Raw genomic sequence first — 72,089 nt, forward strand, 5'->3', positions numbered from 1 at the left:
TCACCCAAAATTGAAATTTCCTCTCGGCGTAGCAGTGCATGTCCATATGACGGTTGCTAATGGATACCAACTGTCTTCGTAACAAAAAGACACACCAAAAAACATCCAAATACCTCCATGCTGCTCGTCTGTAATGTCCCTCTTGTATTGACAATTTCGCATTTCGGGGCTTCAATACAAGACGGACATTACATCAATTTTGGGTGAACTATCCCTTTAACTGCAGCTCTGATGCTCTGTCGGCCTGGAGATACCACAGCTCCTAGTCTGAAGATTCACTTTACTTCATTAAAATACTCAATTAATGAATACTTTTCCAGATGAAGACACAGATGGCAGATTCAGACTGGTTCCTGTTTACACATGGACTGTACCACTGTAGGACTATAGGGGTGGGAACTGATAAGAATTCAGTGGTTCACTGCAAAAACTCTACATCTTTCCAAGAATATTTGTCTCATTTCTTGTCAAAATGTCTCATTTCTAGTCAAAACTAATCTCTTTCCACTTAAAATAAGACTCATCACCTAAAAATGAACTTGTTTTTAGATCATTTTCACTTGTTTCAAACTAATTTTCACCTGAAATAAGTAGAAAAATCTGACAGTGAAAGACAGTTTTTTGAGCTTGTAATAAGAAAGAAAAACTTGCTCCACTATCAGATTTTTTCTGATTCCTCTGCATTACAAACAGTGAGGGAGCATCGGTGCCTCTGATTGGCCGAGGGCAGCGCGGCCTGTGATTGGCCGAGAGCACAATGAGCAGTAATGAGACAGCAGAGCGGTAATGGGAGGTCAGGAGGTCATCGATAACGTGTCCGTGTCCAGACGGCGTCTGAGACCACAGGAAGTCAGACAAAGCTCCACCTTGGAGGGACACGGCCCCCCCTCCTCCCCTCCCCCCTCCCCCCTTTACCCCCCCTCTACCCCCTCTACCCCCCCTCTAGCTGCAGCAGAGGTGATGAAGATGAAGATGAAGATGTTTATATGTCCAGCTGTTTGACCTTTGACCTGCAGCGTTAAAGTTAACCTGAGCAGTGATGGGTCGGGTCCAGGCTGTTTCTTTGGTAAATTTAGGTAAATTCTTTTTTTTTTGTGATCAAATGTTTATTTAACAAGAATACAAGTTACAACCAAGAAACACGACTCATTCATTGACAATAGAGACAGTAGCTACAAAACAAAACTGACTGTAACAACTACATTGCAAAATAATAATAGTAAAAGTGTAACCTTGCACTTCAATAAGGTGCAAGAAAAAAACAAAACAAATGAGCATAAAAATGATGAATAAATAAATAAATACATAAAAAAAAAATTTAAAAAAGGAGAGAGAAAAAGAAAAGGAAAGGTGGCCCCACCCCAGCAGCACACTCACACTGGTACGCTCTCTAGCATCCTATGAATTTAGGCAAATTCTGAGCAACAAACAGGAGAATAGGAAGACAGGACAGTTGGTCTAATAATGTTCACGTTGCAGCAGTTTGAGGATTGAACCCACAACTTCTAGAACCAAAGGCTGTTGTCTATCACACTGAGCTAATTAACAAGTGGCAGTTCAACAGTGGCTTCACAAACTGAGTAAGCCATTCACTGTCGTGCAGGCAGATTTGAAACCACAGTAAAAAGAAAAGTCAGTTTTTGAGGTAAAATTCTGATATGTATTTGTCAAACATCTACTGTGACTCTAAGATCATCGTTTCTCAATCTGGTATCTTGATGTGTTATCATTTAACTCTACTTTCTCTCAGTTCTTAATTAGATTTAGAGGTCCGCATTTTTGGAAGTCATTACCAATCCACCTTAGAAACTGCACAAGCATAAATTCATTTAAGAAACTAACAATTCACTTTCTATTGGCCCAATTGAGCAATGCATAATTCCACATACTTTTTACATCACTTTTGTTTTTCTCTCTCTCTTTTTCTAATTGTTTTGTTTTTCACACGACGGTAAACTGAATTTATGTTTAATGTTTATCTTTATAAATTTATGTTGAATGCTTATCTTAATTTTCTCTTTTTTAATTGTTTTATGTTGTTATTTCATTCTGTAAATTAAATTTATGTTGAATGTTTATCTTTTGGAGGACCACTTGACTTGACAAGCCCTTAGGGGTTTTGTTGGTTTCTACTGTATACTTTGTATGTCTTTTGTCGTTGTCGTTCCACTTTTTAATATGCTGTTTTATACATCTTTTATGTGCTAGATAAAAATACAAATACAATACATCATTGTTGGGTCTTGAGCCCACAGCCGCTCCACCAAGAACCAGCTCCTAACTCACTGAGCTAATTATCTGGAAGTGAGACCTGATGTGTGTCTTCTCTAATAGACTCAGGGAGTTAAAGCCGGGCAGCTGTTGTAAAGGCAGATTTCAAAAAAATGGTAAAAATGTCAGAAATTCTGTTATTAAACAAAAATCTGATAATACATAAATTGCATCTAGACAGCATGGAAATGTTTGTGATGTGTTTTTAGCGATACATGTTTTGCTTCACAAGAGAAAACCTGATGTTTAAAACCACCACTCTCACATTGACTGCAGTTGTTGCCATGAGAGCAGAATTCAAAATGTTCTGGAGAATTCCTGGGAATCTTCGCTGCCCGGACCCTAATGACGACTTTGATAATGTGGCTCAGTGGTCGGTGCTGTCACTTCACAGCAGCAACGTTCTGGGTTTGATCCCTGGTTCTGGACCCCTCCACCTTCCCCCAGGCTGCAGCTCCTCTTCTTCTTATCTCCTCCCTGCTCCTCCCTGCTCCTCCACATCTCCATGGTAATGGTCCATTGTCCACCAGACCCTCTACGTGTCTCCGTCTGATTAAACATCTCATTACATCATCTGACCACGTTGACCTCTGTCCACAGCAGAGGACCAATACCATCCCATAATACCACGTTAATATTCACACTGATCCAGATTCTCACCTCAGTCCACAGCAGAGGACCAATACCATCCCATAATACCACGTTAATATTCACACTGATCCAGATTCTCACCTCTGTCCACAGCAGAGGACCAACCTCCTCCAACGGGGCCGAACCCGTAAAACAACCCCCTAGTTCCTGCAGTGGAAACACTCCTATAAATAATATTATATCAATCCACTCATTAGTGTGAATGCTGATCTATCTATCTATCTATCTATCTATCTATCTATCTATCTATCTATCTATCTATCTATCTATCTATCTATCTATCTATCTATCTATCTATCTATCTATCTATCTATCTATCTATCTATCTATCGTTCTATCGTTCTATAGTTCTATCGTTCTATCGTTCTATCTATCGTTCTATCTATCCCCCCTCTATGTCTTTCTTTCAAACCCTCTGTCTCTTTTTTCTCTCTTTTTCTTCTTTCTTTCTTCCTTCTACCCCCTTTCAACTGTATTTTAACTTCTTTCTTTCTTTCTTTCTTTCTTTCTTTCTTTCTTTCTTTCTTTCTTCTCTCTATCTCTACCTATCTACCTCTTTCAATCATCCCCCTCTCTCCCTTTTTTCTTTCTTTCTTCCCCTATTTCTGTCTTTTTTCTTTCTTTCTACCCCTTTTTCTGTCTTTTTACTTCGTTTCTACCCCATTTCTCTGTCTTTTTCTTTCTTTCTTTCTACCCTTCTCTATCTCTATCTATCTACCTCTTTCTATCTATCATCCCCCTCTCTCTGTCTCTTTTTCCCCTATTTTTCTTCTTTCTTTCTTTCTTTCTTTCTTTCTTCTATCCTTTCTTTTCTTTCTTCAGCTGCTTTCAGCATTCACACACATTTTCTGCAGGAAATGCTTCTTTTTCCAGTTTATTGTTGGTTTGTCTATCTATCTATCTACCCCCTCTTTCTTTCTTTCTTTCTTTCTTTCTTTCTTTCTTTCTTTCTTTCTTTCTACCCCCTTCAATTGTATTTTAACTTCTTTCTTTCTTTCTTTCTCTCCCTCTCTCTCTCTATCTATCTACCTCTTTCTATCTATCTATCATCCCCCTCTCTCCCTTTTTCTTCTTTCTTTCTTTCTTCCCCTATTTCTGTCTTTTTACTTCTTTCATTCTTTCTTTCTTTCTTTCTTTCTACCCCCTATTTCTGTCTTTTTACTTCTTTCTTTCTTTCTTTCTACCCCATTTCTCTGTCTTTACACACGCATTTTCTGCAGGAAATGCTTCTTTTTCTAGTTTATTATTGGTTTGTCTTCTGGAGCCGTTTTCTGGTCAAAGTCTCTCAGAAGAGATTTGTCTCTCAGATCACACAGGTCCATCTGATCACCTCCCTCTGGGGGGGGGGGGGGGGGGGGGGGGCTCTGCTGCAGGGTTTCCTCAGAACCAAAGAATGGAGTCACGTTATAAATAAAGTTGAGTTTGATTTGAGTGACTCTAACGACCGGGACGGTTTCATGTCGCAGCATAAAGAGGGTTTGTGTTGGACAGACGGAGGTTTGTGTGTCTCAGTGTGTGTGTGTACCTCTTTCTATCTATCATCCCCCTCTCTCTGTCTCTTTTTCCCATCTTTCTTTCTTTCTTTCTTTCTTCTACCCTTACTTTTCTTTCTTCAGCTGCTTTCAGCATTCACACACATTTGCTGGGTGTGAATGCTTCTTCTCTTGTTGGTTTGTCTTCTGGAGCCGTTTTCTGGTCAAAGTCTCTCAGAAGAGATTTGTCTCTCTCTGTTTATTCAAGTCCATCCAGATCACACAGGTAGGTCACTAAATAAACCAGGTCTCTGATCAACTCTTTCTACTGGCACTGTCCCACATGAAAACCTGCACGGTCTATCTTATAACAGAGCGCTGTACGGCCCGAGTCCGACGAGCCGACAGTCTCAGCCAGGCTCAACATATTTGGAGTTTCCACTAATCTCGCTTTCTGAAACGAACCCCTGATTTCAAGCTTATCCCATAGACATATCTAAATATGATAATATATCCCTGGAGTGCCTAAAAACTAACCACAAGTCCAAAACTCGATTCTTTCAAATTAATATGGGCTATACATATTGTAGGACGTAACGCTCTAATGAATAAAGACTGTTTCTGTTTCTTCGTATGACGAAAATTTGCCGCTTGACTTTTACTCAACTCGTAATCTCCACACTTCACAAATACGTGCTTCTGGTTTATTTGCTTTTATTTTGAAAAGCTGAGAATCAACTCCCCACAGTGCAGGTCTGCAGCCAGACTGTCCTGTCAGGACTCGGTCTTCTGCGCTGGAGGACCAAAGAATGGAGTCACGTTATGAATAAAGTTGAGTTTGATTTGAGTGACTCTAATGACCAGGATAAAGAGGGTTTGTGTTGGACAGATGGAGGTTTGTGTGTCTCAGTGTGTGTGTGTGTGTACCTCTTTCTATCTATCATCCCCCTCTCTCTGTCTCTTTTTCCCCTCTTTCTTTCTTTTTTTTTCTTTCTTTCTTTCTTTCTTTCTTTCTTTCTTTCTTTCTTTCTTTCTTTCTTTCTTTCTTTCTTTCTTTCTTTCTTTCTACCCTTCTCTATCTCTATCTATCTACCTACCTCTTTCTATCTATCATTCCCCTCTCTCTGTCTCTTTTTCCCCTCTTTCTTTCTTTCTTTCTTTCCGTCCCCACAGTGCAGGTCTGCAGCCAGACTGTCTTGTCAGGACTTGGGCTGTGTCCGAAATCACCCCCTACTCACTATATAGTGCACTATATAGTGACCACGCCATTTTGTAGTGGTGTCTGAATGTTTAGTGATTATTAATGTTCACTATCTAGTGACTGAATCTATCCCACAATTCACCGCGAAATGTAGTGAGCATCCGATGGTCACTAACCGGAGCAAGATATCCCATCATGCATTGTGGTCACGGATCAACGCCGTTACCACAGCGACCCAGAACGACCGGTGTAGCTACCAAATAAATGAAGTAGTGACCGGTGTAGCTACCAAATAAATGCAGTAGTGACCGGTGTAGCTACCAAATAAATGCAGTAGTGACCGGTGTAGCTACCAAATAAATGCAGTAGTGACCGGTGTAGCTACCAAATAAATGCAGTAGTGACCGGTGTAGCTACCAAATAAATGCAGTAGTGACCGGTGTAGCTACCAAATAAATGAAGTAGTGACCGGTGTAGCTACCAAATAAATGCAGTAGTGACCGGTGTAGCTACCAAATAAATGCAGTAGTGACCGGTGTAGCTACCAAATAAATGCAGTAGTGACCGGTGTAGCTACCAAATAAATGCAGTAGTGACCGGTGTAGCTACCAAATAAATGCAGTAGTGACCGGTGTAGCTACCAAATAAATGAAGTAGCGACCGGTGTAGCTACCAAATAAATGAAGTAGTGACCGGTGTAGCTACCAAATAAATGCAGTAGTGACCGGTGTAGCTACCAAATAAATGCAGTAGTGACCGGTGTAGCTACCAAATAAATGCAGTAGTGACCGGTGTAGCTACCAAATAAATGAAGTAGTGACCGGTGTAGCTACCAAATAAATGCAGTAGTGCAGCAGCCTCAATAAATGTGTCCAGCTGCCAGAGTTTTCCGGTCGTGGCTTCCACAGACTCCCACAACAAACGTTGGAGCAAATTTCCTAACAAGCGTTATAAACTGACCACAGACTCTGGATAGCGATGCTAATTTCTGTTAGCCCGTCTATGGTGTTTTACATTAACGTTAGCATTAAGCTAGCGGACATTATGCTTAGTTGTGACACTGGCTGTGTGTGTTTTGAATGTTGTTTCAAACTATGTGGGTTTGATTGAACATCTTTGATGCTTAAATATATATATTACCGCTTAATATATTGCTTTACTCCTCTACACCGGCCGTTACCATGGTTGTATCCATGGTACCTGCACCAGCTGTTACAATCGCTGTCGGAACGTTTTAATTACGCGACGTAATACGTCATTAACTGTGCGGCGGAGTAGTGTCCGAAAGTGTTTTTTTATTTGACCAGTGAGTCCACTATATAGTCACTATATTGAATTCACTATATAGGGAGTAGGAAGGAGGGAATGAGTGAATGATTTCGGACACAACCTAGGTCTTCTGCGCTGGAGGACCAAAGAATAGGACGAATCTCCTTGTTGTTTACAACTACTTCCTGGTAGAAAACCAGCATGAGAACAATAGTGACGGACGAGAGTTTCTCTATATTTATCTACTTTTTCATGTCACTATATCACCGTTTAGACTAATCTGATGTTTGTAAAGTTTATAAAACCAATGATTGGACAAACATTACTATTTCTGTGTGCATGTTTTTGTAATTAGTCATGGTTATCATAGATTAGCCGGGCTAACGGTTAGCTACCTGTTTAACTTTAATAACTCAGTGACTCAATAAACGCTCCATGAACAAATATTTTCTCCAGCGGATATCTGAGTTCCAACATGACTGAGCTAACTGGAGTAGTTTCATGTGGTGTCCCACAACGGGAGGGTTTTAACAGCTGACGTCCTGCTGGTAGCTTAGCTACCGCCGTTAGCTTAGCTACCGCCGTTAGCTTAGCTACCGTTAGCTGTCCCTGTCAGCTGAGCCACTGATGCTTTCTAGACACTGTGATTCCCCCAAACTGAATAAATACAACACATAGCAACACAAAACACACACACAGAAATAGTAATGTTTCTTCAATCATTTCAGATTTGTCTAAACGGTGATAGGGCGTGAAAAATATGATATATAGCTAAACTCTCGTTCCTTACTATTGATCTCATTCAAATTACAGCTGGTTTTCTACCAGGAAGTAGAATGTAAACAACAAGGAGATTCGGTCTATGGAGTCACGTTATGAATAAAGTTGAGTTTGATTTGAGTGACTCTAATGACCAGGATAAAGAGGGTTTGTGTTGGACAGATGGAGGTTTGTGTGTCTCAGTGTGTGTGTTTCAGTGTGTCTACATGTGTGTGTGTGTCTCAGTGTGAGTCTCTCTGTCTCGGGGCCAGTCCTCCGTCCGCGGGGACAAAGCCTCCTCATGAGTGTTGCTGCTGCCAGCAGCTCTGAACTTTTCTTCCTGCTTCTCGCTCCACAAAGCCGTGATTGATCCGGTCTCTGTCGGAGCAGGTCGGCCGCCGCGCGTCGCCGCGGGACGCCGCCGTTCTCCACCGTCCTGCGTTGTCCCACGTTGTCCTCCGCTGAAAGCCCCCCCGCCCCCCTCCTGCCCCCCCCAGGGCCGGCACACAGGAGCAGGAAACACCGGTCACTCTGTTTGGAGAACCTCCTGCGGAGCGTTTGGTTTGGTGTTTGGCTACGGAGCGGAGGAGAAGCTTCCACCGCCACACCGCCGTCACCTAGCAACACAGCAACACCACCTTCACATGGATGGGATGGGATGGGATGGGATGGGATGGCAGCTCAGGAAGTCCCCGACTGGACCGGACCAGGACCTGGAGCAGGAAAAAGACAGGACCCAGAAACAAAGAAGGAAGGAAGGAAGTAAAAAGACAGAGAAACTAGGTAGAAAGAAAGAAAGAAAGAAAGAAAGAAAGAAAGAAAGAAAGAAAAAGTCTGGAAAAATGGGGAAGAAACAAAGAAAGAAGGAGGAAGTAAAAAGACAGAGAAATGGACCAGAACCAGACCGGTTCAGCAGGACGACCAATCCCTGTCGGTCCAGAGTCTTAGATAGTTAGTTATTTAGTTAAAGTTTATTTCAGACATGTTCAAAGAAATAAAACATAATACAGAGATGGACAGACATAACAAATAAAAACTTTGCAAAGACAACATATGAACAAAATAAAATAAAATAATTGAAAATAAAGATAATTTGATTTTTGTTTGTTTGTTTGTTTTTTCATATCAGAAAAGGAGTGGGAAGAAGTAAAACTATAATCTATACAATAAATTAATTTATGAGTTATTTAACTGGATTTATTCTAATATATTATTATATTTCTATCCATATAGATTTATTCTAACATGTGATTACTAATCTTTATCTCTCTATATAGTCATATACATATAAAAACATATACAAACACATTCATATACAAAGACAAACTGAAAGTAACACGAACAGAGCAACAAATAAACTAAGTGGGTAAATAAATAATAATAATAAGCAGCTTTGTATTTTATATTTATATTTCTTTGTATTTCTGTTTGAACTGGATGATGTTTGGACGTTCTTTTGACCTGTGACCTTCACTGATCTGAGGTCAGAACAGGACTGGTCTCATCACCGTGGAAACCGCTTCACAGTGTGATGTCATGGCGCCACCTGGTGGACGGCCAGAGTCACTGCACCCGGGGCCTGAGTGAGTGTGTGTGTGTGTGTGTGTTGTCTTTGTTATTTCAAGTGTTTTATATCAGTATTAGAGAAGAAAAAGAGGGAATAGAACAGAATAAAACTTTATTAATCCTTCAAGGGGGAAATTCAACAGATACAAGACAAGACAAGGTGACTATCACTAATAAATAAAATAAGTTGATGAAAAATAAATAAAGTATCTGCACATGGGATTAAAGCTCCCATTCCATTTATTGGATACTTGCTTCCAACGTTTGGACCAGACGTGGTCTTGTATGGAGACATTTCCCTGACATTAAAAGTTGGCATTGAAAACAGAATTTGGCATTGTAATAAAAGTTGTATTGACACTGAAACAAGTATCGCACTGCAAAAATTCAATATCTTACCAAGAATATTTGTCTTATTTCTAGTCAAAATAAATCTCATTCTACTTAAAATAAGACTCATCACATTTTAAAAAGCAGCTTGTTTTCAGACACTTTTTACTTTTTTCAAGCAAATTTTCCACTTTAAATAAGTAGAAAAATCTGATAGTGGATCAAGTTTTTCTTTCTTATTACAAACACAAAAAACTTGCTTTCACTGGCAGATTTTTCTACTTATTTCAAGTGAAAATTTGTTTTAAACAAGTGAAAATGATCTAAAAACAAGTTAATTTTTAGGTGATGAGTCTTATTTTAAGTGGAAAGAGATTAGTTTTGACTAGAAATGAGACATTTTGACAAGAAAGAAGACAAATATTCTTGGAAAGATTTTGAGTTTTTGCAGTGCGGCATTGAAAAATGTTGGAACACAGGCATAAAAAATACAATATTTAATTTAGATTTTTAAAAAAATATATTATCATGTAGTTTTCAATGTCAGTCTTCAGATTTCTTCTTCATACATCCCTAGCCCCCCCCCCCTCAGACCCTCCCCTCCACGGCAAAACCCTGACAGTCACTTGGCATTGAAAAAAATAACACTGAAACAGAAAAAAAAAGAAAAGAAACTGAAAACCAGTGAGACTGGGGGGGAAATACAGTGTAAAAAAACACACTGAAAAAGATGGACATGAAGAAGAAATCTGAAGACTGACATTGAAAACTACATGATAATATATTTTTTAAAAATCCAAATAAAATATTGTATTTTTTATGCCTGTGTTCCAACATTTTTCAATACCGATACTTGTTTCAGTGTCAATACAACTTTTATTACAGTGCCAAATTCTGTTTTCAATGCCAACTTTTAATGTCAGGGAAATGGCTCCATAGTCTTCCTTTAAACCTTAAAACTTAAAAAGCTCCTCCTACTTTATTTTTACATACGTCCTCATAAAAGAAATGGTTAGCCAATCACAAAGAAGAGAAACAGCCTGAAGCAAAGCTCGACTCAAATGATCTAAACCCCTTCCCACTCTCGCCAGTGTTTTGTACAATTGTCATAACAGTCCCGGGTAGTAGCACAAGCATTTCACAGTTTTCTTCCACATCTAGTAAATATATATTTTTTGTATTTAGTAAATCTAATAGTTGTATTTCTATCTATGTTGTGTATCTGTATTATCCTACATACAGCATGTTATGAAGACACAATCACATCATAACCCAAGTGTAACAGAAAGAACAGTCCAAACTCTGGAGATGCACATACAACCTTGATGGTTGAACATACAGCACAGTTCATGACACCTTGCCCTTTATTATTCCGTGTAAATGCTGTTACAGGTCGACCAGCAGATGGCGCCGTGTTGAACCACTTCAACACAACTGCTTCATGTCGATCCACTGGTTCAGAAAGCTTCAGTTTCCCCTAGATAGGTGGGTAGATAGATAGATAGATAGATAGATAGATAGATAGATAGATAGATAGATAGATAGATAGATAGATAGATAGATAGATAGATAGATAGATAGATAGATAGATAGATAGATACACTGTTAAAACTGTTGCCTAGATCTAACTCAAAAAAAATAAGGCAACATTTTCCAAGCAATTTTTGCTTGTTTAGTGAACTTATTGGTATTTTGAGTAATGGTAACTTAATTCTATGCATTTCAATGTATGCAAAAAAATTAAGTAGCGTTTGCTGAAAAAGCAAAGAAATTGATTATATTAATATACGTATATAGTATATAGTATATTAATATACGTATATAGTATTGATCAAACTACAACATCAGTCTTCAGGCAGGAACAGGTTTGATATAATGAGATTCGACTGAGTTTTACAGTAATACCATAATAAACACAACTGTAAAACGTGTTGAGCTGTAATTAGACTGAGCCGAGCCAACACAACACAGGCTGATTAAAGGTCCAGTCTGTAAAATGTCGGTAAAACCGTCACATCCAGCGAGGAGGTGAAGATCTAAACCATGTTACCATCTGTCTGCTGTTTCCTCCTCCTTCATCTTCATTGGTTTATTTATGAACCTGAAACTCTTGAATCCTGCTCTCTGATTGGCTGGATTTTCCCTTCAGGCTGCCGTACAAACATGGCGGCGCAAGATGGCGACGCTCTCTAAAGCCTTCAGACCCTTGGTATCTACAAGTTTCCCAACCTCATCTATGGTCAAAACCGGAAGAAGCCGGTTTTGCCGGTTTGGTGGAATTGTACGTTTCCGTTTCCATGGTTTTCAGTGGTTGTCATAGTTGCGGTAAACGCATCATGGATCTATTAACACTGGCTTTTACAGTAATACAGATGTCAATTTGTGTGATATCCATTGTTAAAAGCTGCTGTGATTTTATCTTTTATTTATTTATTTAAAAGGGACAATACACATTAATGAACATTCGTACGTGTGCACAAATGTAAATGTGTCAGAGTTAGCAACTTGCTAATTAGCATCCGTAGTCCCTTGGCAGGTAACACACAAACAGACAGAAATACACAAGAATTATACAGTGGTTCACAATCATATACACATTCACACCTAGACATAAAGTGATGTGATCTGTAAAGTGCCTGGTATAAAGTGCCAGTTTAGATAAAGTGCAAGTCTAAATGGATGGATCCAGATGATCCACGCGTTTTACAGATTTTCATCCATGCCTTTACCGCGACTACTGAAACCATGGAAACGTAAACATAAAATTCCACCGGAAGAGCAAAACCGGCAGAACAGGCTACGTTGTTGATGTTGGGAAAAAGGTGGATATGTAGATATAACCTAAAAGAAGAATTACAAGGCTACGAAACCAAACAGAGTTTATTTTATAGCTGTTATACACTGATACTAATATATTCATGTTCAAGGAGCTGCAGCAACACCTGTAGTATGGAAAAACAACTTTATTTGACCGACGTGTTTCAGCTCGTGGCCTTCATCAGGGTTAAAGCTCCAGTTGGTAAGTTGACGAAAGTGAAAGTAAACTCCGCGACTTGGTCGGAAATTTCAAGACAATACTCCGTCAGGTCCCTTTATGAACCTCTGCCAAAGAGTTTATAAACCGTCTTTGCCTCTGCCAAGCGCCCCACACACACACAGACACACACAAAGTAGCCATAAACGCACCCACAGAAGATGTACCGTATCCATAGCACGACGTGTAGGAGCGGCGATTGGCTGCTCCTCCTGCTCCCTCTACCTGACTGGTGGAGAATCCTCGGTCGCGGTGGATTTTGGCAAATACGATTACAGGCTGTAGGTGGAGCCAGAGGAGTTGGATTTTGTCCTAAATTACTCATTTAATGTCTGACCATCAGAATATAGTGACAGTTCCAGCAAATATGACTGAATAATTGTTACCAACTGAAGCTTTAAGGCCACAAGCTGAAACACGTCGGTCACATAAAGTTGTTTTTCCATATTACAGGTGTGTTTTCACTCTCCATGCACCAGAGATCACTCTCTACTTCCAAGCACTGATATATTCATGGTAGTAGATTCAGATCTTAAAGGGATAGTTCCCTCATGATCTCCTCCCCCTCATGTGGACTAAGGGCTGGGAGAAGTTTCAGAGTCCTCCGTGGCTTCTCTGAGTTACAGGGGGTCTCGGCGTAGCAGTGCATGTCCATATGACGGTTGCTAACGGATACCAACTGTCTTTGTAACAAAAAGACACACCAAAAAACATCCGAATACCTCCATGCTGCTCGTCTGTAATGTCCCTCTTGTATTGTCTTGTATTGTATCTTCCCAGATCGTCAAATTTAGACGAACCAGGAAGAGGAGCTTCGAGAAGCTTCCGCTACAAAACAAGCTTGAAATATAGACTTATTTAATTTTCTTCGGGACAATTTCGCATTTATAATGAGTGACATTTCAATTTTGGGTGAACTATCCCTTTAACAATAATAATAACAATAACACCTTGTTCATTACTACGGACTGGACCTTTAACCGACTGCTGGTCTGGAGCAGAACAGGTCTCCATGGTAACAGACGTGAGGCTAAACTCAGACAGGATCAAATCCAGGATTAATCCACTATCTCAGTTTAGTGGGGTGGGGGTAGTTAGTGTGTACTTACCCCCCCACTGCCCCCCGCTGACACACTGAGGGTTAAAAGAGAAACTCACACTCACTATGGAACTACATTATTATAACAACACACACATATGGATGTATATATCCTAGAACCTAGAACCTTGTTACGTCCTGGAGGTCAGAGGTCAGAGGGGCTGAACACTGCAAAAACTCTACATCTTACCAAGAACATGTCATTTCTAGTCAAAACTAATCTCATTCTACTTAAAATCAGACTCATCACATTAAAAGCAGCTTGTTTTTAGACACTTTTTACTTCTTTCAAGCAGATTTTCACTTGAAATAAGTAGAAAAATCTGATAGTGGAGCAAGTTTTTCTTTCTTATTACAAACACACAAAAAAACTTGCTTTCACTGGCAGATTTTTCTACTTATTTCAAGTGAAAATTAGTTTGAAACAAGTGAAAATGATCTAAAAACAATCAGAATGTCTTTATTGTCATTATACTACTGTATAACGACATTTTAAGCCCTACCCTCCTTCAGTGCAAACAAGCATAGCCTACTATAAAAATACAATATAAAACCACTTTCAATAATATTGAAAGTGGTTTTATATTGTATTTTTATAGTAGGCTATGCTTGTAAACGAGTGAAAACTGTGTAAAAACAAGTTCATTTTTAGGTGATGAGTCTTATTTTAAGTGGAAAGAGATTAGTTTTGACTAGAAATGAGACATTTGGACAAGAAATAAGACAAATATTCTTGGAAAGATGTAGAGTTTTTGCATTGAATCTCTTACCTATCAAACAAACTGAACTCTGGACTGTGGAAGTCTGGACAGTCAAAATACAGAAGTCCATGACGTGAACAGTCTGTATATGTATATTTATATGTATATTTAAATGTATATTTACAGCCCAGAGTCACATAAACTAACTCTGAGGTCAGAAGCAGTTCTGTGTAACGGACCAATCACAGAGCTCCGTGGCCCCGTGTCAGACAGCATCTCTCTCTTTATGTTCTGTTGAAGTTTATGAGATGAGATGATGATAGGTGTAGTATAGAATATACAGCGGGGAAAATAAGTATGTGGCCTCCATGCACACACACCATGCAAGACATGGAGGCCATGGCGGTTGAGTGCATTACTTATTGTTTTCTCTGAAACAACTGTACCTGCTGATCCCAGGTCTTTCTGAAGCTCTCCACCAGTGTCCTGGACTGTTAGGGAACCTTCTGATTATTGTTGTGACTCTTCTGTCTGAAATCTTTGGTTGCGTAGGTCTTTAGACAGCTCTTAGACAGCTCTTTGCTATTACCCATCATGCAATACTTCTTGTCTGACTCCTTGGTGGTGAGAAACCTTTTTAAAAGGCATCAATCAGGACTAAACCAGCAGATATTACTTTGCACTGATAGGAGACAGGATGACAAACTCCTGCTGCTTTCTTGTCTTTCCATACCTTTCTGCCCCTCCTTTTCTTCATGTGTTCAATACTTATTCCCTGTGTCATTTCACTTTATTACACACAACTTAATTTATGGACATTAATGTTCGGATTTCTTTGTATGTGTGCATTACTTGGGTTGATGCCGACATCTGGTGAAAATTTCATGTCAATAGCTCTATTAGAAATATATTTTCTGAGAAAAATGTTGACGTGTTCAATACTTATTTTCCCTGCTGTAGGTGAATATATATTGACTCTCTGATGCTGAGGCTGCCTGTGATTGGCTGAGAGAGATGATGACAGATGTAACAACCTGTCTGATCCCTCCTCTGTTGCTCACCCTGAGCTTTCTCCTGGTTTTCCCTGTTAAAAGGGTTTTCCTGGAGTTTTTCCTCAGTGGATGTGAGGGTCTAAGGACAGAGGATGTTGTTATGATGGGATGTAAAGCCCTTTGAGACAAACTGGTGGTAAAAACGGGCTATACAGATTAAACTGCCTTGCCTTTCTATCTGTTCATTCAGTCTGGATGAGTTTCTGTCAGGAGTTTGATCTGATGGGACGATGGTGTAGAGATATATCAGCTAAATATATAAATATCTATGGTTGGTTTTGTATTTATTCTCCCCCATTTGTATTTATTTATTTATTTATTTTTTAATTTACTTATGTAGTATGTGTATTATTATTTTATTGTGTATTTAAGTTCCTTTCTTTCGTTAGTGATTTATATTCATCATTTGTGTTGTTATGTCTTGATGGTGAATTGAAGACATGGCTTCTACACGGTTTGGAGATGTATATGGGTGGATGACGACGTGACATGGCAGTTTTACTGTCTTCAGTGTCAAACATGTATGAATAAAAAATATATTTGCCAAAAACCTTCTCAATATTGTGCAGAGCATTTTACATACTCAACATTTAAACAGTTCATCACTCATTCTTTCAGAATTTTCAACCAAACATAACAAAACTCATATGGTGTGACTGTCCGGCACTTGTTTCTCAAAGTGAGAACTTGAATAAAACTAAGAAAAATAGGTGCAAAAATTCTCAAAATAATACAGACGTCTATTTGTGAGCCTACTCTTTTCACTGTGCAAGCATAATGTTTTGAGTGTTTACAATAAATCAGATCTTGTTGGCACTCTGACAAAGGTCCCACTTCCAGATGTCTTTTGGTGTGACACATTTTTCATAAAAATGCAAAATAAATGTTATTATTTTGTCATATTTACATGTAAACCTATGTTGCTTTGTTACATCTAGCATGTTGTTAGTATGATAATGTGTAGCTACAAGACTCAAGGTTGTGCTAAGTGCAGAAAACATCATGTGGTGTGACACTTGGTCATAATGGTGTGACATGTCTGCCTGTCACGCCATATGATTTTATTGTCACACCATATGATATGAATTGTAAGTGTGTGTTATTATGTCTGAAAACAAATAAAGATATAGTTGGGAAAATATATATATATATATAAATATAAATATCTGTATGTGCTGATTCAGATGGTTGCATTGAATAGTGGTTGTTGTGATTATGTCTCTGTATTTACATGAGCCTGTTATCCTGTAAACCTGGAAATAACGGATATTGATTGATTGATTGATTGATTGATTGATTGATTGATTGATTGATTGGTTGATTGATTGATTGATTGATTGATTGATTGATTGATTGATTGATTGGTTGATTGATTGATTGATTGATTGATTGATTGATTGATTGATTGATTGATTGATTGTGCTGACAGACAGACAATTCCAGCCGTGTGACGTCACGACGCCGCTCAGGATTGGTGGAGGGATTATTACACTCAAGAGAAATGTAACCCATTTGTTTTATGGTTGTTTATATATATAGTAGTACATTTTAGAAAGAACTTGAGAATTATATATCATGTAAAACAAAACACAAAATCAACATTGAGGGGAAGAACATTATCACTTATTTTGATTTCAAAGAAATGAAACTATGTAGGTTAGTAAACCTTTATATTTTATTGGGGAAGTTTCATATCCATAAATGTAAATTTCAGAATTCTTCACCATCATTTAAATTGTTTTTGATTGAAGTTGATTATTATTTTAAGTCTCTTAATTTAATTACAAACAAGAAATGTATAACAATAATGAACATACATTCAGAAATGTCTAATGAATAATCTGTCACAATAACTATTATTGTAATTTTCATGGGATACGAGGTCTGTCACCACATTTATTTTCCTTTATTGTTAACTTGATTGTTTAGAGATATCTCCTCCCTCTGTGATTGTGAGAATAAAAAAGAAAAGCTGTTAAAACGTCTGATCTTTGTAAGCTTTACAACATATTTATCTAAGTTTATGTTTTTTCTGTCTTGCTGTCAACCCCTGGCGTATTTATGATGGTTTGGTTGTGTATTAAATCAATGTTTATTTAATTTTATATTTAATTTATTTTTGACTATTTATTTTGAGATGTTTATTTTAATTTTAATTTTATTTCAACTTCTCTAAATGTATTCTACTGAAGCACTAATGTGTATGTTCCTATTGTGAGTTAACTTGCACTAATGTTGAATGATGTTCATCCGGCATTCCCTTTATGGTATATGCACTATGAAAAATGCCAGTATTGTTGATTTTTGTACTTTTTCAATAAAAATAAATAAATAAATAAAATAAACCAAAAAAAAAAAAAAGTTGTATACACTTATTTAATCTAACTCAGGGGTGTCAAACATGCGGCCCGTGGGCCAGAACCGGCCCTGCAGAGGGTCCAATCTGGCCCTCACGATGAATTTGTCAAGTGTGAAAATTTGAAATTGCACATATTTTTATCAATAAATTTCAGGTGGTTCATAATATGTTTTGTAAAAGGATAGTTCAGTAACTGTAAACATCTTATTAATGTACTAAAACAGAGGAAAATCTCAATTTTTAAAGTATATTTAAAGGTTATTATGCTATTATTTTACTGGTCCGGCCCACTTGACATTAAATTGTGCTGTTTGTGGCCCCCTAACTAAATTGAGTTTGACATCCCTGATATAACTGTATTCAGTCCTGTGTATACTCTCGGTGTCAATAAAGTTGTTTAAAAAAAAAAAAAAGGGATTACGCTGTGGAATTCCAGTCCTTGCCGCCTATTGGCTGCCGCTGCTGCCAGTCATCGGCTGATCCCAGAGCTCCATGGAAGAAGGAGGAAAAAAACCTCAAAATAATCTGAGCAGAGGAGCCGCCATCTTGGATCTAGGAGCTGCTGGAGGAGACGGAGGAGGAGAGAAACAACACAACAACACAACACAACACACAGCGGGGTTTCACTGCGACTCAGGCCGGGAAACCCTCACCGGCCGCCGGCCAGCAGAGCAGAGCAGAGCCGCTGTCCTGGTCCTCTCTCCCCGCGGAGCTCCGCTGAAGAGGCGGCGAGCTGCGGAGCTAAGCTAACGGCTAAGCTAACGGATAGGCTAACGGCTGAGCTAACTGTTGAGCTAACGGCTAGGCTAACGGCTAGCTGAGCTAACGGCTAGGCTAACGGCTAGCCGAGCCGCTGCGCTGTGACTGTCCGAGGTTGTGGTGGTGGTGGTCGGCGGCGGCGGCGGCGGATGGAGGCGGCGGACACCGGAGCCGGTCGGCGGTGACGTCACACAGCACCGGGGAAGCGTCACTGGGTCGTGTGACGTCAACAGGTCCGGTTCGGCTCGGCTCGGCTCGGTCCGGTTCGTTTTAGCCCCGGTGTCGGTGTCGGAGCTGCAGCCGGAGATCAGGTCATCTCCTCCGGACTCAGCTCAGCAGAGAGGCCGCTGGAGGAGAGGTCCAGGACCAGGACCAGGACTAGAGACCTGGACCAGGACCAGGACCAGAACTAGAGACCAGGACCTGGACTAAGACCAGGACTAGAGACCAGGACCTGGACCAAGACCAGGACTAGAGACCAGGACCAGGACCGTATCTTCTGTTGGAGCTGTTAATGTGTTGGGTCGGTACCGGTTGGTGATGACAGTCCGGCTGTGACCGGGCCAGGCCTCTCATCCCCGGCTGCTGCTTCTCCTCTCTCCTCCTGGTTCTGGTTCTGGTTCTGGTTCTCCTGGTCCCGGAGAGACGGTCTACGGCTGCCGGTGTCGGTGTGAAGCTCCAGGACCAGAACCAGTCCCAGACTGGTTCTCTGCTCCAGGACCAGAACCAGACCCAGACCCAGACCCAGACCCAGTCCAGTTCTCTGCTCCAGAACCAGAACCAGACCCAGACCCAGACCCAGACCCAGTCCAGTTCTCTGCTCCAGAACCAGACCCAGCTCCAGACCCGGTCCACCATGGGCTCAGCCACCAAGCTGGCCTTCAGCGTGTTCCTCATCTCCTGCTCCTCAGGTGAGTTCACCTGGTCTCACCTGGACCGTGTCCCTCCTCCCTCCTCCCTATACAGCAGGTCCGTTTCCTAACATCCACAACGCTGGGTGTTTTGTCACTTCTCTCTAAATCCAAAACATTTCATATTGCAGCCTTATCTTTATCTCAATAAGTGTAACTAAAATATATATTCAATTTTCTAATTCATATCAATGCCTTGTTAAAGTTCAGCTTAGTTTCCAATTTTCTCTCTGCTGGAATTGCCCATAGTGAATTCAATATAGTGACTCACTGGTCAAATAAAAAAACACTTTTGAACACGACTCCGCCGCACATTTAAAGGGACAACCAGGAGTTTTGTTAAAGTGAAGTGTTTCTACACTACATTTATGAGCCTCCGCACCGTGAAATTCTTTGACCGGGTCAAGACAGACTCATGTTTTCATTCATTAAGAATTAAAGTCAGAGGTTGGAAGACGATCACATACCGTCGTAGTTCCCACCATAAACGGAGATTCATACGGCGGCGTTATTCTCATGACTCGCCACGAAACCGAAAGTAAAGAAACGCTGGTCGGCTCGCCCAGCATTTCCACCACCACTAATAATAACAAAATAACCATAGAGACAAAACCATAGATTTATCTAAAATGGACCATTAACAAGTGGTAACGGAGATTCATCCACATTAATATCAGACTTTTTTATTGTAGCGGAATTTTTCATTTTGCCGATGGAGAAACTCCTCGTTGTCCCTTTAATTACGTATTATGTCGCGTAATTAAAACGCTCCGACCTCGATCGTAATGGCCGGTGTAGTTACCATGGATACAACCATGGTAGGTACCAACATAAAAAGAGGAGTAAAGCAATATATTAAGCGGTAATATTTATTTTGTTCAATCAAACCCAAATAGTTTGAAACAACGTTCAAAACACACACAGCCAGTGTCACAACTAAGCATAAAGTCTGCTAGCTTAATGCTAACGTATAATGTAAAACACCATAGACGGGCTAACAGAAATTAGCATCGCTATCCAGAGTCTGTGGTCAGTTTATAACGCTTGTTAGGAAATTTGCTCTGACGTTTGTTGTGGGAGTCTGTGGAAGCTGCAACCGGACAACTCTGACAGCTGGACACATTTATTGAGGCTGCTGCACTACTGCATTTATTTGGTAGCTACACCGGTCACTACTTCATTTATTTGGTAGCTACACCGGTCACTACTTCATTTATTTGGTAGCTACACCGGTCACTACTGCATTTATTTGGTAGCTACACCGGTCACTACTTCATTTATTTGGTAGCTACACCGGTCACTACTTCATTTATTTGGTAGCTACACCGGTCACTACTTGCATTTATTTGGTAGCTACACCGGTCGCTACTGCATTTATTTGGTAGCTACACCGGTCACTACTTCATTTATTTGGTAGCTACACCGGTCACTACTTCATTTATTTGGTAGCTACACCGGTCACTACTGCATTTATTTGGTAGCTACACCGGTCACTACTTCATGTATTTGGTAGCTACACCGGTCACTACTGCATTTATTTGGTAGCTACACCGGTCACTACTTCATGTATTTGGTAGCTACACCGGTCGCTACTGCATTTATTTGGTAGCTACACCGGTCACTACTGCATTTATTTGGTAGCTACACCGGTCACTACTTCATGTATTTGGTAGCTACACCGGTCACTACTGCATTTATTTGGTAGCTACACCGGTCACTACTTCATTTATTTGGTAGCTACACCGGTCACTACTGCATTTATTTGGTAGCTACACCGGTCACTACTTCATTTATTTGGTAGCTACACCGGTCACTACTTCATTTATTTGGTAGCTACACCGGTCACTACTTCATTTATTTGGTAGCTACACCGGTCACTACTTCATTTATTTGGTAGCTACACCGGTCACTACTTCATTTATTTGGTAGCTACACCGGTCACTACTGCATTTATTTGGTAGCTACACCGGTCACTACTTCATTTATTTGGTAGCTACACCGGTCACTACTGCATTTATTTGGTAGCTACACCGGTCACTACTTCATTTATTTGGTAGCTACACCGGTCACTACTGCATTTATTTGGTAGCTACACCGGTCACTACTTCATTTATTTGGTAGCTACACCGGTCACTACTTCATTTATTTGGTAGCTACACCGGTCACTACTGCATTTATTTGGTAGCTACACCGGTCACTACTTCATTTATTTGGTAGCTACACCGGTCACTACTTCATTTATTTGGTAGCTACACCGGTCACTACTTCATTTATTTGGTAGCTACACCGGTCACTACTTCATTTATTTGGTAGCTACACCGGTCACTACTTCATTTATTTGGTAGCTACACCGGTCACTACTTCATTTATTTGGTAGCTACACCGGTCACTACTTCATTTATTTGGTAGCTACACCGGTCACTACTTCATTTATTTGGTAGCTACACCGGTCACTACTTCATTTATTTGGTAGCTACACCGGTCACTACTTCATTTATTTGGTAGCTACACCGGTCACTACTTCATTTATTTGGTAGCTACACCGGTCACTACTGCATTTATTTGGTAGCTACACCGGTCACTACTGCATTTATTTGGTAGCTACACCGGTCACTACTTCATTTATTTGGTAGCTACACCGGTCACTACTGCATTTATTTGGTAGCTACACCGGTCGCTCTGGGTCGCTGTGGTAACGGCGATCCGTGACCACAATGCATGATGGGATATCTTGCTCCGGTTAGTGACCATCGGATGTTCACTACATTTGGCGGTGAATTATGGGATAGATTCAGTCACTAGATAGTGAACATTAGGGTTGCAAAATTCTGGGAATTTTCAAAGTTGGAAATTTTCCATGGGAATTAACGGGAATATATGGGAATAAATCCAAAATTTACAAAATTCAATGTCGGCCTTTAACATGGAATTTAAATATAGGCTAGTTGGTGAAAATATATCATAGCATAATCTTGGCTAAAACAACCAGATTTAATGCAAGTACTTGAATATCTGCTATTCCTCAATCACATGCAGCAAAATCTGTTGAAATGTCATGTTTTTTATAGGGATGACCCAAAAAAATTGAAGCTTCGAAGCTTCGTTCGTTGCCATGGTAATCAATCATGAAGTCCGTGATGGATTGTTTTGTTTTTTTTTCTTTTTTCCTTTTTGACACCGGTTCTCATCGGTAATTGTTACATTAAAATGAGTCGGCTACTTGGCACCTGCCTGATTTTGGCGTTACAAACGCGCACCCCCCCCGGCCGTCGAAGCTTCGATTTTGATCGATTTTATGTCTGCGAAGCTTCGATTATCAGAATATGATAATCGGGTCAGCCCTAGTTTTTTAATTGTATTATTTTGCATGGATGTGTGCTTATGACAAAACTAAATATTCACATGATACCAGGGTTCCTACGCAAGTATGGAAAGTATGGAAAAGTATGGAATTTGATTTTATACATGTCCAGATTTGGAAAAGTATGGAAATGGAAACTATTTTATGGAAATATATATTTATCTTAATACTTATCTGGGTTTGGGTTATTTGGGTTAATTTATTTGTATGTGCTATTAGCTACAATCTCCTGGAAATTGTTTGGTGACATAATGGCATACAAATTCAGAATAATGAAAACAAATGATTAATTGCATAATTTAGTTACACAATACGCATCTAATTACTCAAATGTCACAAATTATTTGAATTTTGAGAAACTGAGAAGTCTGGAAATTAGGGTCTGGAAAAAGTATGGAATTTTGAAATTTCAAATGTGTAGGAACCCTGTGATACAGTTTGTTTAAATTTCCAGTTGATTTCCATAAATTCCCATGGCAAGTTTCCAATTTGGAATATTTCCGAAATTCCCCAGCTTAAAGCAGAAGTAAGTGGTCCGGTGGTTTTGGCTAATGCTGCGTTCCAGGCAGGCTTTTGAAATCGTAAATTACAGCTTCAAGTCACAACTTACGACTTTGTAGCGTTCCAGGCAACCCACTCGTGTTTCTCCGACCTGTTTTACCTGTGAAAGTCACTATAACGGCCACTCGTAACTTCTGACCCGTGAACTCGTACCAGATCGAACTGGTACCACTTCACAGGTCGGAAAAATACGAGTTTCCTTGAACGCACCATAACAGTCCTCGTCCCTACGTCACCACATTCAGGTGCATCCCTTGGCTGCACACACAGAGAGGACTGCCCCTTTATGCCGTTCTCTCTCCTCATTGGATAAAGGTTGTAGGATACAAGGAAAGTTTTCTCCTGGGCTCAGAGCAGAGCAGAGTGACTGACAGACCCGTGTTTCAGACCAAACACTCTATAGAAGTGATTGCTGTCGGAAGATACAACTATTTAAGACTTAGATTAACACAAACATTCACCTGACTTCTGCTTTAACTTCCCATGGAAAGTTTCTGGAAATTTACTGGAAATTTTCTGCCCCTTTGCAGCCCTAGTGAACATTAATAATCATTAACATCCAGACACCACGACAACAACTGGTCTCTAGATAGAGAGGAGGGGTTAGGACTCAGCCCTGGTCTCTGATTGGTTACTGATCGATGCAGTGTGAGGTGTCAGTACAACATCTGGACACATCGTGCTGCTGCTGCAGGACTCACATCTGGATGACAACCCCCTGCTGTGTGTGTTGCGTGCAGTGTGTGTGTGTGTGTGTGTGTTGCGTGCAGCTCATAAACATTTGATGAGAGTGAATATTTAAAGCAGCTGCTCCATGTTTTCAGTGATGGAGCTGCACGCACACACACGGCACGCAACACACACACACTGACAGACACACACACACTGCACGCAACACACACACACACACACACACACACACTGACAGACACACACACACACACACACTGACAGACACACACACACACACAGACACACACACACACACACACACACACACACTGACAGACACACACTGCATGCAACACACACACACACACACACACTGACAGACACACACACACACACACTGACAGACACACACTGCACGCAGGTGGAGGCAGGTTCCAGTTTGTCTCTTAGTTCTTTACACAGCATCAGAACAACATCATGTGACCTTTGACCCCTCACATCCACTGAGGAGAAACCAGGAGGAGGGGAGGAGAGGAGGGGAGGAGAGGAGAGGAGGAGAGGAGGGGAGGAGAGGAGGGGAGGGAAGGAGAGGGGGAGAGGAGAGGAGAGGAGAAGAGAGAGGAGAGGGGAGGGAAGGAGAGGGGGAGAGGAGAGGAGAGGAGAAGAGAGAGGAGAGGGGAGGGAAGGAGAGGGGGAGAGGAGAGGAGAGGAGAAGAGAGAGGAGAGGGCTCCATATAACCAGATGTGTCCCTCAACAGTCTAATTGCAGCGTAGCTATAAAATGGTTCAGAGCTACTAAAAGGTTTTAACCCTGGACTTGAAGTAGAGAGGGTGGAGGTCTCTCTGACCCATGGAGAGGAGAGGAGGGGAGAGGGGAGAGGGGAGGGGAGGAGGAAAGAAGACAGGAGAGGAGAGGAGAGGGGGAGAGGAGAGGAGGGGAGGGGAGGGGAGGAGAGGGCTCCATGTAACCAGATGTGTCCCTCAACAGTCTAATTGCAGCGTAGCTATAAAATGGTTCAGAGCTACTAAAAGGTTTTAACCCTGGACTTGAAGTAGAGAGGGTGGAGGTCCCGTTGCCCCGGTAACTGTAGACTCCCGTTGCCCCGGTAACTGTAGACTCCCGTTGCCCCGGTAACTGTAGACTCCTGTTGCCCCGGTAACTGTAGACTCTGTCTCTCTTTCAGGCGCCATCTTGGGTCGATCAGAGACTCAGACGTGTGTCCACTACAACTACAGCCCTTCTTCCTCCTCCTCCTCTTCCTCCCTCTCCTCCTCTTCATCCCTCTCCTCCTCCTCCCTCTCTTCCCCTTCCTCCCCCCTCTCCCCCCTCCCCCCCCCCCCCCGGGCCAACCGGAGCGTGGTGAGCTGCTCCGGGGAGAAGGACAAGAGAGTCCACTGCTTCGCCACCTGGAAGAACGTGTCGGGGTCGGTCCGGGTGGTGAAACAGGGCTGTTGGCTGGACGACCTCAACTGCTACGACAGGTAGGGTCCACTACAGACCACTACAGACCATAATAGACCACTATAGACCCCTAAAGACCACTACAGACCACTATAGACCAGTGTACCAGGTGGTGAAACAGGGCTGTTGGCTGGACGACCTCAACTGCTACGACAGGTAGGGTCCACATCGGTCCACTACAGACCACTACAGACCATAATAGACCACTACAGACCACTACAGACCACTACAGACCACTATAGACCACTACAGACCACTACAGACCACTGTAGACCACTACAGACCACCATAGACCACTACAGACCACTACAGACCACTATAGACCACTACAGACCACTACAGACCACTATAGACCACTACAGACAACTATAGACCACTATAGACCACTACAAACCACTACAGACCACTATAGACCACTATAGACCACTATAGACAACTATAGACCACTACAGACCACTACAGACCACCTCAGACCACTACAGACCACTACAGACCACTACAGACCACTACAGACCACTACAGACCACTATAGACCACTACAGACCACTACAGACCACTATAGACCACTATAGACCACTATAGACCACTACAGACAACTATAGACCACTATAGACCACTACAAACCACTACAGACCACTATAGACCACTATAGACCACTATAGACAACTATAGACCAGTATAGACCACTATAGACAACTATAGACCAGTGTACCAGGTGGTGAAACAGGGCTGTTGGCTGGACGACCTCAACTGCTACGACAGGTAGGGTCCACATCGGTCCACTATAGACCACTACAGTCCACTATAGACTACTATAGACCACTATAGACCACTATAGACCCCTAAAGACCACTACAGACCACTATAGACCAGTGTACCAGGTGGTGAAACAGGGCTGTTGGCTGGACGACCTCAACTGCTACGACAGGTACTGGTCTACATGAGTCCACTACAGACCACTACAGTCCACTATAGACTACTACAGACCACTACAGACCACTATAGACTACTACAGACCACTATAGACCACTATAGACCCCTAAAGACCACTACAGACCACTACAGACCACTATAGACCACTATAGACCACTACAGACCACTACAGACCACTATAGACCAGTGTACCAGGTGGTGAAACAGGGCTGTTGGCTGGACGACCTCAACTGCTACGACAGGTACTGGTCTACATGAGTCCACTACAGACCACTACAGTCCACTATAGACTACTACAGACCACTACAGACCACTATAGACTACTACAGACCACTATAGACCACTATAGACCCCTAAAGACCACTACAGACCACTATAGACCACTACAGACCACTACAGACCACTATAGACCACTATAGACCCCTAAAGACCACTACAGACCACTATAGACCAGTGTACCAGGTGGTGAAACAGGGCTGTTGGCTGGACGACCTCAACTGCTACGACAGGTACTGGTCTACATGAGTCCACTACAGACCACTACAGTCCACTACAGACCACTATAGACCACTACAGACCACTATAGACCACTACAGACCACTACAGACCACTATAGACCACTACAGACCACTATAGACCACTATAGATCACTACAGACCAGTGTACCAGGTGGTGAAACAGGGCTGTTGGCTGGACGACCTCAACTGCTACGACAGGTCCACTACAGACCACTATAGACCACTATAGACCACTGTAGACCACTACAGACCACTACAAACCACTACAGACCACTATAGACCACTACAGACCACTATCCAGTGTACCAGGCGGTGAAACAGGGCTGTTGGCTGGACAACCTCAACTGCTACGACAGGTAGGGTCCACTACAGTCCACATCGGTCCACATCGGTCCACTACAGACCACTATAGACCACTATAGACCACTACAGACCACTATAGACCACTATAGACTACTACAGACCACTATAGACCACTACAGACCACTATAGACCACTACAGACTACTACAGACCACTATAGACCACTACAGACCAGTGTACCAGGTGGTGAAACAGGGCTGTTGGCTGGACGACCTCAACTGCTACGACAGGTAGGGTCCACTACAGTCCACTACAGACCACTACAGACCACTACAAACCACTACAGACCACTATAGACCACTATAGACCACTATAGACCACTACAGACCACTACAGACCACTATAGACAACTACAGACCACTAAAGACCACTACAGACCACTATAGACCAGTGTATCAGGTGGTGAAACAGGGCTGTTGGCTGGACGACCTCAACTGCTACGACAGGTACTGGTCTACATGAGTCCACTATAGACCACTACAGACCACTACAGACCACTATAGACCACTACAGACCATAATAGACCACTACAGACCACTACAGACCACTATAGACCACTATAGACCACTACAGACAGTCCAGAAAATAAGAATTTTGTTCTTAATTTGCTCGCCTGGTTAAATAAAGGTTAAATAAAATAAAAAAATAAAATACAGACCACTACAGTCCACATCGGTCCACTACAGACCACTACAGACTACTATAGACCAGTGTATCAGGTGGTGAAACAGGGCTGTTGGCTGGACGACCTCAACTGCTACGACAGGTACTGGTCTACATGAGTCCACTATAGACCACTACAGACCACTACAGACCACTATAGACAACTATAGACCACTACAGACCACTACAGTCCACTACAGACCACTATAGACAACTATAGACCACTACAGACCACTACAGACCACTATAGACCACTATAGACAACTATAGACCACTACAGACCACTACAGTCCACTACAGACCACTATAGACCACTACAGACCACTATAGACCACTATAGACCACTATAGACCACTACAGACCACTACAGACCACTATAGACAACTATAGACCACTACAGACCACTACAGACCACTATAGACCACTATAGACAACTATAGACCACTACAGACCACTACAGTCCACTACAGACCACTATAGACCACTACAGACCACTACAGTCCACTACAGACCACTACAGACCACTACAGACCACTATAGACAACTATAGACCACTACAGACCACTACAGTCCACTACAGACCACTATAGACCACTACAGACCACTACAGACCACTACAGACCACTACAGACAACTATAGACCACTACAGACCACTACAGTCCACTACAGACCACTATAGACCACTACAGACCACTACAGTCCACTACAGACCACTATAGACCACTACAGACCACTATAGACCACTATAGACAACTATAGACCACTACAGACCACTACAGACCACTATAGACCACTATAGACCACTACAGACAGTCCAGAAAATAAGAATTTTGTTCTTAATTTGCTCGCCTGGTTGAATAAAGGTTAAATAAAATAAAAAAATAAAATACAGACCACTATAGACCACTACAGACCCCTTCAGTCAGTCCAGACCACTACAGTCCACTACAGACCACTATAGACCACTACAGACGACTTCAGTCAGTCCAAACCCCTTCAGACCACTACAGACCTCTTTAGTCTTCAGACCACTACAGACCACTACAGACCACTACAGACCACTACAGACCACTACAGACCACTTCAGACCACTACAGACCACTACAGACCACTACAGACCACTACAGACCACTACAGACCACTACAGACCACTACAGACCACTACAGACCACTACAGACCACTACAGACCACTACAGACCACTACAGACCACTACAGACCACTACAGACCACTTCAGACCACTACAGACCACTACAGACCACTACAGACCACTACAGACCACTACAGACCACTACAGACCACTACAGACCACTACAGACCACTACAGACCACTATAGACCACTACAGACCACTACAGACCACTATAGACCACTACAGACCACTACAGACCACTACAGACCACTACAGACCACTACAGACCACTACAGACCACTACAGACCACTACAGACCACTACAGACCTGTTTCCTGTGTTCCAGGAGTGCCTGTGTGGAGAAGAAAGACGCTCCTGAAGTTTTCTTCTGCTGCTGTGAAGGAAGTTTATGTAACGACCAGTTCTCCTACAGTCCTGAAGGCACCACGGCCCCCGTTCCCAGTAAGACTACTACACCTGTACTACACCTGTACTACACCTGTATACACCTGTACTACACCTGTACTACACCTGTACTACACCTGTATACACCTGTACTAGGGCCGATTCTAGCCCGTTTGAGAATAATCGGTAATGGGCCAAAAGTCGCCGATTGTGGCCGATATTTTCAGAACTAAAATGCAGGGAATAAGACTTGGTTTGACTTTGAAAAGATCCCCGACATGAGGCTGTTTATCCTGTAGAGGGCGCCGTGCATCCAACTGCATCCCATAATATAATACATCCAACTGCATCCACTATCCACTAACCAGCTCACAGCACAGCACAGCAGAGTGACTGACACGCTCTGCCAAAGCCTCGTCACACACACATCACACAGCTTATTACAACTTGATTAACTGTTAACTGTCTCAAAACCAGTGTTGCTGCTGGCTTTCTTTTTCTTTTTACTTTTATTCTTTTGCCCGCGGTCGGGTGAATTAATTAATTAATCAGTCAACAGAAACGTCTGGAACAACATTAGAAAAAGTCGCTTTTGATTTAAAAAAAAAAAGAGAGAGAGAGAGAGACCTGCCGTGCCGTGTAAAAAAAACAAAACAACAAAAAAGTGTCACGTGTCATGACTTCCTGTATCTGGCCCTTCAAAATAAAAGCCCTATAGCCTTTCATATACAGTTCAGTCATATTGATTTTGACTTAATTTTGACAAGACTCGGCTCCAAATGTTGTTTTTTTTTTTCCTGCGACCAATGAGATTTTGGTCGACCAGTGCTTGGTCGACTATTTGGGGGCAGCCCTAATTTATATATTATATATTATATAATATATATAGATATATTACTTAAATTAATACAATTTTAAAACTTTATTTAAAAAAAAATAATCGGCCAATTAATCGGTTATCGGATTTTCCCCCCCTAATAATCGGCCCCAAAAAATCCATATCGGTCGGGCCCTAACCTATACACACAGTACTCACCTGTCTGTACTACACCTGTACTCACCTGTGCTGTGAAACCCCTTGTGATGATTAACATGTGTTGTTGTGTTGCTGTGTTGCCGTAGCGACCAACCGGCCGGTGGAGGCCCCTCCCCCGGTGCTGACCACTCTGATGTACTCTCTGGTCCCCATCATGGCCGTCACCGCCATCGTCCTCTTCTCCTTCTGGATGTACACTCACCACAAGCTGCAGTACCCGCCGGTGCTGGTGCCTACACAGGTAACACAACTACACTACTACAGACACACAACTACACTCACCACAAGCTGCAGTACCCGCCGGTGCTGGTGCCCACACAGGTACAGACACACAACTACACACAGACACACAACTACACACAGACACACACAGGAACATGTAGACGAACAGTGACATCACAGTGAGTCATAGATATAAACACGTAGCTGCCTCCTCTGACGCTGCTGCTCCATTGGAACGATGCGTCAACGCGGCGGCCATCTTGGTGAGGGGGAAGCCGTGTCTACTTCCTGCATCAGAGGTCTATCAACCATTAACATTTAGTTTAGTGTAGTTTATTATCACAGGACAGTGTACAATACCATTAATCACTTTTAGAACAATGAAGAGATGGTTGTACCAGATTTAGCCACTAGGGCTCATTTCCATCTGTAGTCCCAACATAAAACTCACAATACAGATCGCAGAAAAATACAGATCACATCAACAAACATCACCACAACTGACTGAATATTCAACCCATTTTCAAGCCGTTTGGTTTATTATAGATGTCAGACAGATATTTATGATTCAACAACCCAAAAAGAAAAAAATTCTTTTGAATTTTTTTGAAAATTAAAAAAATATATATATTAAACATACACTTACATTCTTAGACACACACCCACATGCATCCATACACTGAAACGTGTTCTACAAGGGTCTGACTGCTGGTCAGACGTTTATATGTCTATGGTCAGAAACCCCTCACCAAGATGGCCGCCGTGTTGACGTACGCTGAGAAGCCCGAATGCAGCATAGACCAGAGCGGCTTTTTTATGCAAATGAGAATGAGTGATGCATCCTGGGTAATTTAGGGGCAGCGTTGTAAAGTTCAGCGTAACTGTCTTGACAAACTAAGTAACAAAAAGTTGTGTATTAACAGGCTGTTTCCAGACAACACTGAGCCAAAACCTCCCGGTGATTCCACCAAATACGTGTAGATGTACAGGGTCAGACATTTCTGGCCACTGTGGGAGGCTAAAGGAGCATACCGTAGATTCATTCAGACATTTCTGGCCACTGTGTGGAGTCATTGATCACTGTGGGAGGCTAAAGGAGCATACCGTAGATTCATTCAGACATTTCTGGCCGCTGTGTGGAGTCATTGATCACTGTGGGAGGCTAAAGGAGCATACCGTAGATTCATTCAGACATTTCTGGCCACTGTGTGGAGTCATTGATCACTGTGGGAGGCTAAAGGAGCATACCGTAGATTCATTCATTGTAGTTTTTCAAGACAGCGTGAACGGTGGGTTTCAAAGAGGGTGTCAGAATAATTATGAGACATAGTGCTACAAAAGAAACACAAAATAAAACATTCAAATTGATTGTTAGTTAGTCTACGCTCCATCAAAACACACAAAGCCACTGAGTGCAATTTAAAAATGCCGGGCGCTGCCCCTAAATTACCCAGGATGCATCAGTCATTCTCACTTGCATAAAAAAGCTGCTCTGGTCTATCTACGTGTATATATCTATGACAGTGAGTGAGCTGATACTGTCAGAGCAGTGACATCACAGTGACATCACAGTGACATCACAGTGACATCACAGTGACATCACAGGGTGCAGCTCCACCTGTGTGACCGTGTCTCTCTCTCTCAGCACGCCTTTCACATAATGATCGAGGTAAGGACACAAACCGCCGCCGCGCTGCATCAACCTCCTTTTACTTTCAGTTTGCACTTCCTGTTTGGCCTGACACCACCTTTACCTTTATTTTGAAATCACGCCTGAGACCACCTTTATTTTGAAGTCACGCTGTGTCTCTGCCACTGTGTGTGTGTGTGTGTGTTGTTGATGCTGTGATGTTGTGGTTGTGTGCTGCGCAGCGGGACACACGGTGTGTGCAGGGGTGTGCGGTACGGACAACAATAACATCAATGTTGCTGCTTTAACGATAACTGATCATAATAATAATAATCAATCTCTAAAGTTTAAAGAATCCTAGTGGAAACACTGCAACACGTTGGTGAATGAACCAGCTTTTAGTTCAGTTCAGTTTATTTGGGTGTTGAAAAACAAAAAACAAAAAAAATCAAGTTAATATTAAAAACTAAGAATCTACTAGTTCCTTTTAGCAGCAAATAAATAGAGTCAAAACAAGAAAAAAATCAAAACCAGCTGTACATCCCATCACTAACTGGTATAAACTGATCATCCTGTTTTTGAGTGTTTTTTAAATGAGATTATGGTCCTGCATGTTTTTAAATCACTGCTCCAGATGATTCCACAGATGACGGCTGTTTTTCCGTCATACGTCTTAGTTTAGTGTTGGGTAACGTGTTATTTAGAGGCCGGGCTACCAGGTGGTAAAACACAGCACTGCTCCTTTAACGTCTGCTGAGTGTCTTCATTCTGCAGCCGGAGCAGTTCTCCAGTCGTCCAGCAGGTGGCGCCGTCACACCGACTGAACCTGCACAGACTTACTCAGGGTTCACACACCACCTGGAAAACCTGGAAAAGGGTTGACCAATTATCCAGTCATGGAAACACATGGAAACAAAATTAATAATAATAATTTAATAATATTTTGACAAGACTCCAAATGTTTGTTGTTTTGTTGGAGGGTTGGTCAGTGGTTACTTATGTCCGTCAGACTGCAGCAGCTGGAACAGAGAGTGGGAGCCCTGCTATTATGGGATGTTTCAGTTTCAGTTTCAGTTTAATTAATGGACAAGGGATAATGTACATTAATAAAACATTGTAAAAAACAAATGTAAATGCACCCGAGTTAGTTAAAAAAAAAGCTAGTTTTCATCGCCAGTCCCTCTGCCTGATGATAAAAGGAAACCTTTAAAAAAAAAAAAGCAACAATGAGGTAAAATACCAAAGACATATTAATAAATATACATTTGTAAGACAATAACACATGTTTGCGATGACACAAGGTCGTTAGTGCTCATAATATAATTAGTTCTTAGTGCTGCCGTCATAGAGCATCAGCAATACATAGTGTTAAGGAACAGGAGTCATTAAACCAATCACTAGAACTATCTGGTTACTACAGCAACATATCACTCCAGTCCGTGGTAGAATGAGCATAGACCACTGTTAGCTTAGCATTAGCCTTTAGTCAGTTAGAGTGGTAGAATGAGCATAGACCACTGTTAGCTTAGCATTAGCCTTTAGTCAGTTAGAGTGGTAGAATGAGCAGAGACCACTGTTAGCTTAGCATTAGCCTTTAGTCAGTTAGAGTGGTAGAATGAGCAGAGACCACTGTTAGCTTAGCATTAGCCTTTAGTCAGTTAGAGTGGTAGAATGAGCATAGACCACTGTTAGCTTAGCATTAGCCTTTAGTCAGTTAGAGTGGTAGAATGAGCATAGACCACTGTTAGCTTAGCATTAGCCTTTAGTCAGTTAGAGTGGTAGAATGAGCAGAGACCACTGTTAGCTTAGCATTAGCCTTTAGTCAGTTAGAGTGGTAGAATGAGCAGAGACCACTGTTAGCTTAGCATTAGCCTTTAGTCAGTTAGAGTGGTAGAATGAGCAGAGACCACTGTTAGCTTAGCATTAGCCTTTAGTCAGTTAGAGTGGTAGAATGAGCAGAGACCACTGTTAGCTTAGCATTAGCCTTTAGTCAGTTAGAGTGGTAGAATGAGCATAGACCACTGTTAGCTTAGCATTAGCCTTTAGTCAGTTAGAGTGGTAGAATGAGCATAGACCACTGTTAGCTTAGCATTAGCCTTTAGTCAGTTAGAGTGGTAGAATGAGCAGAGACCACTGTTAGCTTAGCATTAGCCTTTAGTCAGTTAGAGTGGTGGTAGAATGAGCAGAGACCACTGTTAGCTTAGCATTAGCCTTTAGTCAGTTAGAGTGGTAGAATGAGCATAGACCACTGTTAGCTTAGCATTAGCCTTTAGTCAGTTAGAGTGGTAGAATGAGCATAGACCACTGTTAGCTTAGCATTAGCCTTTAGTCAGTTAGAGTGGTAGAATGAGCAGAGACCACTGTTAGCTTAGCATTAGCCTTTAGTCAGTTAGAGTGGTAGAATGAGCATAGACCACTGTTAGCTTAGCATTAGCCTTTAGTCAGTTAGAGTGGTAGAATGAGCATAGACCACTGTTAGCTTAGCATTAGCCTTTAGTCAGTTAGAGTGGTAGAATGAGCATAGACCACTGTTAGCTTAGCATTAGCCTTTAGCCAGTTAGAGTGGTAGAATGAGCATAGACCACTGTTAGCTTAGCATTAGCCTTTAGTCAGTTAGAGTGGTAGAATGAGCAGAGACCACTGTTAGCTTAGCATTAGCCTTTAGTCAGTTAGAGTGGTAGAATGAGCATAGACCACTGTTAGCTTAGCATTAGCCTTTAGTCAGTTAGAGTGGTAGAATGAGCATAGACCACTGTTAGCTTAGCATTAGCCTTTAGTCAGTTAGAGTGGTAGAATGAGCATAGACCACTGTTAGCTTAGCATTAGCCTTTAGTCAGTTAGAGTGGTAGAATGAGCATAGACCACTGTTAGCTTAGCATTAGCCTTTAGTCAGTTAGAGTGGTAGAATGAGCAGAGACCACTGTTAGCTTAGCATTAGCCTTTAGTCAGTTAGAGTGGTAGAATGAGCAGAGACCACTGTTAGCTTAGCATTAGCCTTTAGTCAGTTAGAGTGGTAGAATGAGCATAGACCACTGTTAGCTTAGCATTAGCCTTTAGTCAGTTAGAGTGGTAGAATGAGCAGAGACCACTGTTAGCTTAGCATTAGCCTTTAGTCAGTTAGAGTGGTAGAATGAGCATAGACCACTGTTAGCTTAGCATTAGCCTTTAGTCAGTTAGAGTGGTAGAATGAGCATAGACCACTGTTAGCTTAGCATTAGCCTTTAGTCAGTTAGAGTGGTAGAATGAGCATAGACCACTGTTAGCTTAGCATTAGCCTTTAGTCAGTTAGAGTGGTAGAATGAGCATAGACCACTGTTAGCTTAGCATTAGCCTTTAGTCAGTTAGAGTGGTAGAATGAGCAGAGACCACTGTTAGCTTAGCATTAGCCTTTAGTCAGTTAGAGTGGTAGAATGAGCAGAGACCACTGTTAGCTTAGCATTAGCCTTTAGTCAGTTAGAGTGGTAGAATGAGCATAGACCACTGTTAGCTTAGCATTAGCCTTTAGTCAGTTAGAGTGGTAGAATGAGCATAGACCACTGTTAGCTTAGCATTAGCCTTTAGTCAGTTAGAGTGGTAGAATGAGCAGAGACCACTGTTAGCTTAGCATTAGCCTTTAGTCAGTTAGAGTGGTAGAATGAGCAGAGACCACTGTTAGCTTAGCATTAGCCTTTAGTCAGTTAGAGTGGTAGAATGAGCATAGACCACTGTTAGCTTAGCATTAGCCTTTAGTCAGTTAGAGTGGTAGAATGAGCATAGACCACCTGGAGGACTGGAGGGATATGTAGCTTTTATAAAACGGTTACCAATAATGACAATATGAAAGAGGACATGTAGTTTTCTGTTCCCACCTCTCCAGACGTTAGCTCCAAGTAGCTCTGTCACTGCTCAGTCCCCTCTACCATTGTTAACCCTCTGGAGGTCAAAGTTCACCTTCAACATGTCAATTACACTACTTTACTACATTTTTAACATCCTAAAAACATCAGCTGTCTGTTGCTACGGACTGCAACAGTCCGTTGTCATGGATACATGACAACAACTTCCATTCATACCAGTCATACGTGCCTGAGGCGGAGTGATAGCCTACGCTGTGATAAGGCTTTAGAATAGTAGCCGTGGTAACTGCTCATTATACCACGGTTAACAACCAATCAGATTGCAGGATTTCACCTTTACGTTTTTATAAAATATAATAACTATCTGGTTACTACGTAATAACTATCTACGTATGGCACACCCCCTGCCTGTGTCCATGTGCATGAGAGCAGGATGAGCATGGACTACGTTTCCCAGCATCCCTCACTCAGCCGGTCATGATGATGGTGGTGATGTGACAGTGTGTTCTTCTTGTTGCCCCCCCCCCTCCCCCCCCCCAGGACCCCGGGCCGCTGCCCCCCTCCCCCCCCCCTGGGGCAGAAGCCCCTGCAGCTGCTGGAGCTGAAGGCCCGAGGCCGCTTCGGCTGCGTGTGGAGAGCTCAGCTGCTCACCGAGACCGTGGCCGTCAAGGTCTTCCCCCTGCAGGTGGGTCGGCTGCTGATGACCTCTGACCTTTAACCTTTGACCTCTACTGACCTCTAATGACCTCTACTGACCCCTCTGTCACTACCCGATCAGCTGCTCACTGAGACCGTGGCCGTCAAGGTCTTCCCTCTGCAGGTGGGTCGGCTGCTGATGACCTCTGACCTTTAACCTTTGACCTCTACTGACCTCTAATGACCTCTACTGACCCCTCTGTCACTACCCGATCAGCTGCTCACTGAGACCGTGGCCGTCAAGGTCTTCCCTCTGCAGGTGGGTCGGCTGCTGATGACCTCTGACCTTTAACCTTTGACCTCTACTGACCTCTAATGACCTCTACTGACCCCTCTGTCACTACCCGATCAGCTGCTCACTGAGACCGTGGCCGTCAAGGTCTTCCCTCTGCAGGTGGGTCGGCTGCTGATGACCTCTGACCTTTAACCTTTGACCTCTACTGACCTCTAATGACCTCTACTGACTCCTGACCTTTGACCTCTAATGAATACTGACCTCTGCCCCCTGCCCTCTGACCTTTAACCTCTACTGACCCCTGACCTCTACTGACCTTTGACCCCTGATGACCTTTAACCCCTGCCCCCTGCCCTCTGCAGCACAAGGCGTCGTGGCAGAACGAGTTTGAGATCTACAACACGACGGGAATGAGACACGACAACCTGCTGCACTTCCTAGGAGCTGAGAGGAGAGGGAGAGACCACGAGGCTGAGCTGTGGCTGGTCACACAGTACCACAACAAGGTACTACTACTACTATAACACACTACTACACACTATACTACTACTACTACTACCACTACACACTATACTACACTATACAACCCACTACACTACCACTATACCACTACACCACTACTACACTACAGTGTAGCTGAGAGGAGAGGGAGAGACCACGAGGCTGAGCTGTGGCTGGTCACACAGTACCACAACAAGGTACTACTACTACTATAACACACTACTACACACTATACTACTACTACTACTACCACTACACACTATACTACACTATACAACCCACTACACTACCACTATACCACTACACCACTACTACACTACAGTGTAGCTGAGAGGAGAGGGAGAGACCACGAGGCTGAGCTGTGGCTGGTCACACAGTACCACAACAAGGTACTACTACTACTACTACTACTATACTACCACTATACTACCACTATACCACTACTACACACTATACAACCCACTACACTACCACTATACTACACTACTATACCACTACAGCACAGTGTAGCTGAGAGGAGAGGGAGAGACCACGAGGCTGAGCTGTGGCTGGTCACACAGTACCACAACAAGGTACTACTGCTAACTACTGCTGTACTACTACTACTACTATACTACTACTACTACTACTACTACCACTACACACTACACCACCCTATACCACTACACTACACCACTACAGCACAGTGTAGCTGAGAGGAGAGGGAGAGACCACGAGGCTGAGCTGTGGCTGGTCACACAGTACCACAACAAGGTACTATTATACTACTACTACTGCTATACTACTACACACTACTACTACTACTCCACAGTACCTCCTCTCAGCCTCTGACCCGTGTGTGTTCAGATGAAACGTCTTGATAGAAAGTGTTTTATAGGAGAGAAACAACAGAACTGACCTGTGACCTCTCCGTGACCTCACTGACTCTGTGACCTCACCGTGACCTCACTGACTCTGTGACCTCACCGTGACCTCACCGTGACCTCACTGACTCTGTGACCTCTCCGTGACCTCTCAGGGTTCGTACGGTCATGAAAAACCTGGAAAAGTTATGGAAATTGAAAATGCAATTTCTAGGTCCTTGAAAAGTTATGGAAAAATAAAAACCTCTGTAAAGTTTTGGAAAAGTCATTGAAATATTTATTGCGTGGTTAATATTTCTGATGTGTAATAGGCCTATTAAAAATAAATATAGTGTAACGCAGTGGCGTCGCCTGGCTCTAGCCCCGAACATGTGTGTGCGTGCGTGCGTGCGTGCGTACGTGCGTGCGTGCCTGCGCGACTGCTTGTGTGTGCGTGTGTGCGTGCGCGTGCTACCTGCTGTAAAATGTAGGCTTATATATTCTATAAACATAGTTGGCTGAAAATCTCAGGACATGTTTAAAGCTCAACCATGTTGGGGCCTCCTTTCATATTTAATATCAGATAGAGATGAGAATAGGGCAGAAGTTGTGGAAGAAGAGGAAACAGCCTTTGAAAGGCTGGTTGAAGACAAAACATTTAACAAATGGGTTTTGTTTTTGCTCTCCAGCCACAACTCTACTAGACCAGTTCTGAGTTCAGTTTCATACACTGCAGCCATTCTTGCCATTACACTGATAGGAACCTCAGTCAGTACTAAATCTGCTTGTTTTTATCTGAAGCAATGTTGTCTTTTCCCTTTATTTTCTCCTCAGAGTTCACCAGAATGCCTCATTTATGTGTTAAAATTCACCCCCCTGCTAAAGTGCTTTAGATAGACAGCAAACCGAGAGGGGGGGGGGGGTGGGGGGTCTTGAAAATTCATTGAAAAGTTATAGAAAACCATTGAAAAGTTATAGAAAACCATTGAAAAGTTATAGAAAACCATTGAAAAGTTATAGAAAACCATTGAAAAGTTATGGAAAACCATTAAAAAGTTATAGAAAACCATTGAAAAGTTATGGAAAACCATTGAAAAGTTATGGAAAACCATTGAAAAGTTATGGAAAACCATTGAAAAGTTATGGAAAACCATTGAAAAGTTATGGAAAACCATTGAAAAGTTATGGAAAACCATTGAAAAGTTATAGAAAACCATTGAAAAGTTATGGAAAACCATTGAAAAGTTATGGAAAACCATTGAAAAGTTATAGAAAACCATTGAAAAGTTATAGAAAACCATTGAAAAGTTATGGAAAACCATTGAAAAGTTATAGAAAACCATTGAAAAGTTATAGAAAACCATTGAAAAGTTATGGAAAACCATTGAAAAGTTATAGAAAACCATTGAAAAGTTATGGAAAACCATTGAAAAGTTATAGAAAACCATTGAAAAGTTATGGAAAACCATTGAAAAGTTATGGAAAACCATTGAAAAGTTATAGAAAACCATTGAAAAGTTATGGAAAACCATTGAAAAGTTATGGAAAACCATTGAAAAGTTATAGAAAACCATTGAAAAGTTATGGAAAACCATTGAAAAGTTATAGAAAACCATTGAAAAGTTATGGAAAACCATTGAAAAGTTATAGAAAACCATTGAAAAGTTATGGAAAACCATTGAAAAGTTATGGAAAACCATTGAAAAGTTATAGAAAACCATTGAAAAGTTATGGAAAACCATTGAAAAGTTATAGAAAACCATTGAAAAGTTATGGAAAACCATTGAAAAGTTATGGAAAACCATTGAAAAGTTATGGAAAACCATTGAAAAGTTATGGAAAACCATTGAAAAGTTATAGAAAACCATTGAAAAGTTATGGAAAACCATTGAAAAGTTATGGAAAACCATTGAAAAATTATGGAAAACCATTGAAAAGTTATGGAAAACCATTGAAAAGTTATAGAAAACCATTGAAAAGTTATAGAAAACCATTGAAAAGTTATAGAAAACCATTGAAAAGTTATGGAAAACCATTGAAAAGTTATGGAAAACCATTGAAAAGTTATAGAAAACCATTGAAAAGTTATGGAAAACCATTGAAAAGTTATAGAAAACCATTGAAAAGTTATGGAAAACCATTGAAAAGTTATAGAAAACCATTGAAAAGTTATGGAAAACCATTGAAAAGTTATGGAAAACCATTGAAAAGTTATAGAAAACCATTGAAAAGTTATGGAAAACCATTGAAAAGTTATAGAAAACCATTGAAAAGTTATAGAAAACCATTGAAAAGTTATAGAAAACCATTGAAAAGTTATGGAAAACCATTGAAAAGTTATAGAAAACCATTGCTAAAAAAGTGTATGAACTCTGTGTGACCTCTCTGTGACCTCACCGTGACCTCACTGTGACCTCACTGTGACCTCTCTGTGACCTCACTGTGACCTCACCGTGTCCCCAGGGTTCCCTTGGCGACCACCTGAAGGCCAACGTGTTGTCGTGGTCTCAGCTGTGTGTCATCGCCCAGACGACGGCCAGAGGTCTGGCCTATCTCCATGACGACCTACCAGCTCAACACAAGCCGGCTATCGCACACAGGTACACACACACACACACACACACACACAGGTACACACACACAGACACACACACACACACACACACACAGGTACACACACACAGACACACACACAGACACACACAGACAGACACACACAGGTACACACACACACACACACACAGACACACACACACACACACACACTGGTACACACAGACACAGGTACACACACACACACACAGACACACACTGGTACACACACACACACACACACAGACACACACACACAGACACACACAGGTACACACACACACACACACACACACAGAGACACACACACAGGTACACACACTCTGTTTTTCGTCACTTTGCCGTGGTTGTGTGTGGTTGTGTGTCTGTGTGTGTCTGTGTGTGTCTGTGTGTGTCTGTGTGTGTCTGTGTGCGTCTGCAGGGACTTTAAGAGTCAGAATGTGTTGCTGAAGGCCGACCTCACCGCCTGGTTGTGTGTCTGTGTGTGTCTGTGTGTGTCTGTGTGCGTCTGCAGGGACTTTAAGAGTAAGAATGTGTTGCTGAAGGCCGACCTCACCGCCTGGTTGTGTGTCTGTGTGTGTCTGTGTGTGTCTGTGTGCGTCTACAGGGACTTTAAGAGTCAGAATGTGTTGCTGAAGGCCGACCTCACCGCCTGGTTGTGTGTCTGTGTGTGTCTGTGTGTGTCTGTGTGCGTCTGCAGGGACTTTAAGAGTCAGAATGTGTTGCTGAAGGCCGACCTCACCGCCTGGTTGTGTGTCTGTGTGTGTCTGTGTGTGTCTGTGTGCGTCTGCAGGGACTTTAAGAGTAAGAATGTGTTGCTGAAGGCCGACCTCACCGCCTGGTTGTGTGTCTGTGTGTGTCTGTGTGTGTCTGTGTGTGTCTACAGGGACTTTAAGAGTCAGAATGTGTTGCTGAAGGCCGACCTCACCGCCTGGTTGTGTGTCTGTGTGTGTCTGTGTGTGTCTGTGTGCGTCTGCAGGGACTTTAAGAGTCAGAATGTGTTGCTGAAGGCCGACCTCACCGCCTGGTTGTGTGTCTGTGTGTGTCTGTGTGTGTCTGTGTGCGTCTACAGGGACTTTAAGAGTCAGAATGTGTTGCTGAAGGCCGACCTCACCGCCTGGTTGTGTGTCTGTGTGTGTCTGTGTGTGTCTGTGTGTGTCTGTGTGTGTCTACAGGGACTTTAAGAGTCAGAATGTGTTGCTGAAGGCCGACCTCACCGCCTGGTTGTGTGTCTGTGTGTGTCTGTGTGTGTCTGTGTGTGTCTACAGGGACTTTAAGAGTCAGAATGTGTTGCTGAAGGCCGACCTCACCGCCTGGTTGTGTGTCTGTGTGTGTCTGTGTGTGTCTGTGTGCGTCTACAGGGACTTTAAGAGTCAGAATGTGTTGCTGAAGGCCGACCTCACCGCCTGGTTGTGTGTCTGTGTGTGTCTGTGTGTGTCTGTGTGTGTCTGTGTGTGTCTGTGTGCGTCTACAGGGACTTTAAGAGTCAGAATGTGTTGCTGAAGGCCGACCTCACCGCCTGGTTGTGTGTGTGTGTGTGTGTGTGTGTGTCTGTGTGTGTCTGTGTGTGTCTACAGGGACTTTAAGAGTCAGAATGTGTTGCTGAAGGCCGACCTCACCGCCTGGTTGTGTGTCTGTGTGTGTCTGTGTGTGTCTGTGTGCGTCTACAGGGACTTTAAGAGTCAGAATGTGTTGCTGAAGGCCGACCTCACCGCCTGGTTGTGTGTCTGTGTGTGTCTGTGTGTGTCTGTGTGCGTCTACAGGGACTTTAAGAGTCAGAATGTGTTGCTGAAGGCCGACCTCACCGCCTGGTTGTGTGTCTGTGTGTGTCTGTGTGCGTCTACAGGGACTTTAAGAGTCAGAATGTGTTGCTGAAGGCCGACCTCACCGCCTGGTTGTGTGTCTGTGTGTGTCTGTGTGTGTCTGTGTGTGTCTGTGTGCGTCTACAGGGACTTTAAGAGTCAGAATGTGTTGCTGAAGGCCGACCTCACCGCCTGGTTGTGTGTCTGTGTGTGTCTGTGTGCGTCTGTGTGCGTCTACAGGGACTTTAAGAGTCAGAATGTGTTGCTGAAGGCCGACCTCACCGCCTGGTTGTGTGTCTGTGTGTGTCTGTGTGTGGTTGTGTGCGTCTACAGGGACTTTAAGAGTCAGAATGTGTTGCTGAAGGCCGACCTCACCGCCTGGTTGTGTGTCTGTGTGTGTCTGTGTGTGTCTGTGTGCGTCTACAGGGACTTTAAGAGTCAGAATGTGTTGCTGAAGGCCGACCTCACCGCCTGGTTGTGTGTCTGTGTGTGTCTGTGTGTGTCTGTGTGCGTCTACAGGGACTTTAAGAGTCAGAATGTGTTGCTGAAGGCCGACCTCACCGCCTGGTTGTGTGTCTGTGTGTGTCTGTGTGTGTCTGTGTGCGTCTACAGGGACTTTAAGAGTCAGAATGTGTTGCTGAAGGCCGACCTCACCGCCTGGTTGTGTGTCTGTGTGTGTCTGTGTGTGTCTGTGTGCGTCTACAGGGACTTTAAGAGTCAGAATGTGTTGCTGAAGGCCGACCTCACCGCCTGGTTGTGTGTCTGTGTGTGTCTGTGTGCGTCTGTGTGCGTCTACAGGGACTTTAAGAGTCAGAATGTGTTGCTGAAGGCCGACCTCACCGCCTGGTTGTGTGTCTGTGTGTGTCTGTGTGTGTCTGTGTGCGTCTACAGGGACTTTAAGAGTCAGAATGTGTTGCTGAAGGCCGACCTCACCGCCTGGTTGTGTGTCTGTGTGTGTCTGTGTGTGTCTGTGTGCGTCTGCAGGGACTTTAAGAGTAAGAATGTGTTGCTGAAGGCCGACCTCACCGCCTGGTTGTGTGTCTGTGTGTGTCTGTGTGTGTCTGTGTGTGTCTGTGTGCGTCTACAGGGACTTTAAGAGTCAGAATGTGTTGCTGAAGGCCGACCTCACCGCCTGGTTGTGTGTCTGTGTGTGTCTGTGTGTGTCTGTGTGTGTCTGTGTGTGTCTACAGGGACTTTAAGAGTCAGAATGTGTTGCTGAAGGCCGACCTCACCGCCTGGTTGTGTGTCTGTGTGTGTCTGTGTGTGTCTGTGTGCGTCTACAGGGACTTTAAGAGTCAGAATGTGTTGCTGAAGGCCGACCTCACCGCCTGGTTGTGTGTCTGTGTGTGTCTGTGTGTGTCTGTGTGCGTCTGCAGGGACTTTAAGAGTCAGAATGTGTTGCTGAAGGCCGACCTCACCGCCTGGTTGTGTGTCTGTGTGTGTCTGTGTGTGTCTGTGTGCGTCTGCAGGGACTTTAAGAGTCAGAATGTGTTGCTGAAGGCCGACCTCACCGCCTGGTTGTGTGTCTGTGTGTGTCTGTGTGTGTCTGTGTGCGTCTACAGGGACTTTAAGAGTAAGAATGTGTTGCTGAAGGCCGACCTCACCGCCTGGTTGTGTGTCTGTGTGTGTCTGTGTGTGTCTGTGTGTGTCTACAGGGACTTTAAGAGTCAGAATGTGTTGCTGAAGGCCGACCTCACCGCCTGGTTGTGTGTCTGTGTGTGTCTGTGTGCGTCTACAGGGACTTTAAGAGTAAGAATGTGTTGCTGAAGGCCGACCTCACCGCCTGGTTGTGTGTCTGTGTGTGTCTGTGTGTGTCTGTGTGCGTCTACAGGGACTTTAAGAGTAAGAATGTGTTGCTGAAGGCCGACCTCACCGCCTGCATCGCTGACTTCGGTCTCGCTCTGCGCTTCCAGGCCGGGAAGTCTCCGGGGGACACGCACGGCCAGGTGAGTCTCTTTTCCCATGGCGACGGACCACAGGTGAGTCTCTGTTACCATGGCGACGGACCACTGGTGAGTCTCTGTTGCCATGGTAACGGACCACAGGTGTGTCTGACCTCTGACCCTGTGTTGACCCCTGACCCTCTGTCACTGCCCCATTTGTATATCAAAATGTAAAAAAGCAAAAAACACGAGAAAAAGATTATGATATAACCTGATTATGATAAATATTTATATTCTGTGGGTAATGGGGGCGGGACTAGATCAGCTTTAGCTTCTCCCGCTTTCCCTTTCGGCCATGTGTATTGTATTATTGAACTAAGATGACTCCCTGCATTTTATTCCTGAAAATATCGGCGACAATCGGCGAGTTTTGGCCGATTACCGATTAGTTTCAAACGGGCTATAATCGGCCGGTCGGGCCCTAGTTTGGATCTTGATGTTCAGAAAACAGGAACTACGGACGTCCGCGTTTTTTTTGTTTTTTTAAAATCATTTTCGCGAACCGGCCACCATCTTGGACAGCTGTCTACGGCAACTCCACTTGGACAAACTTCATCAGGTCGCTGCCCGATTTGCGTACAAGTGGAAGTCTGCTTAAAGTTCTGTACATTTAACATACGGTACTGTGAAAATGATTTAAAAAGAAAAGAAAAAAAACCCCGCGGACGTCCGTCACCAGACAGCCGTGTTGTGGTAGTTGTGATTGTTTGTGGTTGTCATGGTGATGAGGCCGGAGAGAAAAGACGAGAGTAAACATTAAAAGTCGCCTCTGTTCTTGTTTTCAGACCACCACAACCAACCCTCAGTTTACATCACTAATAAAGTTTTTTTTTTTAATTAAAAGATAAAGCGTATCTGGCGACCACACAGGGCAGTGATCCTAAGTCAATTACACTAAGTTTGTCCCAGTGGAGTTGTTGTACGTAGCTGTCACAAATTGGGGAGCGATGCAAATTGGGCAGTGACAGTCTGCCCCCTCCTGACCTCTGACCTCATGTTGACCTCTGCCCCCCCCCCCCCCCCCCAGGTGGGCACCAGGAGGTACATGGCCCCCGAGGTCCTGGAAGGAGCCATCAACTTCCAGAGAGACTCTTTCCTCCGCATCGACATGTACGCACTGGGCCTGGTGCTGTGGGAGCTGGCTGCTCGCTGCACCGCTGCTGATGGTAAGACCTGGACCTGGACTAGACCTGGACCTGGACTAGACCTGGTCCAGGACTAGACCTGGACCTGGACTAGACCTGGACTAGACCTGGACTAGACCTGGACTAGACCTGGACTAGACCTGGACCAGGACTAGACCTGGACCTGGACCTGGACTAGACCTGGACTAGACTAGACCAGGACATGTACGCACTGGGCCTGGTGCTGTGGGAGCTGGCTGCTCGCTGCACCGCTGCTGATGGTAAGACCTGGACCTGGACCTGGACTAGACCTGGACCTGGACTAGACCTGGTCCAGGACTAGACTTAGACTAGACCTGGACTAGACTAGACCTGGACCTAGACTAGACCTGGACTAGACCTGGACTAGACTAGACTAGACTAGACTAGACCAGGACATGTACGCACTGGGCCTGGTGCTGTGGGAGCTGGCTGCTCGCTGCACCGCTGCTGATGGTAAGACCTGGACCTGGACCTGGACTAGACCTGGACCTGGACTAGACCTGGTCCAGGACTAGACTTAGACTAGACCTGGACTAGACTAGACCTGGACCTAGACTAGACCTGGACTAGACCTGGACTAGACTAGACTAGACTAGACTAGACCAGGACATGTACGCACTGGGCCTGGTGCTGTGGGAGCTGGCTGCTCGCTGCACCGCTGCTGATGGTAAGACCTGGACCTGGTCTAGACCTGGTCCAGGACTAGACCTGGACCTGGACTAGACCTGGACCTGGACTAGACCTGGACCTGGACTAGACCTGGACCTGGACTAGACTAGTCCTGGACTAGACTAGACCTGGACTAGACCTGGACTAGACTAGACTAGACTAGACCAGGACATGTACGCACTGGGCCTGGTGCTGTGGGAGCTGGCTGCTCGCTGCACCGCTGCTGATGGTAAGACCTGGACCTGGACTAGACCTGGACCTGGACTAGACCTGGACTAGACCTGGACCTAGACTAGACCTGGACCTGGACTAGACCTGGTCCTGGACTAGACCAGGTCTAGACCTGGACCAGGACTAGACTAGACTAGACTAGACCTGGACCTGGACTAGACTAGACTAGACTAGACTAGACTAGACCAGGACATGTACGCACTGGGCCTGGTGCTGTGGGAGCTGGCTGCTCGCTGCACCGCTGCTGATGGTAAGACCTGGACCTGGACTAGACCTGGACTAGACCTGGACCTGGACTAGACCTGGACTAGACCTGGTCTAGACCTGGACCTGGACCTGGACTAGACCTGGACTAGACTAGACCTGGACCTGGACTAGACTAGACTAGACTAGACTAGACCAGGACATACATGTACGCACTGGGCCTGGTGCTGTGGGAGCTGGCTGCTCGCTGCACCGCTGCTGATGGTAAGACCTGGACCTGGACCTGGACCTGGACCTGGACCTGGTCTAGTCCTGGACTAGACTAGACCTGGACTAGACCTGGACTAGACTAGACTAGACTAGACCAGGACATGTACGCACTGGGCCTGGTGCTGTGGGAGCTGGCTGCTCGCTGCACCGCTGCTGATGGTAAGACCTGGACCTGGACCTGGACCTGGACCTGGACCTGGTCTAGTCCTGGACTAGACTAGACCTGGACTAGACCTGGACTAGACTAGACTAGACTAGACCAGGACATACATGTACGCACTGGGCCTGGTGCTGTGGGAGCTGGCTGCTCGCTGCACCGCTGCTGATGGTAAGACCTGGTCCTGGACCTGGACCTGGACCTGGACCTGGTCTAGTCCTGGACTAGACTAGACCTGGACTAGACCTGGACTAGACTAGACTAGACTAGACCAGGACATACATGTACGCACTGGGCCTGGTGCTGTGGGAGCTGGCTGCTCGCTGCACCGCTGCTGATGGTAAGACCTGGACCTGGACTAGACCTGGACTAGACCTGGACTAGACCTGGACTAGACCTGGTCTAGACCTGGACTAGACCTGGACCTGGACCTGGACTAGACCTGGACTAGACTAGACCAGGACATGTACGCACTGGGCCTGGTGCTGTGGGAGCTGGCTGCTCGCTGCACCGCTGCTGATGGTAAGACCTGGACCTGGACCTGGACTAGACCTGGACCAGGACTAGACCTGGACTAGACCTGGACTAGACTAGACCTGGACTAGACTAGACCAGGACATGTACGCACTGTGCCTGGTGCTGTGGGAGCTGGCTGCTCGCTGCACCGCTGCTGATGGTAAGACCTGGACCTGGACTAGACCTGGACCTGGTCTAGACCTGGACCTGGTCTAGACCTGGACCTGGACTAGAGCTGGACCAGACTAGACCTGGACCCGGACCTGAACTAGACTAGATCAGACCAGACCCTGAACTGTCAACCTGTGTAGATGAACACCAACAGAAGCAGCTCTCAGTGGTCTGGACCTGGACCTTCTCCTCAGCCTCAGACCTCCAGACAACATGTTGATGTTCAGGTTTTCAGCTCCTGGTTCTGGTCTGTTCTGGTCTCTGACGGTCCCCCTTGTCTCCGGTTCTCTGTTGTCGACTCTGATGTCCCCCTTGTGTCCGGTCCAGGTCCAGAGCTCTGTATCTGTTCTGGACTCTGTTCTGGTCTGTTCTGGACTCTAACGGTCCCCCTTGTCCCCGGTCCTCTGTTCTGGTCTGTTCTGGACTCTGATCTGGTCTGTTGTGGACTCTGACGGTCCCCCTTGTCTCTGGATCTGTTCTGGTCTCTGACGGTCCCCCTTGTCTCCGGTTCTCTGTTGTCGACTCTGATGTCCCCCTTGTGTCCGGTCCAGGTCCAGAGCTCTGGACTCTGTTCTGGACTCTGTTCTGGTCTGTTCTGGACTCTGATGTCCCCCTTGTCTCTGTATCTGTTCTGGACTCTAACGGTCCCCCTTGTCCCCGGTCCTCTGTTCTGGTCTGTTCTGGACTCTGATCTGGTCTGTTGTGGACTCTAACGGTCCCCCTTGTCTCCGGTCCTCTGTTGTGGTCTGTTCTGGACTCTAACGGCCCCCCTTGTCTCCGGTCCTCTGTTGTGGTCTGTTGTGGACTCTAACGGTCCCCCTTGTCCCGGTCCAGGTCCAGAGCTCTGTATCTGTTCTGGACTCTGTCCTGGTCTGTAGTGGACTCTGACGGTCCCCCTTGTCCCCGGTCCTCTGTTCTGGACTCTGACGGTCCCCCTTGTCCCCGTCCAGGTCCAGTAGACGAGTACTCCCTGCCGTTTGAGGAGGAGGTGGGGCAGCACCCGTCCCTGGAGGACATGCAGGAGGTGGTGGTCCACAAGAAGCTGAGGCCGGTGCTGAGGGAGTGTTGGCAGAAACACACTGTGAGTTACTACGTTACCCATAATACACCGCTCTACGTTACCCATAATACACTGCTCTACGTTACCCATAATACACTGCTCTACGTTACCCATAATACACCACACTACGTTACCCATAATACACCACACTATGTTACCCATAATACACCACTCTACGTTACCCATAATACACCACACCACGTTACCCATAATACACCACACTACGTTACCCATAATACACTGCTCTACGTTACCCATAATACACCACTCTACGTTACCCATAATACACCACACTACGTTACCCATAATACACCACACTACGTTACCCATAATACACTGCTCTACGTTACCCATAATACACTGCTCTACGTTACCCATAATACACCACTCTACGTTACCCATAATACACCACACTACGTTACCCATAATACACCACACTACATTACCCATAATACACCACTCTACGTTACCCATAATACACCACACTACGTTACCCATAATACACCACACTACGTTACCCATAATACACCACACTACGTTACCCATAATACACCACACTACTTTACCCATAATCCCCTGCTCTACTTTACCCATAATCCCCTGCACTACTTTACCAATAACACCTTGCACTACTTTACCCATAATCTCCTGCACTAATTTACCCATAATCCCTTGCACTCCGTTACCAATAACACCTTGCACTACTTTACCCATAATCTCCTGCACTACATTACCCATAATCCCCTGCACTACTTTACCAATAACACCTTGCACTACTTTACCCATAATCTCCTGCACTACTTTACCTATAATCTCCTGCACTACCTTACCTATAATCTCCTGCACTACTTTACCCATAATCCCCTGCACTCCGTTACCAATAACACCTTGCACTACCTTACCCATAATCTCCTGCTCTACATTACCCATAATCTCCTGCACTACTTTACCCATAATCCCCTGCACTCCGTTACAAATAATACCTTGCACTACCTTACCCATAATCCCCTGCACTACCTTACCCATAATCTCCTGCACTACCTTACCCATAATCTCCTGCACTACCTTACCAATAACACCTTGCACTACCTTACCCATAATCTCCTGCACTAATTTACCCATAATCCCTTGTACTCCGTTACCAATAATACCTTGCACTACTTTACCCATAATCTCCTGCACTACTTTATCCATAATCCCCTGCTCTACTTTACCAATAACACCTTGCACTACTTTACCCATAATCCCCTGCACTACTTTATCCATAATCCCCTGCTCTACTTTACCAATAACACCTTGCACTACTTTACCCATAATCCCCTGCTCTACTTTACCAATAACACCTTGCACTACTTTACCCATAATCCCCTGCACTACTTTACCAATAATTTCCTGCACTACTTTACCCATAATCTCCTGCACTACATTACCCATAATCCCCTGCACTACTTTACCCATAATCCCCTGCACTACCTTACCCATAATCCCCTGCACTACCTTACCCATAATCTCCTGCACTAATTTACCCATAATCCCTTGTACTCCGTTACCAATAATACCTTGCACTACTTTACCCATAATCCCTTGCTCTACTTTACCAATAACACCTTGCACTACTTTACCCATAATCCCCTGCACTACTTTACCCATAATTTCCTGCACTACTTTACCCATAATCTCCTGCACTACATTACCCATAATCCCCTGCACTACTTTACCAATAACACCTTGCACTACTTTACCCATAATCTCCTGCACTACTTTACCCATAATCTCCTGCACTACTTTACCCATAATTTCCTGCACTACTTTACCCATAATCTCCTGCACTACATTACCCATAATCCCCTGCACTACTTTACCAATAACACCTTGCACTACCTTACCCATAATCCCCTGCACTCCGTTACCAATAATCCCCTGCACTACTTTACCCATAATCCCCTGCACTACCTTACCCATAATCCCCTGCACTACTTTACCCATAATCCCTTGCTCTACCTTACCCATAATCCCCTGCACTACTTTACCCATAATCCCCTGCTCTACTTTACCCATAATCCCCTGCACTACTTTACCCATAATCCCCTGCTCTACCTTACCCATAATCCCCTGCACTACTTTACCCATAATCCCCTGCTCTACATTACCCATAATCTCCTGCACTACTTTACCCATAATCCCCTGCACTCCGTTACAAATAACACCTTGCACTACCTTACCCATAATCCCCTGCACTCCGTTACCAATAATCCCCTGCACTACTTTACCCATAATCCCCTGCACTACCTTACCCATAATCCCCTGCACTACTTTACCCATAATCCCTTGCTCTACCTTACCCATAATCCCCTGCACTACTTTACCCATAATCCCCTGCTCTACTTTACCCATAATCCCCTGCACTACTTTACCCATAATCCCCTGCTCTACCTTACCCATAATCCCCTGCACTACTTTACCCATAATCCCCTGCTCTACTTTACCCATAATCCCCTACACTACTTTACCCATAATCCCCTACACTACTTTACCCATAATCCCCTGCTCTACTTTACCCATAATCCCCTGCTCTACTTTACCCATAATCCCCTACACTACTTTACCCATAATCCCCTACACTACTTTACCCATAATCCCCTGCTCTACTTTACCCATAATCCCCTACACTACTTTACCCATAATCCCCTGCTCTGCATTCACCCATAATCCCATAATCCCCTTCTACTTTACCCATAATCCCCTGCTCTGCATTCACCCATAATCCCATAATCCCCTTCTACTTTACCCATAATCCCCTGCTCTGCATTCACCCATAATCCCATAATCCCCTTCTACTTTACCCATAATCCCCTGCACTACCTTACCCATAATCCCCTACACTACTTAACCCATAATACCCTCCCCTACTTTACCCATAATACCCTGCTCTACTTTACCCACAATCCCCTGCACTCCGTTACCTATAATTCACCACTCTGCATTCACCCATACACCACACTACATTATTACCCATAATCCCCTGCACTCCGTTAACCATAATCCTCTGCACTACCTTACCAATAATCCCCTACACTACCTTACCCATAATGCCCTGCTCTACCTTACCCTTAATCCCCTACACTACCTTACCCATAATCTCCTGCTCTACCTTACCCATAATCCCCTGCTCTCCCTTACCCATAATCCCCTGCTCTACCTTACCCATAATGCCCTGCTCTACCTTACCCATAATCCCCTGCTCTACCTTACCCATAATCCCCTGCTCTACCCATAATGCCTTGCTGCAGGGCCTGGCGCTGCTGTGCGAGACCATCGAGGAGTGCTGGGACCACGAGGCCGAGGCGCGGCTGTCCGCCGGCTGCGTGGAGGAGCGCGTGGTGCAGATGCAGCGGCAGACCGTCGCCACGGCGCCCGAGGAGATCGTCACGGTCGTCACCATGGTAACCAACGTGGACTTCCCGCCCAAGGAGTCGAGCCTATGACGGCTCGGGACCGATCGGGGCGGAGCGGGGACTCGCCTCGGTGAACTGACGAGGAAACGCGAGGAACAACCGCTGACCTCCGCTCACTTCCTGTTTTTTACTACAAAATAAAAGACTTCTTCTTTTTCTACAACAACAACGTGAGGATGATTTCAGAATAAAAGCCCCGGCTTGTTGTTGTTTTACATGCCGTTTGTGACGCGGCGCCATGAGAAGCTCCTGAATGTCACCGCTGTACATAGACAGATTGTTATTCTATACGTATTTACATCCAATAATCAGGTTATTGATCACACGTCAAACAGGAAGTCTCAGACAGGAAGTCTCTAACAGGAAGTCTCTGACAGGAAGTCTCTGACAGGAAGTCTCTGCTGAGCCTTCGTCAGATCAATGATCGATAATCCTCCGACAATCCGACGCTACAGGTTTCCCTCCTCAGAAGCCGTGGAGTCGAACCGATCGATACCTGATAGCCGATTGGCTGCCGAGGCAACAAAGCACTTCCTGTTTGGTTTGCAGTGAACATTGACAGCATGCCTTTATTTGTGTTTGTTTTATTTTGAAATCTGTAGTTCTCTCCTCCTCCTCCTCCTTCCTGTCTGTGGTTCGGTTCAGGGAATCAGACCTGAACCTGGACCTGGACCGGGACCTGGACCTGGATTAGAAAATTTAAATGTTTTATTAATTATTGACGAGTAGCTCCTCCTCGTCAGTGGCACCAACGAGCTTCTGGGTTCGATTCCCGGAGTGTTTTTTTTTTTTTGTGTGTGTGAAAGGAACCAGGACCGGACAAGGACCTCGCTTCAGAAACCCACTGTGCCACCTGGTCGCCCCGACGCTCCAGATGTTCAAACACCTGCTGGAAATCCTGGTTCCTCTGGTCCAGGTCCAGTTTCAGGGATGCAAACAGCTGAAAACAACTCGCTTCTTTAATGACCAGTTAGGTGACTGGTGTGAATCCTTCAGATCCCAAGAGTTTTAGTTTTTTAGGGGGGGGGTCTCAGCGTCTCAGAATCAGAATCAGAATGCCTTTATTGTCATTATACCACTGTATAAGGACATTTTAAGCCCCCCCCCCCTTCAGTGCAAACAAGCATACTATAAAAATACAATACAAAAACACTTTCAATAATATAAAAATAAATAGATAAGAATAAATTATATGCACAGTATATAAGCACAGCGAATTTGTGTATATTGCACAATCAACAATGTCTCAGCGTCTCAGCTGGGGGGGAGGGGGGGGGTCTCAGCGTCTCAGCTGGGGTCAGTAAAATGTTTTTCTAACAGGCTGACAGTGACAATCACGTGAAACTGAGGCGAACTCATTCATGGTCTCTGATTATACTGGTAACAGCCGACCTATTCACCTAGACGTGCGCTCGTTACCCAAAGCGGTGCGCATATCCGCGTGCAGTCGGTGCGACGCCGTTTTTTCCCCCAACGTTTTTTCATGCACGGTTCCCTACGTTGCTGTGTCAGGCTGCAGCTGTTTCCACGGAGATCTGCCCCGTTTCAGAGGGGAAGGAAGCCCTGAGTGGAAACACGTCGCCTCAGATGTAGAATGTGTTCAATTAAAGTGAAACTAACACATGTTATACCATGGTCTGGGTGAATCCTCGATTCTGATTGGCTGCTGGATGTCCATTAAAAAGTGATAATGGACACCCATAAAGATGTTCCGGTAAAATAGCCTGATTACGTTCTAAATATTACTGCGCTGGCTCAAACGCTTGTTAGTAACCACGGCAACGGACACTCGGACCAAAACAACTTTTTTTCAGCGCATCACGGCACTGGAGTCTGTAAACACACCAGCGGTAAGAAGTAAAACTTTGTGTCATGTAACATTGAAGCCGTCACCTCACCTCCCTTCACTGATCAACTACCAGGCTGTGGCAGAGTCACTGGCTGTAACGTTACGCTGCGGTCACAGCTGGTCCCTCTTTTTTTTTCTTTTATTGCCGACGAGAGTTATTAAATAGTCCGCTCGGCTCAGCCGCTTATGTTAAAGACGACGTATGATTTTAACGGTAAAAACAACATTTAATCATGACTGACTTATTTAACATGTATTTTTCTCGTAAGTGACCATGGTATAAGCGGGATAATGCCCGACGAGGTGTCTGATTATCAGAGATTAATGGACTTCGCGGAAGCAACCGGTTCACACCTCCGCGTCGTCCATTAATTTCTGATAATGGACACCTCGTCGGGCATTATCCCTTACATATATAGGAGCCTATATGTCCATTACACTGAATGAAACATCCCATGTCTTTATTTATTCAGTTTATTTTAATAGTAATAATTATGACTAACATTCAGTGAAGACCTCAAATTCAGTATCTCCAAAACTGAAAGGAATTTTTTTTTAAGTATTTTTAATCTAGAAATGTTGACCCTCTGAAAACTATGTCCATCTATATGCACCCAATACTTGGTTGGGGGGTTGAACTACTGGAAATAGACTTTTTTTCCGTGAAATTGTAATGTACTTATTTGTTAATGGTGAGCCCCCCCCACCTCCCGACCCCGACCCGTTTGCATCCCTGAGGTTCCTCCGGTCCTGGTCCTGGTCCTGGTCCTGGTCCCTGGTCCCGGTCCTGGTCCTGGTCCTGGTCCTGGTCCTGGACCTGGTCCTGGTCTCTGGTCCTGGTCCTGGTCCTGGTCCTGGACCTGGTCCTGGTCCTGGTCCTGGTCCTGGTCCCTGGTCCCGGTCCTGGTCCTGGTCCCGGTCCTGGTCCTGGTCCTGGTCCTGGTCTCTGGTCCTGGTCCTGGTCTCTGGTCCTGGTCCTGGTCCTGGTCTCTGGTCCTGGTCCTGGTCCCGGTCCTGGTCCCGGTCCCGGTCCTGGTCCCGGTCCCGGTCCTGGTCCTGGTCCGGTACCGTGGTGCGTTCAGGGACCTTCAGGAGCTCAGACAGTCTGTAAATATGAATGTTCAGATGTGATTTTAGCATGAAACAAAAACCTGGAAAAGTTTTATATTAGTGATGATGATGATGATGATGATGGTTACTATGGTGATGATGATGGTTATTATGATGATGAAGATGTACAAATGAAAAACAATCTGTCTCATTAATTTATGTTGAACTTCTAAACACTAACTTCCTGTGTGTGTGTGTGTGTGTGTGTGTGTGTGTGTGTGTGTGTGTGTGTGTGTGTGTGTGTGTGTGTGTGTGTGTGTGTGTGTGTGTGTGTGTGTGTGTGTGTGTGTGTGAGAGCGATGCCCTTGACCATCATTATGACATCATCGTGACATCATGGGGACACTGACCTCTGACCTGCAGCTTCTCCTCCGTTTGGTTTTCACCTTTTATTTTGTTAAATTCCTGTAAAAACAAAGTGTTTGTTATAAATTGAACCCTGAGCTTTTATTGTGAAAGGCAGCAGCCGGAGGAAGTGGACCCTGTACAGAAGAAAATAAAGAGCAGTCACCCTGGTTCTGGTCTGGTTCTGGTTCTTCTTCCCCTGCTGTGGCCCAGCTGTGGTTGCCATGGCGACGCAGGAACAGCTGGACCCTTAGCGACAGCTGCTAATGTTAGCAACTTGACTGGATCATAGGGATGTCACAGTAGTAGTCTAAGAAAAAAAAAAGGAAAAGTTAGGGGGAGGGGCCCACTTTAGTATTCTTTAAGGTGGTGTAGTCTATGTGATACTCAGGATACTCAGTATAGCCACTGAAAATGCATAAATATTTCAGTTTACCCAGTACAACAAAACTATCTAACTAAAGTAAATGTCAATGGTTCTCAAAGTGGGAGGGTTGACGGGGTTCAAGGGGGTCCACTACTTTTTATTGACATTTTACCACTTTTTCCTAGAATTTTTCACTTTTTTCATTGTTTTAATTTTTTTAATTTTATTTTTTCTTTGGAAATTTTACCACTTTTCCTAGAATATTTTTGAGAAATTTTACCAGTTTCTTCTCAATTAAAAAAAACCTTTTTATTATTGTTTAACTTTTTTTTTTTTTTTTCACCACTTTTTCTGAGAAATTTTACCAGATTTTTCTAAAATAAAAATAAAAAAAAATTGCAAAATTTTACGACTTTTTTCTAAAAAATTTTAAACTTTGTTTATTTTTGTGAGAATTTTTACCACATTTTTCTAGAAATGTTTCAACTTTTTTGGAGAAATTGTACCACTTTTTTTTCCAGAAATTTCTCTATAATCTTTCAAAAATGTACAAAATGTACCCCCATTGTCCAATTGGGGTCCGTGGTCTAGTTTGTGTCAATTTTGGGGTCCTTGATATAAAAAAGTAGCTATGTAGCCTACAGTTAACCTGCCTAAAAAGCAGTATACCCAATACAAAGACTTAGACTACACCACTGCACACAACCACACAACAACAACAACTAGGGATGTCACAATTACTTGTTTTCACAATTAATCGTGGTATTTAACGCCACAATTATTTAATCGTAAAGATTCCTAAACACCGTCACTTTCCCAGAAAGATGATGTTGGACGGCAGATGTGGCGCAAAAATAAAAGGTAAATGCTCAGATACTGGTCCATTTAACTAACGTAACATTGAATTTGTAGGAATTTAAATGTTAGTGTGTCATTTTTAATAAAAATAAAAAGCAAAACAAAACAAAAAATTATTAAAATAAACGTAAACATTTGGTATAGACGACAATTCATGACCTGAATATTTCAAACACTTCCCCTGGGGGTTAATAACTGGTCATATATTAATAGATACTTGAAATATTTTGTGTAAACTATGAGTAATGTAATTATATTTTGACTATATTTGATTTTACACATTCATAGTGTTGTGAAATTAATTAATGCATAATAATCGTGATAATCGTAACACCGTGATTATTTCTCTGACAATAATCGTACCAAGAAAATGTATAATGGTGACACCCCTACTGGATCATGTTTAAAACACAGAGGATCAGACTCTGTCTCAGTTAGATGAAGAATAAAGATTTTAATATTCATTTTATTTGCTGCTGAAGCGGTAATTAATCATCTGTGAGGTTGTAACTGAACAGATTAAACAGCCCTGTGTTTAATAGTTATATGATATAATTATTCTAAATGTGTTTAATAGTTATATGATATAATTATTCTAAATGTGTTTAATAGTTATATGATATAATTATTCTAAATGTGGTAAAAGACTCTGGTCCAGTCCACAGTGCAGTGCTGTGTCCTGTCACCAGGGGGCAGTGAGAGCCTGAGTTCACCTACATCATTACAGTAAGACTAAAGGAAGAAGAGAGCCACTGTGACTAACTCTGGCACATTTACACTGATATATGTTGATTGATGTGCACTGTCTCTGCTCAATAAATCAATAAATGAAATGAAATGAAATGAATGAAAGAGAGAGGTTAAAGGTCAAATTAATGAATAGTTCACGAGTAAAGACCAGAACAGCTGCAGAGATCTGGTGATTGTTCTGTTCATGTGTCACATGATGATATGAAATGAAGTGAGAACATTTAGAAGTAAAAGGTCAACAGATGTTCCACTAAAACATAGACATGAAACAAAATGAACGAGTGTCCTGATGCTGTAAGAGATGAGAAAAGTAGAAGGTGAAGAAACAAGTATGTTACAGGTTGGAGATTTTATTCTGGAGCATTTTTTACTGAACAATTTTAAATCCTCTTCACACCCCGACTGCAACTAAGTAATTAAATGAATAAAGTGTTTTCAAAATGTGGCCTGCTCAAACTGTTTCTCCAACCCTCCTTGTAAGGTTGTACTGTCATGTTCTTCTTCTTTTTTTCTTTCTTTATTTTATTTGTATAGCCCGTTTTTACAAACAGTTTGTCTCAAAGGGCTTTACATGGCATCATAACAACATCCTCTGTTAGTCCAGTCATTTTATGAGAAAAGGTTAAACAAATTGCAACAGAATCAAACTCAACTGGTTTTGTATCCTCAACATGTCCTGAGTGAGGGAGAAAAAGCCCTGAAGAATCCCATTAGGGGAAAGTTTAGAAAAACACCCAAACATATCCCATTTATACGCATATAAAAAAAATTTTTCACGTGAATAGGGTAAAATTTTTAACCTTTAGATATCTCCATGAAAATTACTGAGTTGATTACTGACATTAAGACAAACAAAAAATGTATTACAAGTTTTTTAAAATTCTTTGTTAACATGAGAAAATTTGCATAAATTTGCATAAATTCCACCGTTTTGACGGCACATGTATATATGAAGTTGCTGTGGTGGTACCGGCATGAAAACTGGAATGAGTTGACTCCATCGGTCAACCGACAAGTTGACCACTTTAAATTTCAAGATGACTGCAATTTTTCAAGACAGCCACATCCTTAGTAGAGCAGGTTTGACATGCTCCGTCTCTATTAATGCTCATGGGTAGCCTTTGGTTCCATTCCTTACGTTTTTTAACTGTAATATCATATTGCAGTTAAAAATGTCTTGTTCAATCTTGTTAACATATATGTTAACAAGATTGAACAAGACATTTTCACCTGCTCTACTCAATGTTTAGATCAGGTGTTGTATGTATGCAAATTAGCCGTACGTAATTGGATTATGCACTGTTGGCTCATGTCATACCTGCTCTACTAAGGATGTGGCTGTCTTGAAAAATTACAGTCATCTTGAAATTTAAAGTGGTCAACTTGTTGGTTGACCGATGGAGTCAACTCATTCCAGTTTTCATGCCGGTACCACCACAGCACCTTCATATATACATGTACCGTCCAAACGGTGGAATTTATGCAAATTTATGCAAATTTATGCAAACTTGCTCATGTTAACAAAGAATTTCAAAAAACATGTAATACATTTTTTGTTTGTCTTAATGTAAGTAATCAACTCAGTAATTTTCATGGAGATATCTAAAGGTTAAAATTTTACCCTATACACGTGAAAAAAATTTTTTATATGCGTATAAATGGGATATATTTGGGTGTTTTTCTAAACTTTCCCCTAATGGGATTCTTCTGGGCTTTTTTCCCCTCACTCAGGACATGCTGAGGATACAAAATCAGTTGAGTTTGCTTCTGTTGCAATTTGTTTAACGTTGACCCCTTTTTTGGCCTAAAATTACTGGACTATGTCCTTAGACCCTCACATCCACTGAGGAAAAACTCCATAGAAAACCCTTTTAACAGGGAAAACCAGGAGAAAGCTCAGGGTGAGCAACAGAGGAGGGATCATCACCCAGGACGGACAGACAGGACAGAGATGTTGTTACAGACAAGAAAACAGTTTACAGTTTGTCACAGAATGTGCGAATGGAATGGAAATGTTAGCAGGAGTTGATGAAGGCAGTCTCTGGTGAGGGGAGGGGGCGTGGGGGGGGGCAGGGAGAGCTGGCCAGCTCGATGGGAGGACTGGGTGGTAGACTGGTCCATGGGAAGGGAGGGGAGGCCGGTCTAACAGCAGGGGAAGGGGTGGGAGGGGGGGGGTATGAGTAAATAACTATTAATAGAGGAAAGACAAGTTTATTTGTAGCTATAGCTACCGCTACAGCTAGCTTCATATTTTAATGGAAGTTAAGGCGTAAACTTACGTTTGGGAGCAGGGTCCTTCAATCACATATCAAGCCTACTTATACAGAGACTTCTCACGCCTCTCCGTTTGTCTGTGATTCATCCGCCCCTAAACCTCCTTCTTCATAACTTCCAGGGGCCTCATTTATCAAAGAGCGTGTAAAAGTCCTCTTAAATTTTCAGTACGACGGAAAGGCAAAATGTGCGTACGACCAAAAAATATACACTCTTTTCAGATCTATCAAACTCCGCGTACACACGGCTGCACGGTATTTCCCTTGATAGATCACACCGGACCTGAGAAAAGCGTGGATGAGAACACGCCTCATACCCAGCCCCCTAAACAGCCCCACGCAACCATATGTGGTCAATGCAAATCAGTTACGTGCATATTAAGTAGCCATGTGCACTCTGGAAACGTGTGGAATGACGTCAGTGGAAGACGGTGAAGACAACAGACGGACGGAGAGCGGAGAAAGAAGCGGAATTTCTCTGAAAGCGAGATACACGGTAACACGGCAATATCAGTCAGAAACATCATCTTGCATTGAAAGGCTTCAATAAATACAAAAAACTCCCAAATCTAAATGAAACAGAACAGAAAGAAGAAGAATCATATTTATTCTGCCTCTTATTTTAGATTATGTCATAATAATTTAAAGCAGGGTTTCCACTGCCAGTCAGTACTACTTTGCACCCCTTTCCACTAACCCCCAACTTCCGTTCACTGGAAGACTTTGATTTTCATTTGTGCATAGCTATATATTTAAAAAAAAAAAAAAAAAAACATTGAAGTCCACCGGTCTGTGACTTTTCCTAAAATGATGTTGGGCAGCACCCATTTTTGTTAAATACAATAAATATTATTCACACAAAAAATATCGATCATGTTTTCTCATTTGCTTTGATTTGCTCCGACATTATTGTGCTTGCTGCTTGCTTGTGTGTGTCCAGTCTGGCTACGTAACACACGCACGTCGCAGAAATTATTTTCCAGACTGGACAGACGGGTTGTGGAAGAGGTGTAGCCTACATGCAGGGGAAAATATCAATATGATATCAAAAGAAAACGAAATTCGTTTTATAAAGCCAGTATTTAGGAGCAAACTAGTGTAAATGCACAGGGGAAAAATCTGAGTCGCTGTGCTTTTCATGTAAAGTGCCGACGTCAACACGTGTGCGGTGGTGGTGGTGGGGGGGTGGGGGGGGGTGGGGGGGGTCATCATCACCACCACTTGCTACTTCAAACAGTGTCCGCGCTCCTCTCTCCCTCACATACTGCAGTTCTCTGACTCTGCAGCGGCGTCGCCAATTCCTCCTGTTCTTCAAAAAGCGTGTAAATGCCGGTACGCCATGGTCGGACTGGTCGTAAATTTTTGCTCTTACTCCCGACAAGTTTTGGTTTGATAGATCCCAAATTAGGCGGAGAAAAGTGCGTACGCACAAAATGGGGGAAAGAGCGTGTAAAAAAAGGTGTATCCACAATGATAAATGAGGCCCCTGGTCAACTCAGTGTCTTCCTCTTATTCCAGGTTCAGTCTGGTTAAGATCAGCCCTGGGGCCTCATTTATCATTGTGGATACACCTTTTTTTACGCCATTTTCCCCTCGTTTTGTGCGTACGCACTTTTCTCCGCCAAATTTGGGATCTATCAAGCCAAAACCTGACGGAGAAAAGTGCGTACATTTACACCCATTTTGACCCTGGCGTACCGTGATTTACGCCTTTTTTGAGGAACAGGAGGAATTGGCGACACCGTTGCTGAGTCAGAGAACTGCAGTGTGAGAGGGAGAGAGGAGCGGAGTACATTTAGAAGAGCACAGAGGATTTTTTGAAGTAATTGTGGTAGTGGTGGACCGTTGATGCTGGCAATCCAACCCGCTCTATAATAACACTAGGCTTTATGTTAATTGATAAACAGAGCGGATTGAGGATTTTGCTTTTTTGATTAGGCTGTGTGACGTCCGACAAGGATCAAACCATCCAAGTTTAAAAACACACCGGCAGCAGCGCACACTGATCTGCAGCTACTGAGACTGTTATTATTCTGTCACCTGAGTTAAAGCAGATATCATCGGCACGGCCGTTTCGGCTAATGCTGTGTTCAAGGCAGGCTTTTGAAACCGTAAATTACAGCTTCAAGTCACAACTACGACTTGGTAGCGTTCCAGGTAACCCGTAGCTCGTGTTTTTTACCGTCCTGTTGTCTGTGAAAGTTCCCTATAACGGCCACTCGTAACTTCCGACCCGTGAACTCGTACCAGATCGAACTGGTATGACTTCACAGGAAGGAAAAACACAAAGTACGAGTTTCCTTGAACGCACCATGAGTTAGCAGCCCCCGCCCTTGTCAGGCATCAATTGGTCCTCGTGCTACGTCACCACATTCACGCGCATCCCTTGGCTGCACACACAGCCCTTCATGCCGTTCTCTCCCCTCATTGGATAACACTTGTATCCCACAAGGAAAATTTTCTCCTCGGGTTACAGCAGAGCAGAGTGACGGAGAGACTCGTGTTTAGGCTGAAATACTTCATGTAAGTGATTGCTGACGGAAAATAGGACTATTTAGGACTTATATTAACAAAAACATTCCACTGATATCTGCTTTAACGAGGTTCACGTGTGTTTGGAGCTGACGAGAGAATAAAGAGCGAGACAACGCGGCCCTGAGGAGGAACTGTGAAGGACTCAGCTGTAATGGAAAATGACCTAAACCGAGTCCAGTAGAGCTGTAACTGTGTAGTGGAAAGGCGTGCAAAGTAATAGTAACTATCGTCCTGCTTCCTACATTGTTTTAACATCTAGGTAAAAAAAAAAAAAAAAAGATTTTCTGGGATAAACGGGCAGATGACATAAGATTCTTCTTCTTTCTGCTCCCTTTTGTTGAGATTTGGGAGGTTTTTGTTTTTATTGTAGCTTATTAAAATGCAAGATCATTTTTCTGACTGATTTATTGCCCGTGTATCTGCTTTCGGAGAAGCGGAGAAGTTCCGCTTCTTTCCCCCGCCCTCCGCCCGTTGTCTCCGTTGTCACTTTGTTGTCACAAAAGTTGCTGCGCCACACAGAGCACATGGCTAATTAAATATGCACGTGCTGACCATATATAGTTGTATATAGGCGTTCCGGGGGTGGAGTAAGAGGTGTGTTCACGTGTGCACCATTCTTGAGTCCTGTGTGATTTATTGCGGAGAGTTGTGCGTACGCACAGTTTGATTGATCTGAAAAAGGTGTAAATATTTAGGGTGTACGCCATTTTCATCTTTTCGCCGTACGCAAAACTTTAGTAGCAGTTTTACACCCTCTTTGATAAATGAGGCCCCTGGAGACTGAACCCCATCCAGAGTCTCCCTCTGCCAGGCTGCAGAACATCTCATGATCATCAAACACACATTCATTGTACACTCACATCTCTGGTTTTCATTGAACATTTAACATTTAATGTATTGGTGTGATCCTTGCTAGAGAACAAAGTTTGTCTCAAAGGGCTTTTCAGCATCATAACAACATCCTCTGACCTCTGACCCTCACATCCACTGAGGAAAAACTCTCAGGAAAGAACAGGAGAACGGTTATGCACTTTTTAGTAGCCTAGCATTGCGTTTATGGTTATTTATGTAAAGCTTAGCTTTTCCATAATAATAACAATAACAGCAACGTTGGCAGTTGGTTCAGTATCTTGGTCTTAAAGGGATATTCCAGCGTAAATTTAACCCATGGTCTAACACACCGTCACACCGAGTTAGACCCCCCTCGAGAGTTGAAGTCTGCTAACTACTAGCTTCTCTAGTTGTAGCAACTTTAGCAATGACCGCACCATAACAGGGTTGCCAACTCTCACGCATCTGGCGTGTGTCACGCTTTTAGGTCCTGTCTCACGCTCTCACGCCACTCAAACAATTCTCACGCCAAAATCAAGCGATTTGGCAAAAAAAAAAAAAAAAAAAATTAAAGCAAGCTTTGGCTCTCATCAATAGGCTCTCTGATTGGTGTGCGTGATGCTTATCCGCGTGTCGATTGGACGGCTGCTCAAGCCTGTGATCACAGCACAGTAGGACGGGGAGTTGTTGATCCGCTAACCCCCCCCTCCCCCACCAACAGCGGCACGGTGCTGAAGCCTGGACCCGACTTGGTCCGAATCCGATGGCCAAAAAAAAGAGGGAGAGAGCGAAGCCCGAGACACAACCTGACCTGACCGAGTTATGTTTTCAGACTGAACGCGGCTCGAACTGACGCCTGCGGTCGGGCTGGTTGGGCCAGTCCGTTGAAAACTATAAAATCAAGATGCAGACTGGGTAGCACAAAAGTACAGCCAGGCAGCTCAGTCCAGAGAGCAGAGGAGAGAGAGACAGCGCAGCAACAGGTGTGTGTGTGTGTGTGTGTGTGTGTGTGTGTGTGTGTGTGTGTGTGTGTGTGTGTGTGTGTGTGTGTGTGTGTGTGTGTGTGTGTGTGTGTGTGTGTGTGAGAGAGAGAGACAGAGAGAAAAACTACAATAAACATAATTATTATTATTATAGACAACCCCCCCCCCCCCCGCCAACAGAATCTCACTCCAGCCCAGGACCAAAAGTTGGCAACCCTGACCATAACAAACATAACAAACAATCTTTCTCCTATTGATACAATCAGCATACATGACATTTCACCCTGCAATGAAGAAGGAATGAAAACAGTTCCAGTGTTTACACCCAGTCAGTAGTTATCTCTCACGACATCAACAGTCTGTCTCCACTGCTGCTGCAGACACAGAGATAGTATCAAACATGACCTTAACGACAGCAGTTGGTTCAGTATCTTGGTCTTAAAGGGATATTCCGGTGTAAGTTTAACCCATGGTCCAACGCACCGTAACACCGAGTTAGACCCCCCCTCGAGAGATAAAGTCTGCTAACCGCTAGCTTCTCTAGCTGTAGCAACTTTAGCAATGACCGCACCGTAACAAACAGCGCAGTATATGAATCCACTATCCACCGATCAAAAAGCCACTTACAGCCACAAATAATGCTCAGAACAGCACCAAACGTCATCAACAGTACAAACAGGGTCCCATCCCATAATACGAGGCATCAAACATCTGTTAGCTTAGCCTGGTTTCTATTGAAAAGAGACGAAAACAACTCACCCACTCTGCTCCAGTTATACGCTATGCAGCAACTTTCTGTGTCCAGCACAGAGTCCAGGCACTGACAACACACGTCTGAGGCTGACTGGCAGCACAAACATCTGGTTTCAGCACAAACATCTGGTTTCAGCACAAACATCTGGTTTCAGCACAAACATCTGGTTTCAGCACAAACATCTGGTTTCAGCACAAACATCTGGTTTCAGCACAAACATCTGGTTTCAGCACAAACATCTGGTTTCAGCACAAACATCTGGTTTCAGCACAGACATCTGGTTTCAGCACAAACATCTGGTTTCAGCACAGACATCTGGTTTCAGCGGCCACCGACAGCACAAACATCTGGTTTCAGCACAGACATCTGGTTTCAACACAGACATCTGGTTTCAGCACAAACATCTGGTTTCAGCACAAACATCTGGTTTCAGCACAGACATCTGGTTTCAACACAAACATCTGGTTTCAGCACAAACATCTGGTTTCAGCACAAACATCTGGTTTCAGCACAAACATCTGGTTTCAGCACAGAGATCTGGTTTCAGCACAAACATCTGGTTTCAGCACAAACAAACATCTGGTTTCAGCACAAACATCTGGTTTCAGCACAAACATCTGGTTTCAGCACAAACATCTGGTTTCAGCACAGAGATCTGGTTTCAGCACAAACATCTGGTTTCAGCACAAACAAACATCTGGTTTCAGCACAAACATCTGGTTTCAGCACAAACATCTGGTTTCAGCACAAACATCTGGTTTCAGCACAAACAAACATCTGGTTTCAGCACAAACATCTGGTTTCAGCACAAACATCTGGTTTCAGCACAAACATCTGGTTTCAGCACAAACAAACATCTGGTTTCAGCACAAACATCTGGTTTCAGCACAAACATCTGGTTTCAGCGGCCACCGACAGGCAGTGACCACCACACTGACCACTTGATTCCCCCAGGTCCAGCATTTAGACTCCACCAGCTCTCTCCCTCTGTCACGTTTAGCCTCCATTTCCAGCACATAGCCTCCACCGCAGCTGCCCCTCTTTCACTTTACTCCTCCATTTCCTTCAGCTCGTCTTCAGTGAACTCGGTCTCTAACTGATAGTGGCGCCCATCGAAATGAAACCAGTCGTTCTCAAACTCCATGAATTCAGCAGTGGTGTCCCTTCTGTGATGTCTGCTTGTTGTAGCCATGGTTACAGGAAGTTGGCGTAGAGGCGATTACATTACTGAGTGAAGTAGAGTCCCGCAGCTCAAGGATGAATGTGTGTGTATTACTCCATATAATGCAGCTAAGTTCCTATGTATCTTGCCTATTAGTTTATAAAAGTTATTATCGAGTGTTCACAGGGAAATGAACGGAATTGGGCATTTCTAACTTTAGATATTTGCGGGAGAGAATCACATTAACAAGCACGAGATTAGACGAGACGTCACATGCACGTGTAGCCAATGTTCATATCTGGCCTTCTGCATTGTGTTTCTCACGGCCTGCCCCAGGTGTAGTGGGGTCGGATGCATGTGTAATTTTTCTCAGTCATTTCAAATTGGTGTTAAAGTTTGGTTTTCACTTCTAAGTTGAAGTTCAGGGTCTATAGAACAATTTGAGTCCGAGTGTCAAACACACAGATAAAAAATGCCCTCTAGGGCAGACCTGGGCATTTTACGGCCCACGGGCCGGACCCGGCCCGTGGACCATCGGGAACTGCCCATTGGTCCGACCTCCCATTGGTTCGACCTCCCGTTACTCCGACAAAATCAACCACAAGTCGGACCAATAGGAGGTCGAACCAATGGGTGGTCCCGTTAGTTCGACCTGTCATCGCTACTTTCTGACAAGCTCTTCCATTGATAGGAGCATGCAGCTTTCTCTCTCTCTCTCCAGGAGCCAGATCATGTCAGATCGCGCACAACCATCATAAATGCTGATCAAGATGTGTAAACTGATAATCAAAGCCCCCCCTCTCAGAGTACAGAGTAAAAGAAATACACTTTTTTTTTCTCTCCCCCCCTCTGCTCGAGCACGGCTGAACCTGGCAGCTTGAGCTCACTTCACAGGCGCGAGGCAGCTGCAGCCGCCGCTGCTGCTGACAGCAGACTGAGAGAGAGAGAGAAAAAAAAGTAAATTTGGCTTTGGTTAGGTTCAGGCAATGAAGAAAGGAGTTGGTTAAGTTTAGTAAAAACAGCAGGTAGAGGCTAGACAGGCTGGAAGCATAATGAGCGTTATGTGTTATTAATATGAAGTGCTTGTTTTGCAGTTAATTATGCACATGATCCGTTTGATCCCAGAAAGGAAAAAAGGATCAATGCGCAGCCTCTGTTTCCTTTCTGATTGCGTCCGTCTGTCTGTTCGGAGTGGGAGAGAGAGACAGAGAACCCAATCCACCTGTCTGTAATGTAAGTTTGATTTGATATGAGTGTCAAGGTTTAATTACGGACACTAATGAGCGCGCAGCAGTGCGTAAAAGTCGTGCGTAATGACAGCTCCTCGTTGGTGCAACACAATAAACTGCACCTCTTCTTCCACGTGTGTCTTATTGACAGGTGGAGCCTATATGAATAATGATATAAATGCATAGTGAACGGTAAGAATGGAGAGTTTGACTAATAACTAGTCCAGTTCGATCTAATGAGGACCTCCCATTAGTTCCAGCTCTCATTACTCCGATTGTCGAACCAATGGGAGTTCGAACCAATGGGAGGTCGGACTAATGGGAGGTCGGACCAGTGCCATGGACCCGGACCATCTCAATCCAAATCTCAATACAAAGAAAAAAGAAAAAAAAGAAAAGAAAATATGCGTTTATTGATGCGCGTTAATCAGCTGTTTGAAACAGTGACGGCCCCGCGGAGCAGTAGCCTACACATCGCAGACAGAAACCTCCTCCAGGTAGAAGATCTCCTGCAGGACAGGCTGCTCAGTCTCTTTCTCTGTCAGACACCGGAGGTCCGGCGGAGGAGAGAGAGGAGCCGCTCTGCTGCAGCTTTTCTCCACAGCGGAGTTTCTGACCACCGACCGGGGACCGACCCGGTGTTTCACAACCCTCCGTCAGCCGAATCACGTCATAACTGCTGACGGTTACTAAGCGCCATCACAACATAACTTCCCAAACACTGAAATTTAACAAACTGTGATTAAAAGAGCATTTTATGAGATCGCTGGCGATGTCATTCTGACGTGATCCGTGCAACCGTGACTGACTGTAGCCACGTGCGTCTGAAGCCTCCATCCACCAATGGTAACGCTTGTAATCAAATCAGTTATTTGAATCATTTTCATGTTGGTGCTGTTAGTTACAGTAAAGCAGCAGCAAAGGAGTTGTGTGTTTCTTCATAGCCTAATATTTTCTTCATTAAGTGATGCAGGTCTGTTAAAGTTTGGGTTGTTTACAGAAACAGAACAGTCTCACTGAATCAGAACTGAAAAGGATTTGAGTTGATTTATTTGGTTCATTTCGGGCATGTCAATTAGTCATCATCATCACACATCATCTTAATCCATTAATACAATACACATGACCGAAAGGGAAAGCGGGAGAAGCAAAAGCTTATCTAGTCCCGCCCCCAATACTCACATATTCATTTTTTCTGCATGTTACATTTTTGACATAACATTCTTCCAGTATTTTCAAAATTTAACAATTTGACATAACATTTTTTTTTTTTTTTGACATGACATTTCTCACTTTTTTTTTTTTTTTTTTTCAACATTTGACATTTTGACATAATGTGTTGCAGCATTAGGCAGTATGTAGAGTTGAAGAAATTGAAGTCCAGCTCTAGATAGAGCATAAGGATTACGTGTGTGTCTGCACATGTGTCCAACCGTCATGAGCGAACAACAGTCTCTTCTTGTTGCCAGGCATGTCACAAAAGTCACAAAGTCACAAGATGGTCCAATGGACAGAGAGCAAAGTCTGGTGTGGTCCAATTGACAGAGAGCAAAAGTCCAGTGTACTGATTATTTGTTGGGATGGTGGGATGATGTGGGAGCCCTTTTCGTGCCAATTCTTCTTTTTACTCATTCTCTGCGGTTTTCGTCGCCATTTCTCTCGATTTCCTCCCGAGTTTTGGCTATGTCAGCTCGCATCAGTGACACATACTCTCGGATTGCGGATATGTCGGACCGTATCCCGACCACAGCACTCCGAGTTGTTGCGTTATCCTCCCTCGCGTCGGTCTGCTCGGTGGCGATCTTTCTCATCTTACGATACTGCATGTAGGCGCCAAAACCCAGGGCGATCATTCCAATTGTCATGAACGTGAAGATGTACACGTCCTCGACATCCTCCACATCCAGTGGGGCAAGGCAAAGGACTCTCCACTTCTCCCATCCATCCAGCATGTAGCCGGACATGAAGGTTCCGTCCGGGCATCTTGGCTCACCAGAGGCCGCACGCCTTGTTGAGAACACTCTGTCAATCGCATTCAGTGACCAGCTCAGCAACTCCATCGTGGACCAGTTGATTGGCGTTGGTGTGTCGATTAGCAGTTAGTTGAGTTCTTCACTTGACTGATTTCTCACAATTAAATCACAGTTGCATTTGTGCCCCAATTTATCATCACCCTGTTGATACTCATTATAAAAACATACTACGTATTATAATAACATACTACGTACAAACTGACATTGGCCTCTGGCCACACAAGTTTCTCTGGTTCATCACATTGTTTTGGGAACACAGTGTTTTTTGTTTTTACCCCTTGTAGTCTCGATACTGTGTCTGCCGTTAGCCTCTCTGACCTTTATCAGCTCTCATGTGTCATTCTGTACCGGTCAATCGTTGAGTTTACATACTTTTTCTTGAAGACGTTAAATGTTGGTAATTTTTTGACTTCATCCTCTAGCACATTCCATATTTTGACGCCTGCGACCGATAAGGAAAAGGATCTTAGTGTGGTTCGTACCCTCCTCAGCTTAAAGATGTTTTCCCCTCTAAGATTGTGTCTCCCTTCTCTGTTCATGAATAGCTTTTGCAGGTTGAGGGGGAGGCTGTTGTTAGCAGCTTTGTACATCATTTGCATGGTGCGATAGTTTATTAAATCATATAGTTTGAGAATATTAGATTTAATAAATAACTGATTTGTGTGTGCCCTATAATTGGCATAATGTAGGATCCTCAGTGCTCTTTTTTGGAGTATTAACAATGGATGGGTGGAGCCTTTGTATGTGTGTCCCCACACCTCTGCACAGTACTGTAGGTGTGGAGAGACTAGTGCATAGTACAACATATGGAGGGCTTTTTGATTTATTATTTTTTGTGCTTTCCATATTATGGATACACTTCTGGCCAACTTGCTTTTTAAAGTTCTTATGTGTGGCTTCCAGGTTAACATATTATCAATAGTCACACCCAGTACTTTATTCTCACTAACCCTTTCAATATTCACTCCATTTACTTGGATGTTAATACTGTTGCTGAGGCCTTTTTTCCCAAATAGCATGTATTTTGTTTTTTCTAAATTTAGTGATAGTTTGTTTATGTTAAACCACACATGGAGCTTGGCCATTTCGTGGTTAACCGTTTCCACGAGTTGGATCAAGTTACTCCCAGAACAGAAAATATTGGTATCATCCGCGAATAATATTAGTTTCAGAATGTTTGACACTTTACATATGTCATTTATATATAGTATAAACAGCTTCGGACCTAGAACTGAGCCCTGCGGGACCCCACAGACTATGTCTAGGCAAGTGGATGAGTAATCATCTATTTTAACATATTGGGATCTTTTGTCTAAGTAGCTCTTGACCCACTTCAGTACTATGCCTCTAATGCCATATCTTTCCAGTTTAGATATTAAGATATCATGGTTAATGGTGTCGAAGGCTTTTTTCAGGTCTATGAAAATTCCTATTGAGTGAAGTTTTTGGTCAATAGCATCAGTGATGATCTCCACCGACTCAGTTAGAGCCAAGGCAGTCGAGTGATTCTTTCTGAATCCATACTGGCTATCATTTAGTAATTTGTGCTTATTTATGAAGTTGTCAAGTCTATTGTTGAATAGCTTCTCTAGGATTTTGGACAGTTGTGGTAGTATTGAGATTGGTCTGTAATTGGTAAACTCATGTGTGTCCCCATTCTTAAACAGTGGCACGACTTTGGCAACTTTCATATTATTTGGAAATGTTCCAGTTTGAAATGATAGATTAAATATGTATGTTAGCGGCGCGATGATACCAGGTAACACTTTCTTAATCAACTTCATGTCCAGGTCATTGACATCAGTAGATGTTTTTGCTACACACTTGCTGACCAGGTGTCTAATCTCTGTGTCCTTCACTGGTGTGAGAAACATTGAGTTGGGATTTCTGTCTCCGTCTTTATCAAAGTGGTCCCAGTGTAGGGGTGAGTCAGGAATGTCCTTGGCTAGCTCAGGACCGATGTTTACGAAGAATGAGTTGAATCTATTTGTTATGACTCCTAGGTCGTCCTGCTGCGTGTTGTTATGGTTGAAGTAGGGAGGGAGGCTTGGTTTTGCTCTTTTGTTATTAGTCACTTTGTTTAAGATATCCCATAGTTTTTTAGTTTGATTCATATTTTCAGCTAATAGATTGCTATAGTATTCTTTTTTGCGTTCATTTAAGATGCAATTTAGTTTGTTTCTGTACGTTTTGTATCTCACTTCTGACTGGACCGTCCTAGATTTAATGAACTGTCGGTACAGAGTGTTTTTCTTCCTGCAGGCATTTATCAA

The 72,089-nt window shown here is 43.6% G+C and overlaps 1 pseudogene across 1 annotated transcript; it reads left to right on the forward strand.

Annotated features, from left to right (window-relative positions):
• The first annotated feature begins 19,303 nt into the window (after positions 1 to 19,303).
• LOC146965762 (activin receptor type-2A-like) lies at positions 19,304 to 53,120 on the forward strand (annotated as a pseudogene). The gene is made up of 12 exons (XR_015034615.1): positions 19,304 to 19,434; positions 25,213 to 25,510; positions 29,445 to 29,560; positions 30,626 to 30,780; positions 32,407 to 32,430; positions 36,768 to 36,912; positions 37,521 to 37,664; positions 40,965 to 41,101; positions 44,727 to 44,841; positions 45,866 to 46,004; positions 49,173 to 49,303; positions 52,573 to 53,120. The product of XR_015034615.1 is annotated as an activin receptor type-2A-like (transcript).
• Positions 53,121 to 72,089: the final 18,969 nt, after the last annotated feature.

This window comes from Trachurus japonicus, chromosome 21 (assembly GCF_045865225.1).
Source record: "Trachurus japonicus isolate A0001 chromosome 21, Traja_1.0".
In the NCBI taxonomy this organism is placed as follows: domain Eukaryota; kingdom Metazoa; phylum Chordata; class Actinopteri; order Carangiformes; family Carangidae; genus Trachurus; species Trachurus japonicus.